This window comes from Apostichopus japonicus, chromosome 19 (genome assembly GCF_037975245.1).
Source record: "Apostichopus japonicus isolate 1M-3 chromosome 19, ASM3797524v1, whole genome shotgun sequence".
Lineage (NCBI taxonomy): Eukaryota > Metazoa > Echinodermata > Holothuroidea > Aspidochirotida > Stichopodidae > Apostichopus > Apostichopus japonicus.
This window is the reverse complement of record NC_092579.1, coordinates 6,110,365-6,165,502: the sequence shown is the minus strand read 5'-3', so window position 1 is coordinate 6,165,502 and position 55,138 is coordinate 6,110,365. Positions and strand designations below refer to the sequence as shown.

General features: G+C 38.4%; 3 protein-coding genes across 3 annotated transcripts in view; 2 read left to right on the top strand and 1 right to left on the bottom strand.

The window, feature by feature from the left end:
* The first annotated feature begins 7,580 nt into the window (after positions 1 to 7,580).
* Positions 7,581 to 12,296, top strand: LOC139960201 (NADH dehydrogenase [ubiquinone] 1 alpha subcomplex subunit 3-like). The gene is made up of 4 exons (XM_071958388.1): positions 7,581 to 7,702; positions 9,793 to 9,867; positions 10,418 to 10,501; positions 11,035 to 12,296. Exons 1-4 carry the CDS (start codon positions 7,657 to 7,659, stop codon positions 11,082 to 11,084), a joined length of 255 nt encoding a protein of 84 aa, XP_071814489.1. The 5' UTR covers positions 7,581 to 7,656; the 3' UTR covers positions 11,085 to 12,296.
* On the bottom strand, positions 12,180 to 44,004 carry LOC139960191 (meiosis regulator and mRNA stability factor 1-like). Its single transcript, XM_071958370.1, has 27 exons — positions 43,863 to 44,004; positions 41,872 to 41,928; positions 39,719 to 41,047; positions 39,113 to 39,315; positions 38,689 to 38,806; positions 38,085 to 38,251; positions 37,509 to 37,684; positions 36,471 to 36,655; positions 35,360 to 35,773; positions 34,217 to 34,329; positions 33,443 to 33,618; positions 32,712 to 32,792; positions 32,017 to 32,190; positions 30,981 to 31,151; positions 29,712 to 29,872; positions 28,994 to 29,202; positions 28,161 to 28,268; positions 27,511 to 27,633; positions 26,910 to 26,955; positions 26,081 to 26,283; positions 24,684 to 24,908; positions 23,726 to 23,953; positions 21,730 to 22,000; positions 20,556 to 20,633; positions 20,009 to 20,095; positions 19,244 to 19,402; positions 12,180 to 18,353 (listed from the first exon to the last, which is right to left on the bottom strand). The coding sequence occupies exons 2-27, from the start codon at positions 41,891 to 41,893 to the stop codon at positions 18,082 to 18,084; spliced, it is 5,499 nt and encodes a 1,832-aa protein (XP_071814471.1). The 5' UTR covers positions 41,894 to 41,928; positions 43,863 to 44,004; the 3' UTR covers positions 12,180 to 18,081.
* Positions 44,005 to 49,597: 5,593 nt separating this feature from the next.
* LOC139960195 (tRNA-splicing endonuclease subunit Sen54-like) overlaps positions 49,598 to 55,138 on the top strand; it is a 14,960-nt gene continuing 9,419 nt past the window's right edge. The window contains exons 1-3 of the mRNA XM_071958381.1: positions 49,598 to 49,965; positions 51,975 to 52,133; positions 54,617 to 54,680. Of these exons, the coding sequence (XP_071814482.1) occupies positions 49,934 to 49,965; positions 51,975 to 52,133; positions 54,617 to 54,680 (255 nt within the window). The 5' untranslated portion in view covers positions 49,598 to 49,933. The remainder of the gene's footprint in view (positions 49,966 to 51,974; positions 52,134 to 54,616; positions 54,681 to 55,138) is intronic.

Here is a 55,138-nt window from a genome sequence, read left to right as displayed (position 1 = left end):
CACCCCCATTCCGAAATCCTTGATCCGTCACTGGCTACCCTGTGTATATAATAATGTTCAGCGCTGTAATGATGTCACTGTTCCTCTTTCTCTTCCCGGTGTCTTGGCGTTTTTCTTTTACTCCCTCCTTTTCTCCTTTTTCTCTCTTTCTTCTTTTTCTTTTCACTTCCTTCCTCTCCTCCTCTTTTTTCCCCCCTTTTGTCTTCTCTTTTTTTTCTCTCCTCTTTTTCTTACCCGGGGGGCGCGCGCCCCAACGCCCCCCCCCCCTGGATACGCGCCTGGTTAATCTGTGCGTTCTATTTGGTGTAAAGCTCTCGATGTCCAATTTGAATATCGATTTATTCCAATATGAAAATAGTAAATAAATAAATAAACAAATAAGCAATGTACCACAACTGTTCCTTAACATAACACATACTTATATAGGTTATATGGCAGCATTAGTGTAACAGGAGCAAAAAGTTATAAAGGAATGTCTGAATTTTTTTTGTGGACTTGAAAGATTTCCTATACACAAGGGTCACACAGTAGAGTTATATTCTGGTAGCGTCGCCCAGAGCGAGGGAAGACTTCCGGCTATATTCTGGTCGGATTGAGGATACTGAAGGAACCCGGTGCCGGATCAAGGAATTAAAAAATGAACAGATTAGATCCTGTGCGGTAAATTGAAGCTGACTTACCATATAGGTCATGAGTCAGGCTGGAGCGTCAGTTCTAATCGCAAGCTTGTGGTAAACAATTTACTTTAACTTGTGCTTTGTTAAGGAGTAACTAACTCCCTGTCAGTTGCCTACTGAGTAGCTATAAGGGACTTGAAGGAGCTAATTGGAGTAAATAAATATATTATGTATTAGGTAGTAGTCTGATATGCAGTCCATCATTTTTTTTAAATAATAATAATAATGCGGTGCAAAAACTAATACTAGGTTAAGAGAAAAGAAAAGTTTGAAGACAGCGCTTGAATTTAATAATATAATCCAAAAACCTACATTCAACTGGGAGGTAGTTCCATAAACGTGGTGGAGCATTCTGAAAGCTACGGTCATGCACCGAAAGATTTTATACGCGACATTGGAACCTGAAGTTGAAATTGGTACGTATTGGTCTACATTTAACTTGAGGATGTAAGAGAAAATTAAGGTAGGTTGGGTATATCAGGTTTTAATGGCACGAAAAGTTAGAATGAGGATTTTATAGTCAATACAGAGTCTTATTGGTAACCAGTGTAGTTCTTCCACTATAGGAGTAACGGGGGTAAACCTGTTCGTCCTATCGACGATTCGAGCAGCCGTGTTTTGGATCCTTTGCAATCTCGATAGTTGGGATGTAGCTACATCAAATAGAAGAGAATTGCCATAATCAAGCCTACTCGAGATTACAGCATGAATAAATTTCTCTGTTGCAGGCCTATCGAGAAATTTCCTAAGTTGCCAACCCGCCTTTTTTATTGTCGACTTACATACTCGCTGATCCATATAGCAAGATGAGTGTCCATATAGACACCGAGATTGCGGACTACCGGAACAGAGTTTATGACCTCGTCACCAATTCTCAAAGAAAGCTAATTTGATCTCAATACATCATTAGACCTACTTCGGAAAACAATGACCTCAGTTTTTATATCGTTTAACTTAAGATACGTATTGGACATCCATATCCCGACTTCCTGAATGCATGACTCCATCTTAGATACAACTAATTTAGATGTTTTGGATCGAAGGCAACATAAAGTTGTGTGTCATCAGCATACAACATATAGGTAACATCATAAGAACTAATAATGTTTCATGGCAAAGAGGTATATATAGTAAAGAGAACAGGACCGAGAATTGACTCTTGAGGTACCATAGGCGTAGGAGCCTAATTTGATTTGGGGGGGGGGGGGCTGTAACGACTTGCCCGAAAAATATAACCAACATTTTACGTGCGTTCAACACCTTAATGTGCTATCATACAGGCATTCATCGGTTATTACATCACATGCCGATAACCGATGAATATATAAATACCAAATACTAAAGTGCTGACATCATGAAATAAAACATGCTCAAGAGCACTATAGAAAAGAACCAATTCCTGGAATATAAAGGAATGAATGCCTATATGACATGCACATTAAAATGTTGAATGCGCGCGGAGCGCGCGAAAAAGTTTGGTTATATTTTCCGTGTTATTACCCTTCCATATTGGTTATAATTATTGGGTAAGTCGTTACAATAATAACGATAATAATAATATCAGTTTAACCATTGAAAAATACATTGCAAATTATTCTTATTTCAGTAGGTGCCCGAAAAATTCTCAGCATATTGCCCGAATTTTCACCAAAAAAATTGAAAAACACATTGCAAATTATTCTTCTTTCAGTAGGTGCCCGTAAAATTCTCAGCATATTGCCCGAATTTTCACCAAAAAAATTGAAAAAACACATTGCAAATTTTTCTTCTTTCAGTAGGTGCCCGTAAAATTCTCAGCATATTGCCCGAATTTTCACCAAAAAAATTGAAAAACACATTGCAAATTATTCTTCTTTCAGTAGGTGCCCGTAAAATTCTCAGCATATTGCCCGAATTTTCACCAAAAAAATTGAAAAAACACATTGCAAATTTTTCTTCTTTCAGTAGGTGCCCGAAAAATTCTCAGCATATTGCCCGAATTTTCACCAAAAAATTTTGGTTGGGGGGCTGCAGCCCCCCAGCCCCCCCCCCCGCCTCCTACGCCTATGTGAGGTACCCCATGGTGGAGATCATGAGTATTTAGGCCTATTGCGGACACTTAGATAAGTTGTGATCGACATTCCAGGTAGGATCTAATCCAACTCAAAGCGACTCCGGAGAAGCTGAAATAAACCTCCAATTTATGGACTAGAATACTATATATGGTCTACCGTGTCGAAAGCTGCAGACAATCTATTAAAACTAATAGTACACACGTCCTGTTCTCAATTGCACAGAGGATATCATTTTGAAATCTAAGTAGAGCTGTTTCTGTGAAGTAAAACCTGAACGGTATATGCAGATTGGAAGGGATCAAAAGGCAGTTAGTATTCTTAATATGTGCTGCAACTTGATCAAGAACAGCCCTTTCAATAACCTTAGATACAAACGGTAAGCTAGACACTGGTCTGTAAGTATTCAAGTCATTAACATCCAGTTTTTTTTTTGTAGAACTGGTATTACAACTGCTTGTTTGCATGGACTAACAAAAAAAAAACACTAGCCAGGGATGTGTTGACAATTGGAAATTGGAGAGAGACAGATTTACAATCCTTAACCAACCGTGTTGGAACAGGGTCAAGACAACAACGCTTAGATGAGCGTCCCGACATAATATTCACCACCTCGTCTGTAGAAACTTCACGAAAGTTAGAGAAACCTTCAGATGCAATATTGCCGGACGTTCCATGCTGGTGAGACCCAAAGTTAGATGGCCTAATACTCGCCCGTATGGAAAGCCGTTTTAACATTTAATAAGGAATTTCAGATATCTCGAAATAATTTCAGATATCTCAAATTAAATTACAGATATCTCCAATTTATTTAAGATATCTACAAATAATTGCAGATATCTCAAAATCAATTTCAGATATCTCGAAATACCAGGTAATTTCAGATATCTGAAATTGAATTCGAGATATCTCGAATTCAATTTCAGATATCTCGAATTCAATTTCAGATATCTCGAATTCAATTTCAGATATCTGAAATAGAATTTCAGATATCTCGAATTCAATTTCGGATATCTCGAATTCAATTACAGATATCTGAAATTTCCCGATTAAATGTTAAAATGGCTTTCCATACGTGCCATTTTAACATTTAATCGGGAATTTATGCATATGCATTTCAGATATCTCGAATTCAATTGCAAATATCTCGAATTCAATTTCAGATATCTCGAATTAGAATTGCAGATATCTTGAATTCAATTTCAGATATCTCGAATTAAATTTAAGATATCTGAAATAGAATTTCAGATATCTGAATTAGAATTTCAGATATCTCGAAATCTATTTTAGATATCTCGGATTCAGTTTCAGATATCTCGAATTCAATTTCAGATATCTGAATTAGAATTTCAGATATCTCGAAATCTATTTTAGATATCTCGAATTCAATTTCAGATATTAAAAAAAAGAAACAATTTCAGATATCTAAAATTCCCGATTAAATGTTAAAATGGCTTTCCATACGCCCGGATATATTCGACTTTCTTCTCAAACTAACGAGCAAACTGTTCCGGTAATTCCGTTTCTGGTACATTGTTAGGAAAGCAACACTGTTATGATGTAGATTCACCTGTAAGTTATCTAATTACATCAAAAAGTGCTTTAGAGTTGTAACTGCACTCAGTAATTCTGTTTTGGAAAAAAATGACTTCCTTTGGACTGAAAAATGAAGGAAGAAACTTTCCTACATTGGGCCTTGTAGATTTCTTTGTCAATTGTTAATTTGGACTTACGGTATTTCTTTTCGAGCTTATTTCTCCTTAATTTCCGTTCTGAGACTATTACGTCAGATAACCACGGTGTAGGGGGTGTGAGTGGGGTGGGGGTGATGGGGGGTGGGGTGATGGGGGGTGGGGGTGATGGGGGGTGGGGTGATGGGGGGTGGGGGTGACGGCCAACCATGTGTCTCTTGGATGGAGCATAACTATCTAAGAGCTTATTCAGTGAATTGTTATAGCATGCAACATCTGTCAATGTCTCCTTCTCATCGGGAGTGAGAAAGGCCACGGACGGCTCGGATTTGAAGGCATCCATAGGAAATATGCGAAAACTTTCGAGACATGATGTAGCTAGTCTCTTTCGGTGTGGGCTTGAATAAATCCAATGTCGCAAGCATGATCGATGGTCACTGATATTGAAATCATGCTCTGAAATCCCACTGATGAAATTTCGATCAATAATATTGATAAGTAGGTCAAGTGTATGACCACTAACTTCAGAACTGTGGGCCCACTGCAGGCCCATAGTAAGGAATAATGACCCCAATCAGCACCAACAATGATGTAAAGAGGGCACAATACTCGTGTCATGTAGCTTGAGAGGTTTGTGTACACTGCATATGATGGTGACTCAGATATATGAGCCACCATCCAATATTGGACTCATAGCAGCCGGTCGGGGAGGCGGGGGAGGCAAGTACCCATTGTGCCCTGGCCAGGTATCGGGCCTGAGCCGCTGGTGTGCATCATGGTCGCACAAATTGTGCTCCTGGGATCACCATTTATTGTCCCCATCCAACGGGTAGGAGTGTTCCTCTTTTATCGGCCACTTGAAACCATTATGAAAGGTGATTTCCATTGAAACTGGTCGACGTTAAAATACTTCTCTTAAAAATATTGTCTTACAATACGTCCCTTAAAATCACTTAAAATACATCTCTTAAATTCAAATTTCGATCCTTCATGACCTACTTATGAAAACCTCAATAGCTCAACTAATGTTTGAACCAGTGGAGCGTAAATGATGCGTTTCAGCTCTTTTTCCGTTTAGTTTTGGCCGCAGCAAATAGAAGCTAGAAATTTATGTTTCGTAAGCACCAGAGGAACGAAAGTAGTGTAAGTATGAAACTCTATACTTAGCAAAGTTTAAAGAGAGTTCTGTTTTTCGTTCTGATGATTCTAAATCACAAATTGTTTCAATTTTATGCGGCTTCTCAGGGCTGGCAGTGTAAATTGGCTTAAGTTTAGCTTCAAAACCCCTCATGTACGCCAATAACTTTTATTTACCCCAGCCTTGTATACAAGGGCGGCGGAACCGGGGGGCACAGGGGGCACGTGCCCCCCACTTTTCCTCAGGTTAAAAATGTGCCCTTTTTCTGCATAAAAATTTCTAAATGAAAGAAGAGTTTACAAAGCGAAACCCACGTCGAATGAAATATTTCGGGAAGTTTAAAATGTTTACTACCACAGGCGTAGGAGCTCAAATTGATTTGGGGGAGCTGTAACGACTTGCCCGAAAAATATTACCAAAATTTTTCGCGCGCGTTCAACACGTTTGTGTGCATATCATTATAGGCATGTGTTGGTTATTACATTACATGCCAATAACATACAATCTTTTGCCGTGTTATAACTCTTCCAAATTGGTTATTATTATTGGGAAAGTCGTTACAATAATAATGAGAATAATAATATCAGTTTAACCATTGAAAAACACATAAAAAAATATTTTTCTTTCAGTATTTTGACATATTTCATTTGCTTTCATGCATGTATCGATCGCGTGTGCAGGGACTTGGACTCTATAATGATTTCACCTCATTTGGTCTTTTTCCTTGTTTCCCAATTTGCACATTAGATATTGCAGTGCTAGTATGCATTGTTTCCTTGAGGGGGGGGGGGTGGCGTTGATGGGGTGATGTGTATACGCAAATAAGATAATACAATAAGAGTTATAACGGGTACTAAATATCAATCGAATTTCTGCAAAGTGCCCTTCGACGTTGGTGCCCCCCAGCAGGCGCGGCGGAACGGAAAAATTATTGGGGGGGGGGGGCTAATGTGTGGAGACTATCTAAGCGGAGCGCCACCATCGGTTGGCGCGGAGCGTACAAGAAAATTTGGGGTTTTTTCAAACCCCCAGATGGCGGGAAACGGCACTTCCCGAGTGTTTTATGCTGCGAATACCTGGCCCTAAAATATGGGTCTAAAGCCTGCAATTTCTCAGATTGCACGTAAAGTCTGTAAAAACATTGTAATTTGTATATTCGATGGTGTTTTAAGAGAGTAGCTATTACTCGTAGTGTACTCGCAAAGACGTTTTTGAGTGTAGTAAGGGCAGTGGCGGAGCTAGGGGTATTGGTCGGGGGGCAAGAATGGTCTGTAGGGGCGCTTTCGACACTATCTAAGCGGAGCGCCAACACAGGTTGGCGCGGAGCGTACAGAAACTGTTTGAGTAAAGATACTCCCGAGATTGCAGGAAATGACCCTTTCCGGGGCCTTGCTAATTTGCAGATAAACAAATAAGAAAACAGATGCGCAATAAAATAGTCAAAAATCGCGAATAAGTAAAAAGTAGTGAAAAGCTGAAAAGGGCGCCAGCAGTCCATTTGAGTCCGTCAGGGGGGGGGGGGGCATCCGCCCCTGACTGTATATATGGACGCTCGATCCGCCACTAAGTAAGGGGATGTTGGAGAACTGGCTGAAATGAGGCAAATCATTGGCCTAAGACGAAGTTGTGTTACGCTTACCGGTACTCACACTCACTGCTTCCACTTTTCACGGGGCGTGAAGACGCGGTTGGGGTGACAATGTGGTCTATAGCCAAGGGACGGGCCGACGGTCCCCCAGCAATTACTAAAATTATTACACCTATATAGAGTATACGTGTGCATCGGACAGATCGACAAGTATGCATTGAATAATGGGCAGATGTACGTTCCGGAGCCTTGGTAAATATTGGGGGGGGGGGGGGGCTTATGATGCATTTGCCCCCTCAACTTTTTTATTGGGGGGCTGAGCCCCCCCAAGCCCCCCCCCCCCCCGGTTTCGCCGCCACTGCCCCCCAGATTAAAAGTGCTTCCGCCGCTCTTGCTTGTATACACTCTGATACAAATTTATTCTAGCCGAAACATTCCAATTGCTAGCAGATTATTCGGTTGGAAGATTAACCACTTTTGTCCTCAAGCAGAAGGAACGAAAAAAAAAGAAATGGCTACCAGGGTGATAACCCCAGTTAGGCAGGCCTGGAATCAAGGTATGTTGGCTTCAATCAATGTCAAGTTATGATGTTATCATAAGAAAACTTTTGAATATCAAGTAGGTTTCCTTTTTGCAAAGAAGAGCAACATGTGGCTTAATATAACACTCGAGTCGATCTCTAGTCTCACTTGGCTAGACTTTACGTTAGGCTAGGGGCCTAACTTACTCTCAATTTCGTCTTACTGTGTTAGGCCTAGGGTGAAGTTTTCAGGAAGCCTAGCATGTGCCTAAGCTTCAGCTAAGCACAGACGCTCCCAACGATGTTGTAAAACGATGTTTTAGAACGATGGTTACAATCTGACATCTAAACATGGCAACTGCAGTGTCTGTTATTACAGCAGCAGGTACTAATTTAGAATCCGTACCATTCCTAACCCTATTCCCTACTTCCTAACCCTAATTCCCTACTTCCTAACCCTAATTCCTAACCCCTAACCCTACTCCCTAACCCTACTTCCTAACCCTAATTCCTAGCCCCTAGTAAGCTTTCCCATTCATATGGTATGGATTCTAAAGTTAGGCCCAGCAGCATATGTATCACTCAAGTTAACCCTAGCCTAGAAGTAGAAGCATACCCTAGTACCACTAGGTACGTCCTAGGCCTAGTACCGTACCGAAAGACTTTCCTAGGCTTAGGCTATACTAAAAGCTAGACCAAACTTAAATTAAAGTCTTAAGGTAGGCCTAATTCCCATTGACTGCTTAGGCTATGGCCTAATGTCTGTTTAACTGATTGTCAGTAATATACGAATGTTATAAGTTCTTAATTACCTGTAGTAAAGGGTTCACAATTGATGCACCTTCAAATATTACTAACAATGACACAGCAGGCAACCTTAACTTTTGGCAGTCAAGCAGAGTTACATATTTGATGGGTTTTTATCCATTTCAGGTTTATGCTGATCAATTTTTTTTTACCTTCAACACCCTCCCCCCAGTTTTGGACATTGTTTGGGCATTAGGAAAAGCTTACTCCCTAAAAATAACCGAAGTACTTAAATATAATACCTTAATATACCTTAAAAATATATAATATATATACCACTACTCTCTGGGACCTGACATGTCAGAGCTTAGAGGCTCAGATAATAGCAAACAACATCCAAAGACAATGGATGTATACTTAGGCCTACACCACAGTTAGCTTATAGACGAATGTTTCAATTTAGGGGTATGAAAGAACTTGACATACAATTGAGTGATTTAGATTTTTTGTTGTGTAAAAGTAAGTTGGCCTGACGTTTCGATCCTAGCAGGATCTTCTTCAGAGGCTAAATGACAAGTAACAGTAAGGGACAAAAACACGCACAGAATACAGACAGGTTAATGAGCACGGTGAACACAATGAGATACATGTAAGGGGATTAGTAGACAACGATTTTTTCTTGATAGACATCGTTAATCAAGTTCTTAAGTGCGTCAATTATGAGCCCACAATGCTACTTCAGGGTATAAGAATCATACTAGTGCTCATTTGCAATTGTCCAGATAACAGGTTAAAGGATATATAAGAGAAAAAATAGCCAGAAGGCCTCTCAAATTCCAAACGATACATGTATTTTACTACAAAGTATTAATTACAGGTGGTGGAATTTCTTTCAAGAGCACCATATCTTTATGGAATATACAAAGAAATTATCCTTGTAGCAGATACTGTTCTTGATGTATGACTTTAATTTATCAAAAGCTGCCTTTCTTTGATGAACACTCACAGTTATTATTTTAACTTTTAACCCTTTTAACCCAATGTCTAAATTGATCGAAGTACCTAACAATGTTTTTTTGTAATTCCAAGTATGCTAAAAAGGGAACAAATTGACACCCATGTTGATAATTGTTTCAAAGTTAAGAAATCACTGAGAAATCATATTCTCAATACTTGAGAATACATTGGAGGGATAGAATTACTTGCAGGAAGGTATAAATGTCTGTTTTATAGCATGCTAAATGACATATTAGGGGTAATAATTAGAGCTGTAAAAAATTTTGAGTAGAAATTGCCTAAAAGGATTGGAATATTTTTTTTCAAAAGATTAGACAAGAAAGACGTTTGTTTAACTTTTGCTGTTTTATTTTTGTTGACAGGCATCAGACAATTCTTGAAGTATTCTTGGGATAAGGAACCAGTCCTTGTAGTTTCAATAGTCACAGGGTGTGCATGTGAGTAAGAAGTATTTGTATTTCATTAATCGTAGGCTGTGCATGTGAGTATCAAGTATTTTAAGTTCATTAGTCATAGGGTGTACATATGAGTATCAAGTCCCCATATATTTATCAGGGTGAGAAATGAAATAATGTCTGTTAATATAAGCAAAGTAAGTTTTTTTTCCAGTAGAACCTCTGTTTTTTTTTACATTATTCCATGTGACTGTGTATATTCTTTAATTGTGTCGTTTTGAAATAAAATCTAATACTTATAAAAATTCCACAAACTTAAGGGGGGGATCATTAATAGGTTTTCAAACCTTTTTATTTAGCGTGCCGAAATTTGCAGGTTAAAATGATTACTTTACCTAAATAATTTAGTAGTCTGGGAGGGATTGGGAGTGTTGGTTAGAAGTTATTGCCCACCACAGATGAAAGTTCAGCTTTTACCCTGTGAGCTAATGTGAGCTGTAGGTTTTATGTTCAAAGTTTTTCCCATATAGTATATGTAATGAATTTAAAAAAAGGAAAAAGATTGACTTTTCTTTATTCTTTCACTTTTCAGTACCACTTGCATGGCTGGTAACACCCAAGTCATATCTGGCCAGACTTACAGATGATAACGTTAAATTTCCTAGAGAATATCCCAGTAAGTATGGGTTTGTTGCATTTCCTTCAAAACTTGTACTACTTATCATCAGACATGCCTCACTCAATAGTAAAAATCACTTATATATTTGTTCTTTTATTGTGCTCAGCTCTTGGTTGTTTTCCAGAGATGATATAAAGGCAAAATTTGGTTGAATTTTTGTTTCGGGCATTGTTGTTGTTAAAGGAATGGTGGGGGGGGGGGGTGGTAAAGAGGTCCAATCAGCACATGGTTTTTGACTTTTCAGTTTATTAAAGTAAACATGTCACTAACATTTCTGTATGTGTAGTAAACTTGGCCTGGTTGAAATTGTTTGGTAAATATTTTCAAAAATAAATTTGTTGTCCTAGTATATATTAAGAGTTGTGACGAATAAAGCACCAAAGTGAAGGAGATTCGATCGGAATACAGTAGTTTGCCAGCAAGACAATTATGTCATAATTTACACCTTATTTTAGATGATACTATTTCTTTGTTCAAGGGGTGATTCTGGTCGGTGAATATTTTTCTTCTTCTTTCGATCATATTTGCAGCACCTGTAAGATACGAGGAAAGCAAAACAGGACCACCGACCTCAGTATGACGTTGAAGAGAGCATTCATTGTGTATACCATAGGTCAAAGGTCACATGCCTTTCAGAAATGTGTGACCTCAAAGACACTATATATTTAAAATGAGATTACTGTTTGCCATGAAAATATCCGAAAACAGAGAAATGAGTTGGAAGTTGGAACTTTAGAAAAGGACGATCTGGCCCAGTACATCAAAATATGAAGAAACTCTTTCAGTCCTGCAACCAGAAACCAGACTGTCATAGATTCATCAAATTCCTGTTCCTTCCTTCACACTAAAGTATATATCAAGTAACAGTCCTTAAATGAGGTCTTAATTTTGAATTGTACCCTCTGGTTCTCATCAGTGATTGTTCTATTGATAGCAAGATCGTCATTATCAACTAGAGACAAAATGGAATGGGTTGATGGTGGGACAGAATGGGAAGCATTGTAAGCTGTGCATTACGTAAACAGTCACCATCTTGATGATGTTAACTATAACTTGACAAACAGCTGAATGAACCTACATTAGAGTGTCAATTTCAGATCTGGGTCATGAATATCATTTTGCCAATTTTTATGAATACATTGAAGAAGAAAAAACTCACGTTTGAGGGAATTTTTTTTTTCCATCCTATCTAATGAGATGTGAGGATTTTGAAACATTACATTGTTGCTTCCTTCTAATGTACTCTGAATAAATGTCTTGGATGAATGATAAGAGAAATGTATGAATAGCAGTGGAAACAGGAAATAAACAATTAACACTGTTTGTTTAGTTATCATGCAACATTTATTTGACTGGAGTTTACTAACTTACATTGTACTGGAAAAAGATTGTTCCAACACAAAAAAAAAAATATGAAAAAAAAAATATCAGCATGTCGTGTCTTCTTTTAATGATTCCCCTTTTAACTTAATTTTAGTGACCATATTTAACTAGCGTTTATAACGAGCGAAACTAAACTTGCCGTATCTATTTGAATGATTAACAAAATTCTGTCATAATACTCTTTGACTGATGCTCCATTCAAACTTGAAAATTGAAAGGAATCTTTTTAACGCTCAACTAAACAATAGCACAAATTTTACAAGTAGTCCCTAACAATTCAGTAGTTTTACACAATATTTTGGTTCCTTTTGGAAATAATACACAATTGAAATGTGTTCAAGAATAACACGATAACACAAACGGATCGTATTGTACACATTGCCCAAGCCTTGCCTTCATTAAACTTTAATCCTTTTTAAAATGCAATTAAAACAATGGTAGCAGATAAGGGAATGATTAGAGGTGTGTGTGTGGATTAGGGGGGTAGTTGGGGGGGGGTAGTTAGAGACAAAGGACCAAACTATGTCATCCACATAAGTGAATGACAAGATGTATTTGTTGGTGATAATGGCATAGTACTGTAATCTAGAACACATTGTCCTAAATGCTGTTTATCAAACAAATTCCAGATAATTATCATTGAATAAGGGGTTAATCAACAGTCTAGCTTGCGTTACTCACATGATTAATGCACGATCGGGGGATAATGCAAGCGATGCACGAGGGCTCAGCTGACCTGAATGGACCAATAGGATTTAGGAATCTTTACTAAGTATGAATGAACATTAATTAACCTGAAATGCCTGTTTTGTGTTTCCAATATGTTCAGAAACTGAAGATTGCTACAGAGAATAACAGCTTCAACATTAAAATATAGCAGATTTTAGAGTTTGGTATTGGTCAGAAACTGAAGATGCTACAGAGAAAAACAGCATGAACATTAAAATATAGCAGATTTTAGAGTCAGGTATTGGTCAGGTAGATGTTACGAATTAGTATGTTGATATAACCGATGTACTATCACTTCTTTTCTAAAAGGAGAGATTGTAACCAAAGATTCTGGACACCGCAGTATAAATCAAATACATAATTATAAACCAAAGTGAGAAGGCTGACTTCCAGTAGATCTATGCTTTCACAACCAAGAGTAGCTATGTTCACATCTAAACATTGGGAGAAATGAACATTTATTTCCAGGACACAGCTCTATAATTCAGTGTTTATGGACGTAGCTGTCGTACTACAAACCCTTTCACATGATCCAATTGCAACCACATCTTACAAGTGTAACTTTTATACACATCAGTACTAAACATGAATTAGTCTACTAGAACAAATGAAGAAAACAAGAGTCCAAACATTTCATAAACATTGTTCATATGATGGTTATTATCATCATCTAGCTTACTGGTTCATCACTTGACCTTTGACCTCTCAGCCCTGGGTCACAGTCTTAAGTCACTGGCTACAACCTATTGTAGACTTGGACTAACAAGATAATAATGGTAACAATACCATTATCACCTTTAAAGATTCTGTCCCCTTTTTATGAAGGGCTCTCTAGAGGCCATTGGTAAAAAGAATTCCAGTGTTGCTATGGTAACTAAATACCCTCCACTTCTCAATGATGTGTGAACTTTGTACCTCTGTTATCACTCATTCATTAGTAACCTACTTTACAGATGAGACCTGTGTGTAACATAAACCCATATATTTGATGTGATGTACAATGGAATGTTTAATACTGAATGGAGTTGAATACTTGATCAATATGCAACCATGTGAATGGAAAGTTTTCAGACACCAATTTTTTTTTTATGATGCTTGGCAAATATCCATCGGCACCTAGAGGATATTTTAAGGAAGGTTTTTAAAAGACTACATTCATTGAACTCTAAGACAAGAGATTGAAATAAAAACCTCTAGTGGGATGTAGAGACCTGTAAAATATAAAATTGATATATGGAATCATTCATCCATTATCGCATCGCAAATTTTTCTTACATTTTACCGCAAGGTAAGAACGAAAAGGTTATTTTCAAATTCAGCATGACACTACTGAGTCTGTGAAAACGTGGGCATTCCTTTCCAATAAAGAATACCAGTAGGAATGGAATATAAAACTGGCCTTCACTCAAAAGAACATTTCCAAAATGAATGATGGTGACAAAAGCAAACAAAACTTGTCTCACTTTGTCTGAATCTTGACAGATTTTAAAACTTTCTAAATATTTCTGGGATAATGAATCCCCCGAAATGCGTTTTCACAATGTCCAAAGCATCCTAGACGATGCTTGTAGAAATTTAAACATGAGTTAATCATGATTAACTTCGCTAAGTAATCAACTCATGTGGATCATTATAATTGCCCAAGTTTATAATACTTTTCAACATCTGGTAGTAACAAATCCAGTCACAAACTCCTGGAACTCACTTCCAAACATCCTTAGCAATTTTAAGGATGTTAACAAATTTGAGACAACAATGTTGGATTTGATAACATGTAAATTTCCCAGTCATTAGGACAATCCTAATTATAATATCTTTTTTTGTTGAGACGGAATACTATCGGGACGCCTAATCCTGCTCACCTATAAATATTCATGCTAAACAGAAACAATAAACATCAGTGTGGCTTTAAGCCAACAATGTTGGTTTGACGTTGTGATACCCGAGAGGGGTTTTTAACAAATACTTAACAGAAATAACATGCAAATTTTCCAGTCATTAGGAAAATCTTAATTATAATATCTTTTTCTTTGAGACGGAATACTATCTGGATGCCTGGTCCCGCGCATCAATAAATATTCACGCTAAACACAAACAATAAACAACAGTGTGGCATTGAGCCAACAATGTTGGATGAGATAACATGCAAATTTTCCAGTCATTAGAACAAACCTTATTATAACATCTTTATTCTTTGAGACTAAATACTATCTGGACGCCTGGTCCTGCACATCTATAAATATTCACACTAAACATAAACAATAAACATCAGTGAACTTAACCAAGGCATTGGAATGTGAATACACAGTGTTGACCTGCTGTATGCTTATTTAATTGGTGTCCCGGCATGAAAGAACTTTGACAAGACTGAATGACAATGTACGGACAGTACCATGAACGAAACATGCATCAATGATAATGACAATGGAAACATTTGGAGCATTGTGATTGACTGGCAAGAATCCACACCCCATTCATATCCTCAAGAACGTAAATGAAATTCAAATTATTGAGCCCTGTATTTCACAAAGTATGAGCCATTCAGTCATACCTTGTAATAGTGAAGGTGGTGACAGCTTGCTGCTACTTTAAGTAAAGTGCAACTTTCAAACTTTTTCACTTGCAATCATATAACTAACTAAGCTTCTTATTTGTGAATGACCTATGAATGAAATAGTCAAAGGTGAGAAACAGACTGTTAACAAACTGCTCATCTAGTTCAAAAGAACTACTCATGTATATAAGTTAGAGGGCCTACAATTTCGATGTTAGCAGGATCTCCTTCAGAAGCAGAAGGAAAAATCCTGCTAGGATCGAAAATTTCTGGCTCTCTATTAAACGTTTATACCGAAGTAACATCAAAGTGAGAACATAAAGTATTCAACATACTAGTCTGCTATTAAACAATAAATAAAAATTGAGCCTCCTTTAGTTACAAAGCACCACATTGGAAATTAACTTCTACTCTTTCTGATTCTTTTAGCTCTCATCATCTTAGGTTCTGTCATCAATTCTTCCACAAAGTGTTTTTTACAAGTTAATTAAAAAAATAAATATAACTTTAAAGAGAGGAACCATTTGTTAGAAGCAAACGATAGGTTTGCAGGATAAAGCACTCGTTTCCAGAGTCAATTAGAGGGCTCAGGGACATATGGAATGAAGAACTTATTCTTCTTTTCATAATTTCATAAATTTGAAGACTTCCAAACAGAGGGTGAAGTGGCGTTACTGTCCCAGGAACCCATTCGGGCTCCCACTGGCCACTGGATGAAAGTTATAGATAATCATAAATAATATGCAAATTAATTTGATTAAAGCACCACTGCATTGCACATTGTGACCAATGAGAGCATATTGCAATATCAACAAATATTGTGTTCAGAACTAATCAACCAAAAGTTTATACATCAATTTAAGTATTTTTCACAACAAATTCCCGGTGTCCAGAAGTCTGTCTTCATGTTGCCAAAAATCTCACATACTTTGAGAGTCAAATTAACAAAGACATGTTTTACCATTTTTGACAATCAATAAATGCCTCTCGGCTTTGGCCTAAACCAACTCGAAGCACTTTCCATGTGTTTTGACAGTATGCTTTTTGCTAACTTCTTTTTCTGTCTTTGTTTTCTTTTATATCATTTTCAGATATAATTTACATGGGATTCTCAACCAGTTCTAAACCCTCTTTTGTTGAAAGAAAGAATAATGCCCTGAGAGTGCGGGTTAAGAAACTAATAATATAAACTACTGATGCCAAATAATAAAAATAATATGATGTTTTGACAACCAGATTGGATTTTGTTTACTGGGATGAATATGGATGACTTGATACTTACAGATCCACATAATTAACTTTATGATCGCTTTATGAGGCTTATTTGCTCTGTAATTATTCTTAAAAAACTCTCCCTTTGCTTTAAACAACCGCATAAAGAAATGATAAGAACACCAGACGATCACTGCTTGGTGGTGTCCTCCTTTTTGATCCTTTTGTTTTCTCAGTTTGGATATCTGTTGAATATGTTAATATGTTAATGTTGAATATGCTAATGTTGATTATGTTAATTTATCTCGGGTACCTCACCTATTTTCCCCAAAAAATTAAGGTTCAAATCTTCCTCCTTCTTGTCTGACCTAAGGTTTCATTTCTCTGAAAACAATCAATTTGTTTTTGGTCCAAAAAGGAACTTGTTTATCTCTAAAACGTGTTAACCCTAGCTGACGTGACGGTAACCGTTGTCATGGTAACAACTGCAGACACACAAAAGTGAAAAAGCAAAGTAAGGGTAAACACTAATTCCACTTTTAAATACCACCTTAGCTTTACGGGGTTGACTAAATCCTTGCTACTTTATGAATTAATAAATTAATAAATAAATAAATACTTTGAGAGTTGCTTATAGAATTCTTAGCAAACACCACATTTTGGATACAAATCCAAGCCATTTCCTACCCAGACACTTGGAGTAAAATACCTTCCATTACATCATATGCCGAAATTAAGAAACAGTTTCTCGAACTTGCCAAACTCTATAGGGTCGTAACCCGCCAAGGCATTGTCTTTCAATTACTGCTACATTGTGGAATCAACAGAGATTAAAATTAAGACAATGCCAAAAATATATTTGGCTGCTTCAATTGCCGTAAGTTACAAAGATGTTTCTTTCACCTGAAATATTTGCTTGTTTTCTCATCACCTTTCAAATCCCAAATTCCAAAACCTATACCCACACAAACATCACCTTTGAAAGTAAATGCCAAACCTTTACCCACACCAACATCAAATACTACTAATATTTACATCATTCTGATGAAAAATGTTACTCGGTTCAGTTTTTTCTATTGTTGAGGAGGGGGCTCCCCACAAGAATAAAACAAAGTTTTGCGGAAGATGTAATAAATATTTGCAATTGGACAAGAAAACGATAATGCCATTTACGGACCAACACTTACTTTTTTTTATGCACACGAGAAATAACATGAAAACACATAAATTAGCTTTTTAACAAAAGCCACTAGCTGAAAAGAAAGAAGAATTGAAACAAGTTCACTATAAAAGTAAGACAAATTACTTATACAAAATATTTAATTCCAATACTTCCATGGAATGTATCAAGACCTAACATGAGTCCACCCCCTCCCCCACCCCCCTCCCCCTCCCTCAGAGAAAAACCAAACCAGCACAAAAACATGCAAAACTATTTTGATCTATTTTAATACTTGTAAAGTACAAAATTCAACAGAATTTGTATCTAGTTTTGGTGAATTAGCAACTCTGTTTTTCCTTCTGAGAAAAAAGGCAAGATTGCTGGGGGAATAATTCGAGGGAGGATGGAGGAATGGGGGGGAGAGGTGGGGTGGGAGAAGAGCATAGGTTATTATCAGAAAAACAACAAGAATAGATGAAACGATGAGATGATACTAAACTTATCACCTCTCTCTCAACAGACCATTCAATTTTATCATCACTTTTTGGATAGTGGACTGCTCTGAAAGTTTGCTGCTAATTTGACCTGTGACCTGCTTCTCGACCTGGTCGGTGATCTCAGCGGGGAGGACAGGGACGAAGATGGCAGCGAGGAGTAGTCGGCAAAGTCGTCCCTTTGGGAGAGAGATTGGCTGATTGATGATGGGAGGGAGGAGATCGGTTGCTCCTGACTGGTTGAGGTGCTACCGTCTCTCACGTACAAGGAAGAGGATAAACTGCTGTCCAGTAAATGCTTCTGTTGCTGTTGATCTGGGTATCGTAAAGGAAATAATGAATAGTATACAAGACCAGGCCTGACAAAAGGGTGCTGGTGGGGGGGGGGGGTGGCGGGGAGGGACAGGAGGTTAAGCTCCAGTGTCTAGGATTATAAGGGGGCCTGGAAAAATGCTGAGGGGGACCCAAATATATGGTACAAAGAATAGGGTATACTAACTGTTATAATAAACTTGAGGAAAAATGAACAGTGCATAAGGTGGCAGAGTCACATAATAGTCCTATTCCCCCCTGCCCAAGTGGTCCGACCTGGCTATCAACGCCTGAGACCATTAAAGGAAAAGCACACCCGGGTAGCCATCATCCTTTCCTTAAATAGCAGAAATTCCAAAAAGCTAAGAAAACTCTCGTTTTGTTTGGGAGATGTAATATTAACACAATACTGTCAACAAGATAATTATCAGTGACCCAGTTGCTCTAAAGGAACCAGTTTACTCCTGACTAATTATGGGGAAGTGACATGCCAAAATATGAGAACTGCCGAGGTTACCCATTTTCAGGTATCGTTGTTTACAAGCTATCGCCTCACACACATACACACACACCAACTTGACTGCACAGGTTACTTGCTTGCCTATGCCAAGTAACAAATAAAGGATACTTTGAAGGAAGTGTTCAATGAAAATGCACAGTATGAGAGCTATAATGTAATCAGCCGTTCATAAACTTTTCTCACAAGTGACTTTGTGATGTATACTGTTTAATGGAAAGATCATAACTAAACTGTTATGTTAAACTGATAGCCCTATTGTCTAGTATATGTACTTTGTAAGGTCAATGAACTCATGTTAATAATCTGGTAACATTGACAGTTGAAGGGAGAACATCTTAAGTTCTGTTTCCATTTGGTGAATATGTCATCTTACCTGGGGTCGCCCTTGGACTCTCAAATGAAATCAGGTCCCTGATGGGTAACGGAGCGCTCACTGGTTCCAGAATGGATGAGGGAAGGTCTGAAAGTGAATTTTCACAGAGGAGTTCCGTAGGAGAGAGTTTCTTGGGGGAAGGCTTCATCAAATCGGAAGCTACAAGAAAACCAGAACGAAAAGTTAAGTCAACTAGACTAGTGTAAACTGGAGTATCGTAAATCATACATTAACACTCAACATAGAAAATCCATCAAATATACAGTTTACACAGTTCCCATACTTTCAACAAATGAAATTCCAGACCTTTTCAAGACCAAAAATATGTGTTACAGCTTTACTATTAGCCTATACACTAATGAGGACCTAATACTAGACTACCTTTAGTAGGCCAAACAATTGTACCTCTTGCAAAGATGTATGCTAACTCCCCCCACCCCCCCATCATTAATTTGTGGGGGAGGAGGAGGATCAAATAGCCTTGGATTCCAAACATGGCATGGTGTAGCCTAAACTATTCATCACAGTTTGACTTATATCATTAACTTTATTTGAAATATCCTCAAGACCTCACTCCCTGTGAGAAACTCAAAGTGATGCAAAGGAATTAAGTAAACACTCCATGGCATTAAGTTTGTTGTGTGTTTACTTGATTCATGTGCATCACCTTAAGTTTCTCCACTGGTAAAGGAGTGACACAAAAGAAAATGAAATAAATCAATTTAACAAATTAAAAGAATTAAAGAGAGAATGATATCGACGTACATGAATTCGTTGAACCGTCCGACGATGTTTGTCGAATTGGACTGTTGGGCAACATGCCTGTCACTTGGCCGACCATAACGATAGCACCTGGTGGATCAAATAATGTCTTGAACAGTGAGTCTTGGTTTAACAAAAATAGCCCTTTAGGTTTCATAACTGAAAAACAGTATTCACTTTGAACATTTGAAAAATGTCTGTCGTTACCTCTCAAAGCTGCCATTTCTGGGGTTGGATCAAATGAAACTGCTTCCAACTCCCCCCCCCCTTCCGGCCCCCTCCCCTGCTCCTGGTAAGAGTTGGAGAAGAGCTAGGTAGAGACCAGGACCTGTTTTCCTATAGCCAATGGTTCTTATCCAGTTTCAACCAAATACACCTTGTCTGTTCTTGCTAAATGTCTTTATCATCTCCCAGTCAGTTCATATGCTTCTGATTTGTCTATTGCATCATCAATCGATCAATGACTCCAATCAATCAATTAATTAGATTAGACTCAAATTCAATAATTAAAGGGGTTTGGAGTTGTAGTAAGTGAACATAGCAGACTTACTGTCGGCACTGATATCTCTGGTCATTAACTTCACATCGCCGACCTGGGCGTTCACGCTGACTGACGGCAGTTGATTGGCTGAGGGAATGAAAAGCAATGAAGAAATATGAGACAAAAATATCAGACTTTGTGTTGTCACTTCAAGAAATGAAACCAAGTTATGTTTGTGTACAATACTTTGCCCATAAATTCAACTTGTCAATGGTCGGTTAGAGAGAGTATTTGTGGCCAAGGCATATTCTACTTGTGGATGGCCAGTTAGAGAGAGTATTTGTGGCCAAGGCACATTCTACTTGTCAATGGCTGGTTAGAGAGAGTATTTGTGGCCAAGGCATATTCTACTTGTCAATGGCCGGTTAGAGAGTGTATTTGTGGCCAAGGCATATTCTACTTGTCAATGGCCGGTTAGAGAGAGTATTTGTGGCCAAGGCATATTCTACTTGTGGATGGCCAGTTAGAGAGAGTATTTGTGGCCAAGGCATATTCTACTTGTGGATGGCCAGTTAGAGAGAGTATTTGTGGCCAAGGCACATTCTACTTGTCAATGGCTGGTTAGAGAGAGTATTTGTGGCCAAGGCATATTCTACTTGTCAATGGCCGGTTAGAGAGTGTATTTGTGGCCAAGGCATATTCTACTTGTCAATGGCCGGTTAGAGAGAGTATTTGTGGCCAAGGCATATTCTACTTGTCAATGGCCGGTTAGAGAGTGTATTTGTGGCCAAGGCACATTCTACTTGCGAATGGCCGGTTAGAGAGTGTTTTTGTGGCCAAGGCATATTTTACTTGTATTTGTGGATATCTTTTGACTAGTAGTCTACTCATTGTATCAACTAACAGGGAATTCCTAACTGCAGTGAGCAAATTATGCATCATTATAACTAGAAATATGAAAAGCTTAAGGACTTTCTGCGATCGCAGCTGAAGACTCTTTCTTGATTTTGGGGTTTGGGCACAGTACCTCTTTGTTAAAAGGAAGGGGTTGGAGGGGGTGGGGGGCAGACGGTTCCAGTGTTTACTTTAATTTTGCTCCTTTGAGAACTTGTCATAAACTATCGATTCATGCTACTGATCCCTGGTCCTGCTACCTCACTCTCAGTTTAAAGAAAGAGCTATTACTCCTGAGGACAATTCATCACTTTGGATCAAATGTACAAAGGCACCCAGGACTACTCACGCAAAAGTTCGTTCAAGGAGACCAGGCGTCTGTTGCCCTTTCCTATGAGAGACAGAACCCACGGAACTGCACTGATCAGGGACTGGATGGTGGTGTGGGCAAATTCCGACGGCACCAACTGCTTCCCGAATGTGGCATAATATTGATGACTGAATTGCTCCAAGGTCAGTGCACGATGAGCTGACTTGGTCAGGACCATGGACGCCTGTCTTGCAAACTGGTAGGTTGGCGTTAATTCCACCTGGCAGTTCTCCGACCACTCATTCCGTACCTGTTCACCAACAGGAGGTAAAAAAAAATATATAAAAAAAATATATAAAAAAAAATTATAAAAAATAAATAAATAAAAATAAAAATTGGTGAAGCTACAGCCATTTAGTGAAGCCAGACTCTTATTATCGAGAAGCAACGTTGAGAAGGGGAGGAGGGAAGAACGAACGAACGAACTAGAGCACCAATGGTGCAGAAGCTCATACCTTTTCGAGCTTAAAAATGTAGGGCCCACAAAACTTTATGGCCCACCAAATTTCAGGCCATTTTTCAGATTCCACCAATTTTGGGCCCATGAGGTATAACCCCCCCCCCCTCCGTTAGCAGAATCCTGGCCACACCACTGGCTATAATTCCTATTTTCCCCCTTTAAATCCTATTTTACCCACTCTCTCAAACAATACCACTGACCTACCCTATTAAACTTTCTCCCCTCTACCTGAGCAGACATAACTTCACAAGCACTCCCTACAAGACATAACTTCACAAGCTGCCTACATACCTCAGGCTCAAAGACTTCTAAGAATCGGCAAGTGCTGATTGGCTATAGGGCTCTCATGCTTACAGTTCAACAGTTAATAACAACTCCCAATACTGCTTTAATTCCACTAACAACCTCTGCAGAGCTTAACCACAAATGTAAACAAACACTGCAGAGACTGGGAGACAAATTAAAGGAGCTTTGGAAAAAGGTGAAGGCTCAGATTTTTTTAAACAATGGGGATTAATTGTAATTCATTAACTTTTGACCAAAAATTATTAGGCATCACCTTATTCATACACAATCCAACAATCATCAGTTCAACTTTGAATATGATCCATCAAAATCTTGAGGAGATTGAGATATTTGAAAATATTACAAAGAATGACCCCCGATGACCCCCTAAATGACATTTGACCTCAATTTTCCGAACACCCCTCGTAACCCTCATCCCGAGGAACGTTGTGACCAAGTTTCATTATAACTGGCCATACACTGTACAAACGGAAACAATTTGAAAATATAGGGCCGCGGCCCGGGCCACAAAAGACCCCGAGTTGATCTTTGATCTCAAATTCATGAACACCCTGAAGGTAAAACTTCCATAGTACTATCGTGACAAACCCTCAACATTGTACCATGGAATCTGTAGGAGAAGAAGCATTTTGCGTATTTCGGCCCACAGGTGACCTTTGACCCCAAATTTCGGACCATCTCTAATGGCCCTATACCCAATGGTCCTTGTGTCCAAGTTTCATAAAATTCCATCAAACACTGTGCAAGTGGGAGCGGTTTTACCAATTGTTGACGGATAGAGTGATAGAGTGATAGACGCCGCACTGTAACAATAGCTCACACCAGCATGCTGGTATGAGCTAAAAATGATTGTACGATTTAAGATCTTGACTAACCTCCACCTGAAACAACCTTAAACCAAGTAATATATCTAAAACATGCTATATGTGTATGCTATGTATGCTATCAAAAGTCTGGCAGATATTATAAGCATTCGAGGAAGGTCCAAACAACAGGTTACTCTCAGATAAATGTCACATGTGAATGTACATTAAAACATGATTTTATGAACACAGTCAAAACAAAAGGCCACCTTATGGAGAAATTAGGTTACCTAAGAATAAAGTAATAGGATAACATTCTAATAAATGAAGGGTACTTTGTGGTGCTTACACCTGGTACTAACATTACTGAAGGACTATGATATGGAACTGGTAACGACCCACTTACTATAACGACGTGATAAAGAGCTTTCAGCAGCAGCACTAACTGACTGTAGCCGTACTCTGTCGGTACTAGAGGAACCTGCCAGATGGCTTGGTACCTGGGGGAGAATTCAGAGACGCTAAGACGGCCATCTTTGGTCTCTAGGAGGACCACAAGCACCTGATGGGTCAGCTGATTGAGATGTTGAGGCTCGACTGAAAACACTCTCTCAGAAGTAGCATCTTTGAAGATCTATTAAAAAATTAAAAAGTTTATGAATCACTTAAAGAAAAAACACAAGAAATTCTATATCTTTTCATAATAAATGTCTACGCATACCTTGCAATTAAAAAATTACAAGATATCTCATACAGATATCATAACAGACATTAAATTGTATAATATGCTATGCAATCACATGTATTCATTTACACTATACAAATATCATATTCAATACACATCCTAAGATATCAAATCTTATCACATCATGAGACATGATATGAACATAGTCATGTGATGTCAGACAATATTTTAGGATATTATATTCAAGCACATTGTAAAATATCATATCCAATTAAAACCTGTAAGATATCAAATTATAAGATTTCATGGTATATGACTTCACAGTATCATCAGATATTACCTGCAATCCTAATTTTATTTTGATCACTTGCCATTTATAATGTAAGATATCATACTACCACACCACACCACACCACACAAAATAACACAAGGCATCAACATCCCCTTAAACTGACTGACAATTCATCATATTTCCAAATCAATGAAAGCTCTGCATAACAGCGCAACAATGATCACAAGAAATCCAAGACTAAAATAGGTCGAGACGTAGTTTTGCTACGACCGTTTACTATATTCTTTTTTGGCAAGTTTCCCATTTGCTAAAGTCGACAGTCGGTAACTTGAAATAAATACGGGAAGTAAAAATATGAGTCGTCTCCCGCCAGGAGCGCCCGCTCACCTCCATGACGTGCGGGAACTCGGAGAGAAGATGGCGGCAGTGCTGGAGCCCCAACTCCTGCCAGTTGGGAGACCATCCGTAATATTTCATGAATGTCGGCGCCACTGATGCGGTCGTCATCGACCTGTCTCTGCTCTGAGGGAGGAATCGGTTTATCTTCTGACAGAGGTTGGCCAATCGTTCCGCATCTGACAGGATGATCTTCTTGTCCAAATCGTCGCTGATCTGGAAACGAAGAAAGAAAAAGGTTCGAGAATATTTATATATATAATTTAGAGAGAACGAATTTGATACAAAGCTTTATCCACGTACTACCATCTTTCCATGCACACGTTTTTTAAAAAGGTGAATTTAGGCAGAAAATTTAGTATTGACATGTCCTAGTCTAAGAAAAAAAAGGAACCATTTGAGTTCTAGTATTGTTTTTTAACACTTTTCGTTTTCAGCTGTTTAAGTTTGCTAAATCTCTGGGACTTTCTCCTTTTAATTGATGATGACGTAGGCTGGTCAGTGCAGGCCTAAATGTTAACACTGATCCATTGTTTGATAGACAATTCTGCTACGCATTGTAAACATGTTATTTTGACAAAATAAAAAAATCGTTTATCAATTGAGTGAGTTTGTCTTCCAAGTGAGTAACCAACCTAAATAGTCTGTGTGTTTAGACTCAGTTATCCAGCCACTTCAATAGATGAGCCTCATATTGACAAAGGGGTCATTACCCACAAATTCAAAAGTGGAATAAAAATGGGCAGCAAGCAGTTTTCTTAAACCATCTACAAAATAAATACAGTGCTGGAAGTTACACTTTAAATTATTTCTTACCCGCTACTTTTGTTTGCTATATCACTTTGTCGACCCTGCGTTTTATCTACTCGCAGTACCAAGATATATATATGTATATATATATATATATATATATGTATATGTATATATATATATATATATGTATATGTATATGTATATGTATATGTATATGTATATGTATATGTATATGTATATGTATATGTATATGTATATGTATATGTATATGTATATGTATATGTATATGTATATGTATATGTATATGTATATATATATATATATATATATATATATATATATATATATATATATATATATATATATATATATATATATATGAGAAAAAACTGGTGTTGTATTTACTTTTGAAACCTTGCCAGGGGATGTCAAGGCGGATATATATATATATATATATATATATATATATATATATATATATATATATATATATATATATATATATATATATATATATATATATATCCGCCTTGACATCCCCTGGCAAGGTTTCAAAAGTAAATACAACACCAGTTTTTTCTCATCACCGTACACACTTAATTTACAGAACAGAGACAAAACACAATAAACTCTACCCTAACGACGTCCGGCAGGGCTTCAAATAAATCCACCAGTTTGTTGACTCCATATTCGCCTACTTTACACTGTCGGTTGAAGAACCGGTGGTAGGTCGGTATAAACCGTGCAAAACTGATTGCGTGATGCGGTTCGTCGCTCAGGAGCTCCACAACCTCCCGTCCAAACTTCTTACACTTGATCATTTCTTCGCTGGTTTGTTCTGTCAAATTTTTTGGGCCGAAATAAAAATCAGAGAAAGTTTGATGATGGGAGAGGAAATATTGGCTCTCATTTCAGCTGAACATTTACCATTAATGCAAAATTCATTCTTGTGCTTTTCTATAAAAAAAATTTTTTTTTTATTGATACAGATTGAACTTGCAGGTAAGTTATAGAAAGCAGAGTCAAGTTGGTTCAAAATCATGAATAAACTACGAACAAACAAGAGCCATACATATTCAAGTCAACTCAGAAACAAGACAGCCAATGGGTCAAGTTTGTACTGCTAATACCACTCTACACTATCCTCTCACACAATGCTTCGCAGCGTTAGTACTGACAGTATGAACGGTTGCTAAGCTTTATCATACTGCTCGTACCGTCAGTAAAAGTGTGATGTGAAAGTACAGAATGTAACAAAAATATTGTCCAAAACGAGTGAAATAATTTCATACTTAATCGAAGATTAAGATGACCTCACAGAGGAGAGATACATCATAAGATCTGTCAATTTTGTGTGAAATCACATTTTGGTAAAATCCAAGTATAACACTAAAAGATGGTGCCATGATATACTGATTGAACTGGGATAACGAGAAAGAAAGAAAATTGGCAAAAAATTCTTACCTCTCTTTGGAATGGAAAGAGCTATATCAAGTCCTTGACCTTCGACCTACATGGGGAACAAACAGTTAAAGTAGGGTGACCTGTCTAATAACGATGGTGTAATCAATCCTAACAGAAAGCATGACATGATGTTTCATTGTCATGTAACTGATTTTATATCGCGATTCAGGGGGAAAAAATTGCTGAGTTGCATCGACGTATTAGCCCCCTTCCCCAACCTGCCTCAACACCTCCCCTTTTACCTCACCCCCATCTGTTTTTCTCTAGTTCTTTAGTATTTGATTATTTCCAAACAAAAACAATAATCAATTTCTAGACCACCATGCACCTGGTAAAACATCTATCAAATAGAGCTTTAAATTTCAAAAGCCTGGAAATGCAATAAGACATCTACCGTTTCTGCGATTAAACATGAAAAAATTATTATTCTCTCCTCTTTTGCAATATGAAGTCTGATACATGTTAGACAAGCAAATCACTCATCAAGAACAAGAAACATGCAGTTGGGGTCAGGGCTTTATTCACAAATTCAAATGCTAGATTTTTCTTTGGGGGGGGGGGGGGGTAAAAGTGAAAAGACTCAAGTATGGTAAGTACTTACCACCAACTGGCTGTCTGTGAGTTCCGAGATCAGATCTAGCAGACTACAGAGGCCGTACTCTGCAGGATTAAACATTCTTCCAAACATACGTTGGAAGGCGATCGGAAATTCCCTTGCTGTGACCTGATGGACAAACAGATTAATAGCTCAAAGACAGAGAGATTTTTAACAGTTGATCCAAGGAAAAAAAAACAGGTTTCAAATTTAATTATTTGAAACAGTTGCAAAAAACAAAATAGAGAAAACAGGTTGAAAGAGAACAGGTGAAATAGAGTAAGTACTATTCAACTCAACAAACTAGCAAAAATACTGATAATTAGTCGCTGGTGTTTATGGCCGTTCGGAACTTGCCTTCAATTTTAAGGAAACAAGAGTGCAGAAATGAAAGTAAACGCATCGGAAATTATTAAGTAGGGAACAGTCCAAGTGTCTTGTAAATGACCATGGAAGGATGTTTGTTTAACATTTAAACCACCATCGCTTTCAAAAGAGCAAACTCCTTTCTAAGTGGCGACTGATAAAAGGGGGTGCTGTTCATAATAGAGTAAAACAGAAACAATATTATTATTACATAACCCCCCCTACCGTGACCTGTATGCAAAGAAATGAAACATTGGACGTGGCTGATGATTTAATTCTATTCTCTTTACCTGTTTACTCGCTTGGGATCGTAGAACCTTCAGAGCATCTTGAGCAAACCTTTTCATCTGTGTTTGATGACTCAGAGTTATTATCTTGTTGTCTTCCTCTCCAAGTACCTGATGAATGAGAGAGACAGAAAAAGAACCCCATTTAACTAAACCAGAGAAAATAAAGACAACATTTTGTACACCTTCATACTTTACTAAGCAAAATGTAAACACTGCATTCTACTCAGTATTCTTGTCAGCGCATAAAACTGACGTACATGACAATCTTCAAACAACATTAAAAGATGAATTTAGGCAGAATTGTAGTCTTCAAATGTTATAGTCCAAGAAAGTACCCAAAACAAATGAGTGCTAGTAATGTATCCACAGCTAACAAGATATTCAGCTTTAAAAAATATATATGATTATTCTATGGAATGCTCCTTTAAGGTTGAAATTGATGATGATGATTTGGGCTCCTTCCTGCATTTACTAAATGTAAATGTTAATCAATTGTTTTATGACTTCTAATAACTTGATTGAAAACATTGTTCTTTTTAACTTCAAATGAACAATACGTCACACTTGGATCACATTCGACATCATTTGTCCTTGGGTAAATTGGTATTATATTAGGGAGATACCATCTGAGGCGGTAAAAAGTCTTTGAGACAACCAGAATGCTGAACTGAGTAATGTCTTGCTATGTAAGAACTATCACCCTCAAACTTTGAGTTAATAATTATTAATTTATTATTCATGTATTAAGCAATCAACAGTATTGTATTCACATGCAAATTTATTAATGGAATCGAGTAAATCTCGGTTTTGATATCCCTAATTCTTTTCTTCACCTGAACCGATTGGGAGATGGCATCGAAGAGCTCGGAGAGTTTCAGGAAGCCGTAGTCGGCTACCCGGCACTGCTTGTTAAATTTATGGTGATACTCCGTGGCAAACTTATGGTAGTCCACCTTACAGAGGGAAGAATACTTCAACAGATCCATGACCTCCCGGCTAAAGTTAAACAAAGGATGTGGTAGAAGGGGCGGTCCTTTGTTTCCTGGAAGAGGGGATGGAAGGAACAATGACATTAGAGAGAACAAAGGAATAGAGAGAAAAGAAACAAAGGCATACAGAGAAAAGAAAAAAAAAGAAATTATATATGCAACACTTTATTAAAGTAGTAGGATAATATCCAGAGGAAGTTGAACAAGTCGACAATAAAAACACACGTGACTCTTTTATCTTAGTATAAAACAATGGAAGTAAAGAACAATGGTACAAAGGAAAGTTCATTAACATCTATTTATTTGCAGGAATCCCTAACTACTAAAAAATCGCATCCTCAGTTCAATTTCTTTATCCAAGTTGCTCCTCAATGATTCTTAAAGCCCTTGGAGAAGTCTAAAATCTGATTTGCATTAGTTTTTATTTTATGTCCTTAACTTCTGGCAGATTTCACTATGATGTTGATGTAAAGCTTTTAACTTAAAGGAAACCCCAAGAACCACCCCTCCCCCCGCCCCTCCCCCAGAAATAACCAACTTTGAAACCAAATAATCCACTCACCATCCTCACCCTGCTGTTTCTTGTTGGGTAAGCAGATGTACTTAAAGGTGTCATGTCCGACCATGATGAAGACCCCTTTAACACAACTGATGAGGTGCTCTAGGGGTACGCCGTTGACATCTTTGTTAAATGTATACTCGGCTCGGTAACAGACCGGAAAACTGTCGACGGAGGAAAGACACCGCATATTTCATTATGTAGTGGTAAGGTCTCCCAAGACTACACACCAGATATTTCATTTTGTAGTGGTTAGGTCTCCCAAGACTACACACTGGATATTGCATTATGTAGTGGTAGGGTCTCCCAAGACTACACACCAGATATTTCCTTATGTAGTGGTTAGGTTTCCCAAGACTACACACTGGATATTTCATTATGTAGTGGTTAGGTCTCCCAAGACTACACACCAGATATTTCATTATGTAGTGGTTAGGTCTCCCAAGACTACACACCGGATATTTTATTATGTAGTGGTTAGGTCTCCCAAGACTACACACCGGATATTTCATTATGTAGTGGTTAGGTCTCCCAAGACTACAGTCTTCAACTTGGTTTGATTATCTATGTATCATTAACGTTGTAATGAGTAAGTATATCCTCGTACAAATTTAGACTCGCTCTGGGTTTGTTTTTGACAGACTTACAGGACTAGACTCAGACCAATTCCTTGCAAAAACCACATAATGTATCACTCTTCTCTAGAATAGGAAATTCAAAATGGAAAATTATTGTTAAATTATAAACGCATGATTAAAAATTTTATCAGCCAAATTGAATTGAAATGTTCAACTTGCGGTATACATTAAACAAACAGTGCAAACGGCAAAACTTATCACATCAATTAATTCTTAGTCTTAACTGGACAATTTGGACCACAAAAGAGTAGGAAGATAGCACGAAAGGGAATATAACTTGAGTGAAAATTGACCTTCCATCACCCTCTTACAGTGCAAAAGAGGAGAGGAAGGGAGGGTGTTGGAGGGAGGGGGTTACGGGGTTTACTATACTTGGTAGGACTTAAGGTAGTTATGTTACACTCAAATTCAAGAATCACAGAAAGTGCATTCCTTTATAGGATGGGGGTATACACTGTAGAAGTTACATCCTTAATATTACAAAACATCTCAGAGGGCAAATAATCGTTTTGGAAAGTAAGTCTGATTTTTCTGATAATAAATATCATGAAATAAAAATTAAAAAACATATTCCACTAAAATGTATAAATAAATTTCCTTTTGGAAACAGAAATTGGTGTCAAACTATTTTTACCTAGCAAGGGAAATAGCACCATTGTGCATCTCTAAGAGTGTGAGGACTTGAGCACTGAATGTTCTCAGGGAAACGGAGATGTTAAGATCGACACATTCTTCAATGACCACCTTCGAAATGTCTTTGATATGCAATGGACACCAACGGGCGCACGGTTGTGGCGTCGAATCCCTGTAGGAAAAATAGTCAAGTTACTGAAGGTTTTTTTATTCAAATATAACATGAGATGCTGATCTTAAAAATGAGGCTGTCACCGATCTTAAGTATTATTACTGAATACTTTGTTCAATGAATACCATCATTTGTTCATTTCTCACCAGGTTGTATTTGTATGAATGAGTATGAGCATGATCTTGGGGGGGGGGGGGGGAGATAAGGAGGAGAGGTCCTGATACCCCTGATTTATTCTGGTAAGCGAGGTTGCACCATCCCTGAGCGAGATGACAGAGTTCAGCTGGTTGTGCATACATGGTGCATGCTTTGCCTTGGTCAGTTTTCAGTGTGTCATGATGCATTACCAAATGATTAGAGTATTCTGTATTTGTCCTGTGTGAGCGCAGGTTCAAATATTATGAGAGTGGGTTGAATGTTTACTTCTTAGCTAGTTACTACCTGGAGGTCTGGAAAGCAAAATACACTGTTTCAGTCACCATGAAACCATTATCCATAAATATGGACTCCTAACATAATGCTCCGTTCAAGTATGACCTTACAATAAATTTGACCTTACAATAAATTTATTTAAATTTGACTTTATTTAATTTTAATTTAATTTGACTTAATTTTTGACTTAATTTTGACTTAAATTTGGACTTATTTGACTTAATTTTGGACTTATTTGACTTAATTTTGACTAAATTTTTGACTTAATTTGACTAAATTTAATTTAATTTGACTTTATTTAAATTTAATTTATTGAAATTAAATTACAATAAATTTAACCTTTACAATAAATTTATTTATTTGTTTCAAATTACAATAAATTTATGAAATTTATGGGGTCATTGGTAAACTTCTTAAGCTTTTGACTTAATACCTGGTTGGTATCATTGGCGACTGTCTGGAGGAACTGGAGAGGTAACTCGGAATGTTTGGTGTCTCTGGACGACTCTGGTTACTCAGACTGATAACTTTGCCCGACGTGGTGTCCCTCAGGGTGACGGTCTCCGGTATCTGATAGAGGTCAAAGGTGTAAACAACCTGGTCGTATCTAGAAAGGGAAACAAACGTTACACCGAAAAGAAAGTGAGAGTTTATACCGACCAGAGCACAGATAAGACGGGTGCATCTTGTCAAGATCCATGATCATTTTTTTTTTTTATCAAGTTGCTGGGTGCAAATAAGTGAGGCAATTAATTTGCACTTGTTTATATCTTACATAAAATTGCATGAAGCTACATAGAAGGTACAGTTAGTAGGTTAAGAAGCAAAATGCCAATATCTGCAGAAGAAGTACCTTTTCTAAACTTTTTTAGTTTAAGCAACTTTTAAAGAGTTTTGAAAATATATTCATACTCAAAATTTCTATCAAAACAGAGAACCCCTTTGAAAGCAATATGAACGCTCAGCCTACGACACTGGGCTTTCATCGAAGAATGGACTATGCTGTTATTGGATCTTTGGTTTTGGATAAAATTGATAAAGATATCGATATTGACTCAATAAGCCACTTTGCATGGCGACTGTGGGATAAAATACCGGGTGTCAAGGGAGTAGTGATATAACACTTACTTTTGCTGAAAAGCTTTCTTAAATTCAGTCAGTGGCAAACTAAAGCTACCATTGCTTTGTAACAATGGAATCACCATTTGTCTGAAAATACGAAAAAGAACAGAACAGAATTATTGATTAAAACATAATTAACTTTCACCACCTTTATTTTTTATTATTCAGGAGTGCATATCAAAGTAATATCAAGCAAATTTAGGACGAAGTCTTGCGGAGAAGAAGGTCAAATTAACAAAACCATTTTTATCCTTTGAATGTCAATCTACTATACCAGTCTTGCACAATATATGGTAAGGATATATTTTGAGTCTGACAACTGTTGTACGTGTAAAACGAAGAATGAGCTTACATTAACTAACCTTGGATACTTTTTTTACTGGTTTGCCAGAATCAAATAATATTCCAGAAAAAAGACTATGATAGTGTTTATAATGAGTGTACAAACTTTGCAATGAAAGAACAGATATAGTAGAAAAGAAAACCAATGCAGGTACAAAAAGTTTGAAAGTTAAATTTCAGGTGAACTTTACGGTTGGTAATTGGTTTCCACCGACAAAGTGGTATGATTTTAACCTGGTGGATCACGTGAAAATTTCTCACATGTAATAACTAGTGTCACACTTTCATGTACAGGACTGCCTACACATCTATGTGAACACTCTATATAGTGATGCTGTGACGTGTAACCAATTGATCTAAACTACGAATACGACGAAAGCAGAAAAAGTCAAAACCTAAGTTTGTCAGCGTTGCTATCGCTGGCTGGTAGGAGTGAAATCTCTATCTTCCAAGCCCCAATCGGGGCCCCATTGACCTTGAGTAGGGTCCTCATGGCATCTGCCTGATTTGGGACTCGGACTGTGGCTTGAAAGTGGCCTTGGGTCGGTGCAAATAGTTTCATGTGAAGGACCTGCATTGAGAGAAAGGTAGTTACAGACCTAATTGGAGACATCTGAGAGAATGCAAAAAGTATTACTCAGTCTGGGAAGATGAGAAACCAAACGTGAGGAAAAACAAGTTGGGTTGCAATTGAACACTTTCACAAGCCTCTTGAGACACATTGCTTACACAGCAACAACATATCATGACCTAAATTCAGATATATTTCAACACCCTGGAGCTATTACATCGCTGTTGGTCTCTGGTGGCAACCCTTTGCATCTATGGCTGTTTAGACCAATCAAATGGTAGATGAGATAGGTCACATGATTATGTAACATCTGATCTTAAAGTAGGGAATAATCAAGTTGACATCACTATGCAGGCTGTCAATTTGGCCCAAAGAATGTACATATTGTAGACGGTTTTGCAACAGATAGCAATGTTTAATGTACCTCGAAGGAACTCTGTACCGAGAGTGTAATTGACTGTTGTTCTATTGACTGAAACTTCAATCTTTAATACATCTGTAATATGTTGCCTTTCTCAATGGAGTCTCTCCCAACAAGGAGAGTCATTCGGACGAGACTCATTAACATTTTACTGACATTGAATTGTACGTAACTCACCTTTGCATGTCTGCCAATGGCCGCAGAGAGAAGACGTTTGAGTTCCTTCCTGGTCATTTTGTTGTCCAGATTGGTTACTAGGAGGTCTACACCGGGTGGAGGTTCCCACTGACCTAAAAGACAAAATGTAAAGCAACTTGGTGACGATATTACTGATTCCAATCATCAGTACACACATCTTCCTTGGATGGTAAGGCAGAATTGACTGAGACTGACACTGACACACTGAATCAACCCCCTGGCTAGGAATTCAAAGACCAAATATAGTTTATCCATAGAACGTATTCAAATCCCACAGAGTAGTTACCCACAATGCAACTCCTCTGTACGGATCAATAAAAACAGACAACTGATAGAGTTACTGTTACGAATCCAAATCACAGCACAGTTGGCTGTGTTAGTGCATGAAAGTGGACCTAATTCACTGCTCCAACAAGAATTAATTAAACTTCTTATAATTCCCTTTAACCCCCCAAAAAAATTGAAGTTAAAAAGTTTAATGTTGGCGGTGGACTGACCAATGTCTTAAAGTGGAACTATTCCAGGGGCTTTGCAAATATAAAACCACTATAATCTAGGGAATAATTTATCAAGTGTCGCATCGCAAAATGCTATGCAAAATGGTCAAATTGATATGCAAGTGCACAGATGTATAGCAGTTTTGTACACTGGAATAATGGTATCTTATAGGAGACAAAATTCAGAGCCTTCTTAGCTGCTACACAAAATTTGAACTAACTGATAAATCTTGCATAGCTATTATTAAGGAGAATTTCATTAGCTACTAGTTGATAAACTATCAATGGAGCATTCTGATTGGCTACTGGTTAATAAGATGTTAATAGAGCATTTTGATTGGCTACTGGTTGAAAAGCTATTAATAGAGCATTTTGATTGGCTACTGGTTGATAAGCTATTAATAGAGCATTTTGATTGGCTACTGGTTGATAAGCTATTACTAGAGCATTTTGATTGGCTACTGGTTGATAAGCTACTAATAGAGCATTTTGATTGGCTACTGGTTGATAAGCTATTTAATAGAGCATTTTGATTAGCCACTGGCAAATCTTCATTACAAATTGAGAACTGGGAAAATTTGCTTTGAATTATTTAAAACTGAAACAATTTAAAAGGAGTATTTACTCTTTGTCTGGTTAGTAGCTACTTGGATTGGTGTCGGTGCTCTGTACGTTCCCTTCATCGGTAAAGGAGATATACCCCCATCTGGAAGGAAGAGGGTCTGATTCATTGGAGGGGTCACCCTCTGGACGCTCGGTATGGACCTGAAGCAGACCCCGTTGTCCCCCGCTGGAGATCTCCGATACTTGATGTCGTGGGAATTATTCATAGAGTACGGGGAGTAGCTTCTCTCTTGCAGAGGCCGAAACTGAGTGGAGGGCAACGACGTCCAGTTTGGTATTTTCTTCTGGAAGGGAGTTACACTGGGCATAGGACTGACATTTCTGTTGGTCTCTTTCTTCTGGTTGGCTGCACCATCTTCCCGCTGTTCTTTGGGGATGACCCGAGCAGGACTCGGGACGCTCGCTGTGTCCTCGCCTTTGAAAGGAACAGTCAAATGATACTACCATAAAATTCTACCAAGAAAATGCTTAAGCCTAATAAAACATGATGACAATACTGAACCATGTGCATGGTACAACTTGTTTAGACTGAGAACTTCCAAAGGGACCTTCTAAGGTAGATAAATTAAGGAGTAACACAGAACAAGTTTGGAGGTATGTGAACTAGCATAACATTCATGCTGTTGTGAGGAATGTGAACTAGGATTACCTTCATGATGTTGTGAGGTGAACTAGCATTACCTTCTTGATGTTGTGAGGTACATGACCTAACATTCCCTTCATGATGTTGTGAGGTATGTGAACTAGGATTACCTTCATGATGTTGTGATGTACGTGAACTAGCATTACCTTCATGCTGTTGTGAGGTATGTGAACTAGGATTACCTTCCTATGTTGTAAGGTACATGAACTAGCATTACCTTCATGCTGTTGGGAGGTACGTGTACTAGCATTACCTTCATGCTGTTGGGAGGTACGTGAACTAGCATTACCTTCATGCTGTTGGGAGGTACGTGAACTAGCATTACCTTCATGCTGTTGGGAGGTACGTGAACTAGCATTACCTTCATGATGTTGTGAGGTATGTGAACTAGCATTACCTTCACGATGTTGTGAGGTTTGTGAACTAACATTACCTTCATGATGTTGTGTAGTACATGAACTAGCATTACCTTCGTGCTGTTGGGCATCCACATCATGACAAGGTGAGCTCCTCTGACTGTCATCCAGGTTGCTGCCTCTCTTCCTGTTATCCTTGTATGACTTTGGGCTGTTGTTGTAACCACCGTTGTAACGTTGGAATGCCACTGATATCAGATTCCCAAACACGTTTTCTCCCTCCAGTCTCTTTTTAGCTCTGTGGGAATTTAATAAAGATAGAAACAACTTTGGAAAGGGTTTCTAACTCACTCACTGATATGAGTTGGATGAGATGCAGGAATTAAGCCAGTCACATACTGCCCCGACAGAACGTAACCGAGCACAATACGACTGTTTGGGGACCTCGTTTTTTAAATAGTCTTCACAGTCCAAAGTGTTACAACTGACTCCTACAGTGAAATGACTGATGAATGTAACACATAGAATCTTTTCTGCTTATCATGAGTAGAGCCCATTCAGACCACAATTAAAATCATTTCCCTGTGATTGGTTACACTTCTTGAAACTGGGCAGTTCTAATTTTGCTGACTGTCAGCTGAAAAAAAAACACTAACTGTTGAGTTCCCGTGACTGAAGACAACTCAAATCGAAAAAAGACAAAATCTCAATCAGTTGTGACCTTAACCACATGCATCAACCTATGCGAGGGATTTCCAACTTACAACAGTCAAGTTGAGTTGGATTGACTTTAGTCCGTGGCAGGCTGTACTGCAAATTGCCTGTATCATTCAAATGTGCAATTAGTTGATATTTAGCTGTACCCATTAGACACTGTGCAAGGCAGACACATCACTCTTGCATGTATTGCAGCCACATGGTAAGTGAATGTGTCTGTATATTTTATGCTCAAGTTTATCCTGAGAGAATCTGAGGTTTCAAGAGTGAGAGTGAGTCATAGCTTGCAGATTCAGTCTAAACATGATTTCACCGCACTGTAAATAAAAGGAACATGAGGTTCACACATTCTGTACTGTCAAACACAATAAACAGTCATATTGTAATTAACAAAATAGACACAAAAAGTTTTCAAACACTTTTCTTTGTTTTACCTGAAAGCACTCTCCTGGTTGGGGAACTTTATCACCGCGGTGCCGTTGGATAAGTGGACCACTTTCCCGCCGCAGTTCTCTGAGAGCTGTTCTAGCCTCACCCTGACCGAGGAGACGGCTCGTTTGATCGGAAGATTGTGAATCGCTAAAAGATTACTTTCGCTGACGGTCTGGTGCTGAGAAGAAAAGAACAAGACACATGACATACAATCCCTCAGGGTCACACACCAACAGGAATATTCAGTGACGGCTAGTAATAAAGCTCCACAATTGTTTAAAGCCCTTTGTGACAATAGCCCTCGGAGGTTCCCTAAACTTTTGAGAGCATCATGACAAATTTGATGGGTCATAGTCCAACCCCCTCCCCCATCCCCACGCCAATTTCAAATAACTTCAGTAATGTAACAACAATTGTTGAATTAGTAAACCATAATGGGATGAAGAAAAATAAATTTTATTTTTTTATATCTATAAATAATGTGATTGAATGGAATCCCTCAGGTAGGGACTTTAATACCTGTGACCTCCAATGACCTCAACACCCTCAAACATTATCCATTTTGCCAGAATTCTTACCTTGCTAGGGGATCTATATGGCAGGTCAGTGATCAGGTCTGAGTATTTGATGAGGCTGTTAGCGCAGGACTTTAACGCCTCTGAGGAGTCACTCTTGTGGACCAGGATCACGTTCAAACCATGTCTATGCCGCAGGTCCGATAGGTCGTGGGCAAAGTTGATGTCACCTAAAAGAGGAACAAAAAACAAAACAAAAAAATCTCACCAACGTTTGATGAATATATCGAGAAACACGAAAACGGAACGAAAGTGGGCAATCACTGGACCAACACTGTAATTCTGTCCTTAACTATACTAATTTATTTATCCCATGGTTTACCAATGGAAATGCATATCTAGCAATATCTACAAGTATATAAGTGAGGACTAACAGTACAAGTAACAGACTGTCCGATCTAAACTTAACATGACACAAGTTGTCGAGTTTTGAACACTCACAATAATGCCCCCTTTTTATGTGTTTGGGTTACAACGAGGTATTGTTATATTTGTCTAGCCTTTGAATCCGTTGGTTAAGTTATACTTAGTTTTATTTACCCATACCAAGTTCAAAACTGGCTGAACTGTATTTATACCTTATGAATATTTAAAGCTGACATATTACCTGATATGAGGACAACAGTGGCTGGTCTACTGTGGGTATCTGCAAACCTTCTGAGACTTTGTTTTAACTTATCGTCAGCAGCATTCTTGGCTACGGCATTGATGTGAGCCACCGTTACCTGGGAAACAGAGAAAAGAAGGACAACTAATATCTACCGTGAGAAGATTGTGAAAACTAGCTACCATGCACTAAACATGTTATTAACAGAACTTACAGTTCAAAATGGGTTTTTTTTATCTCCACTTTTCATCCTAATGTTTTGACATCTTATCAAACCTAAAGCAAATGCAGTTATGAATAGAAACAAAAAATCCTGATATTAATCAAGGCAGAACTAAAGAAGACGACTTAATTTGAAAGTTGGACCAAGAATGCCAGGCCGCTGCTCCTGGCAGTTCATGAATATTCGGTAGATATGACTCACCTGCGCATTGTTCAGCTCCTCAATCACAGTACTGTTCTCTTTCTTGATGTCACAGACGCACATAAACTCAGCCTCTCGGTGACCCTCAAAGAAACGATCCCTGATTCGACGGACCACTTCAAAGGCTGACTTTCCACTCGGTACACAACAGTTTTCAATGTCCCAAAAGACTCCGATTGGTGGTAAATTGTCTGACTTATCGTCTGTTGCAAAAAACGATACGGGAGAAAAATGGTAGACCGACTCAAATACCAGAATTAATCATGAACGATGAAAAGTGGGAGAGAGTTATATATAGCCTACTCAATGCCAACATAATTTGCAACTTTATGGCTGACAATTCTGAAGTATCTGACAGGGTTCACATGAAGTAGATGTTGGCAAATCTTATCCATATATCTACAAGGTCTCTCCTTGTGATCAAGGTACCTTGTCAACTCAGGGAACCCATCAAATCAAGGCATTTCACTATCTCAAGGTACTAATCAAACTGAGGGGTTGGGTATCTATGAATCCAAGGCAAGCCATCATTTTGTCGGTTGCCATTAACTCAAACTACAGTCACTAGAAATATAATAGCTACAGGAAACTTCTTTTACTAATTACCTCTGGAACTTGACCTGTCTGGACTTTGAAACTGTCGCGATTCATTCAATTGTGCTAGGAAGGAAGTCAGTGGGCTTTGGACAGGAACAAGATTTCTCCTGATGGGGGAAGGAACAGCTCTGATAGGGCTATGGAATAATCTCTTGGGGCTAGAGGTCAGGTCCGGTAAGCTATTTACGACAGGTTTGCTAATGCCACCCTCGTCTTCCGTCCGAGGTAGCAGAGAGATGGGCTCATCCACCATGGAGGAGCAACTCGTCTTCTCGCACTCCTGGCACTGCAGCAGGGAGTTGTCTCCGCTCTGACGGAGCATGGCCAGAATGTCCTGAGAATCTTGGCCCGTGTTGGGGTACGTCGCCTGAGATATAGACGGAATCGAGGGCGTCGAGGGAGAGAAACTAGTTCCCAACGTCAGTTGCCGCATCATGTCAACGCTACCCAAGTGGCACGAGGCGCACGCTGCAGGAGGCTGATAACCAGGGAGCATGGAGAACATGGGTGCGGCCCCCATGTTAGGTACCATCGGTGGAGATACCAGCATACCAAACTGACTCAGCTGCTGGAGTAGATGGACCTGCGATTGGAGATGCTGGACGGTCGCATCAAGGTTCCCTGATGCGACTGACGACGGTGTTCCAGTCGGTTGTGGACTCGCCACCTCGGCATTCTGTTTCTTTTCAAGATTTCTCTTCACTTGCTTCTTCCTCCTGGAGGGAGATTTGTGGACTTTGCTGCTGTTTGTTTGCTCATCCGTGTTGGAAAAATCGGACGTTTCCCTCACGTCTGAGTCGTCACCGCTCTCGAAACTGGCCGAACGGTGTCCCGGGCTAGAGTGGAATTCAGTCTTGGGGTAGCTCTGTTGTCCCTGTGTGTGCCACTCGCTTTGAGAGCTGAAATCACGAAAGTCCATACTGGACCGGTGTCCCCACGCCCCCGGTCGCTGTCCAAAATAACCTCCCTGATCACGATAACCTTGCTGGTCTTCCGACAAGCGATCTCTATCGTACCCGTAGTTCCTTTGCTGATATGGAAACCTTGGCAGTCCATCTCTATGGTCGAAGTTTCTCCGAAATGTCGAGAAATTCTTCTGTTGTCTGTTGAATGGAAGTTGGTGTGTGCCATAATAGGCATTATTAGGCACCTGTCCATTGTTGTAAGAGTGGTATGATGGATGGTCCACAGGACTGGTACTACGCGGTCGGTTCAAATACTGCTGGTGGTACTCCAACTCGTTTTTGTGGTAGCTATGGTTGTAAGAGCGCCCTCTGTTCCAGCGGCCATTTCCACGTCTTGGGTTGCCCCCGTTTCTGCCATGACCATTGTCCTTCCCTGAAATCAGACAAATAACACTACGCTGTAATCTTTGATGTGCATGGGTGAGATCGTTAGAAGTTATTTTAGGCCAGAAATGTCCCAACACCAATATCAGAATGTTAACAAGTACTGTCAAATATGAGCCTTACAAAAGCAAACATTGCATCAAATTTAGGATACATTTTCTAACCTTGGGGTAGAGTATTACATTTTAAACATACCGGGCTATGAAGCAGTGCAAAAACAGACTTTAAATGAATAGTCCAGGTAAAAATTTCTTTTGGATATGTTACAGAGGAACATAACCTATTTGCATTCAATTCCTATGTACCATTTTTGAGATATTGACAGTTGCAGTTATCTGATATTCTACCAAAATGAACTTGAAGGAAACCGGTGCGATGTCATAGTTGCACACTACACACACCATATCATTGCAATGAGCCATAACAATGACAATTCAGAGCAAATACTTTTCGACTAGCAAATTTCATTTTCTGAATATTGTTCAATTCGTACAATTCACAAGTTTTCTTTTGTACAAATCTTGATGTACATATCTTTGCCTTTTTTGTAGAGAGTTAGCCATCCTGTTTGCAAAGCAATACCAGATGAATGATTCCAGGTATAATGTTTAATTCCACTTCATACCTATTTCAAGGTACATATATTTTCCCAAGACTGAGTTTTCCGATGATTACATACAAACTGCAAAGATTGATGTTAGCTTTAGAAAAGGGAAACTTAGGATACAAGATGAAACTAATATTCCATAGAAAAGAGTATTGTAAAGGTTTGAATCATAATATTGGGCCCATCTGTCCAGGAGGATAACTCACCTTCATCAGCACTCCTGCTCATTATAGCTGACGAGTCAAAATGGCAGCCTTGGAGCACTAAGGAGTAGAGAAAAAAAAAATCTATTTTACATTGGCATATTGATCATTGTTGATAGAGAAATGGCTAGGCCTACATAATTTATGTTTAATCAGTTTCACAATAAAAGACCCTTAGCAATATTACTTATGAAAGTATTGCAAGGTATCGTGTCCAATGAAATCGCGACACAGAGTAACTTTCAGAATATGTTTTCATCGTCTTCAAAGATTTTGTATTTCTCAATCTATGGTAGTCGAGAAGCTATGTTTCAAAAGAGCTTGTTTTCAATAATAACAAACAACACAGTTATTGTATATACCACTAGCAATCACAGGTATAAGTCCAATTATTTTTGATGACTTTGTTGCAATGTCTACTGATGCTCAAAGCTTAAACTCAGTTTAGTGAAAGTGATTGGGAACACATCAAACAAGCATTCTGATTGGTTGATGATCAGACGTGTATAAACTTGCCAAAAGAACAGTGGGCAAACACTGTACTAGTTATGAGTGAATAAAAAAACAAATATTAGCTCGAATATGTGGCACCATGTGTGAATTTAGTGAATGTGCAGGTAGTTTGCCCAAAAGTGTCCAACAGTGATTCCTCATAGGAGTCTTCATAGGAGTCAGCTTGTCATGTTTCACAGAATTAGATAGGATCCTAATGACAGCTCCCTCCATTGTCTTAGGGTGTCTGGGGATCTCCATTGGCTAAAATACTTCAAAAAAATTCTTTTTTTCGTTTCTTTTTGCGCGAGTCTTCACACCCTTTAAGGCATCATAATTGACGCACCCCCGTAATTGATGCATCTTCAATTATTTCTAGCAACGATTCCAGCAGGCCATCTAAACTTTTTGCAGTCAAGTACAATTACATATTTCATGAGTTTGAATCCATTTCAGCTATTTGCTGACCAAATTGTGGTATTTTTTAAGCTTTTAACACCCTCCCCCCAGTTTTGCACATTTTTTGGGCATTTGGAAATCTTACACCCTAAAAATAACCAAAATTAGCTCAATATGATAACACTTCTCTCTGGGACCTGACCTGTCTGAGCTTAGAGGCTCAGAGCATAGCAAACAGCATCTAAAGTCAATGGATGTATACTAAGCCCTACACTACAGTAAGCTTATCGACGGATGTGTCAATTTAGGGGTATGAAAGAACTTGACACGGCAGACATTTTGTGGTCAAATTCTGCTCAATTGTTCGGTGCATAAGCACAGAACCTTAAATATTTTGAGATCATAACATTTCTGAGGAACTACACATATGAAAAGCACATACAGTTGAGTGCTTTGGGTTTTTCCTTGATAGACATCGTTGATCAAATCCTTAAGTGCAACAATTATGAGCCCACCATGCTTCTACTAGGTCGTACTTCAATGTGTCTTTCGAATAGCTGCTACGGAAGCATTGTATGAAAGAATGCAAGAGAGGTACAGGCGGTATATGAAGTGGTGCTAGCCAAATAATTAGCCTCATATTATGTTGAGAACGGAAAGGTCAATACATTTGCGCGCACAGATGACAAGGGTGCATACACAATGTCTGAATATTTCATTCCCTCAAATTCTGTGCATGGGACAAAATTCAGGCAAAAAAGTGATTACCATACTTATTAGGCCTACACAAAGTTATCAAAAATATTGTTCAGACGGTCGAGACTGAATGCATAATTTAATGAGGTTTTATGCCTAAGCCTTAACAGTTGTTATCAATTTAGCCTAGGGCCTAGGCCTAACTCAACTGTTAGTGTTAGGCAGTTACTACTATTCCTAACGTAGTTTAGGCACAGATAGAGGCCTAGGCTAAGCTACTGTATCACCAATGAGGCAAGAGCAAAGCATATTTGCATCAGATACCCCGTTGATTTAATCACGGGACAACTAAAGAGCTCACCAGGCTCTTAAAAGTCCTTGCAAGGTGTAGTGACGAGCTGTAGGACCTTTGATTTGAGCATTGTAAGCGCAAATTTCAGCTGTCCTGGTTATATTCTTTGCTAGCAAGCTCGTTCTATTGTGGAATCCCTGCTTCAGGTCTCGTGCGTTGTTCGTAGGCCTGACTAGGCTGCGTTTAGTACAAATAATAATATCAACACTGCACGAGTGATATGAAACGGCCAGTGTTGATTGATTATATACGGTGGCTTCGAAGGAAACTTGCAAATAAAAAAATCGACCATATAATATACTAAACAGAATTTTTCTCATAGGCTATAGATGTCGCTTTTCAAAGATTACGTTTTGTAACAGCACTATGTATTGATAGAATGTCTTTTCTGGGCCACCGTATAAATGACGTTCTACGAAACACAGAATAAAAGACGTGACATTTTTACTTGTGAACTTTTTTAATGATCTCACCGAAAAAGTAGCTACGATAGGTCTCTCGTCTCTCCGTCAAAGCGCTTAAATTTAATACTTTTTGCCATTTGTATTTCTAATAATACCAATATATGTAAGCAATTTAAAGTGTCGTTGTGTTTGTTGCAGTCAATTGTTGTCCCTTCAGTACGTTTCTGAGCAAACCTTACAGTGGCGTGTCTTGAAGCTATTGTAGCTATGCGTGTGCGTGGGGGGGGGGGGTGTAGGGGGGAGCGTGAATACTCGTGGAAGGGCCATATGCGATTAATGGATAAATTTTACGGAGGAGGTGTGTCCCTATTGGGTTACATACCCCCCCCCCCAACAAGTTTATAAAGTTAATTAATGCAGTATGAGGAATATTTAGATTGTACATTAGATCTATGATCAGGTGTGAACGCAAGGTTGAGGTGCTAATAAACACCCATCGGTTATTTATATTAAATCAAAGTTAAGACGACAACGGTGGTACATTGGCATAGGCATAGTATGAATAATAAATAAGGTATTTAATGAAGTAATTTGTACTAATAAATACTTTTGAGGTTAGTAAACTCCCTGACTGCACCAGCTATTCCCTCCGCGCCACCGACAACGGCCCTGACCCTATAGTTTCCTGAGCGAGGAAACGTGACTGGCCTAAAACTGCAACACTAATTAATTGGATTCACGGATTTTCTTCTCAATGATTGAGCGAGCCAGTATTGCCTCTCATCGGAGGAAGTTCTATGCCTCTCGATCGGTATGTAATCGATTACTTGTGTATGGAAACCTATAAAATTAGTGCTTTCAAAATGTTAGCATATCTTTCTCTGCATATTTGCTGCAAAACTGAAAAAAAATCTGAGATGAGTGTAATTATTTACTATTTTGTTACAAATTGTTGAATTAACGTAATTAATCAAGTGATAAAGTAATCATTTTTGCAGCTATTTGTTACAATGATGAACTTTCTGAGATAAACATAAGTTATCATTTTGCTGCAAATTGTGAAATTGCCACATAGAACATGTTGACGAACTAGATCATTTGTATGCATTCTGTAATATATATATATATATATATATATATATATATATATATATATATTCAGTTTTCTTGTAGGCCTATTGTGTTTTTGCAACATAAGGGCACTTTTTTGCAGGAGTTAATTTGTTTTCATTACAAAACGGGAAAAGTTGGTAAAAAGGAAGGACAAAGAATTTGTCGGAATTTTCAGCTGTAACACTTCCCAATGAGCATGTCGGTTAACCTTTCCTAAAGAAATAACAGAAATACACGACTATAGATGCAGCCAGCCAGTGATCTCAGAGGGGCGGATCCAGGGGGGCCGACCCGGCCCCGGCCCCCCCTTTTTGGAAATCAGTTGCGTTTTTTTTTCATGATGTAGGAGTACTTCAAATTCCTAATAGGCATAACTTGGTGAAAGAAAAGCCTAATATATATCCAGCTGCTCTTCCCTGAAACGCGATCGTTTTTATTCCAAATTTGAAACTAAGGCCTACGCGACATCACGTACGGCTCAGTACTATAGTGCTGACTATTACTGTCAGGGAAAATCAATGCACAGTTAGCAAGTATATCATAATTATCTGAATGAAAGCGGTGTAGGCGGTTTTACACTATCTAACGCAACGTAGTCGCCAAGAACCTGAAGTATTTTTAAGGGAGGGCCCGAGGAACATGAACTTATAGTATGCTCCTCGTGGTGAAACATTATTGCACCTATTAGGTGAATGGAGTGTACTGCTAATAGTAGGAGAGACTAGTGTAGGTTCTTATGACCAACTAGACCGGTTTCTGCTCTCAAACATTATAGGAGGAGCTTCATCAGTAGTAGCCTTTGAATATTTTATATTCGGCCTGGGCGTCTCGTTCTCAAAATGCATCTATTTTCTGTGCACGAGTTTTCATGGACTCATAGTGCAGCTATAAGAGCATCTAAAAGAGCTTCGTGTGAACCTTGAGAGTCAGCTGATTCTTCGTTAGTATGAAACCTTGAGTTAACAAGTAAATCTTTGAGATTTTGGGCCCTTTTGTAGGCTAGAATCGGTTCTTTTGGAAACAGTTTGGATAATTCCGCGTGCAGGGGCGTAGCGAGCGGGGGGGGGGTGTGGGGGTGTCACACCCCCCCCCCCCAATAATTTGGTCGCTGTCGGCAAATTTTGGGTCTGTCGGCAAAAGGAGAAAAGGTGAAGAGAGCGGAAGGGGAAGAAAGAAGGAAAGCTGAATAGAGAAAAGGAGAACGGGAGCTTCTTTTTATCGGTTATTTCGATTTTCCAGGTCTTCATCTGATAAACTCTTTCACCAATCCAATCACCCGACGCCTGCAAGTTAGAAACCTCTCGGCAAATAACTGATAATGTCACGGCCGTCAGTATAGCTACTGTAGCCAGGCTCAGCTAGACGAGTGCCAGAATCGCCGGTAACTCAGTGAAAGAAATGGAATTAAAGGCTTCCGTATAGGCGCAGCCCATGAGTCGTGCTATCGTGTGACAACGCGTTGTTATTATCCTCTGTTCAGAATGATGTCATCGCAGATGTCATTCGTTCTCCGTGGAAAACTTAAGGACACGGCTCCCGAATTGTACACAATTTTTAACGTTTCTCGCTTGTATATCAATGAATGTTGTTATTTCTCATTACCGGAAAGTTTTCTGAACATTTTCATCACGAAGTTTCACTATTTCAACGATCGGTGAAAGAGAAAACACAGTTCGATAATTGGCCCCAATTAATTCTTCTTCTGCCGACTGCCATAAAAATAATATCGAAATGGAAATTCTACGGTGCCAAATTTGACTTAAAATATGCACCAGATTGCATCTAAGGACGTTTCAAAACTAAAAATTTTCCAAAGGGGAGGGGGACACCCACTCCCCTTAGACCCCTCCCCCATTTCAGTCACCACTTCCAGATCCGTCGGCAAATCAAATCCTCCACACCCCCCCCCCCCCCAAACCAAAAAACCTTCGCTACGCCCCTGTCCGCGTGTTGCGAGATTAAGTGCCAATGTTTCAAAAGTACATTTTTCAAATGCGTGGTTTTGATATGGGGTGTATAGGTAAGCTTGAACACCATTGGTGGTTCCTTTTGTTTAGGTTTGGTAGTGAGGTATTGCCCACGATTTTCAAATTTTATGCCTTTCGTGGCTGAGGCAATTTCCTCTTTCTTATAGTTACGGAGTAACAGTTTCTCTGTGAACGCATTCTTTTTTTGCAAGAAATCAGTCTCATTGTTACATAGACGTGCGTATCGTAAGACTTCCCCTTTAATCAAGCCTTTAAAAGTGGCAAGTGATGGGTGTGCAGAGTTTCTGTCGATGTATTGGAAGTTTTCCGTGGGTTTGGTGTAGACTTTGGTGTCTAATAACCCATTGGTTTCAAACCTTGGACCTTTGAAGATTTTCAAATGTAGGTATGTTACCTCGGTGTGTAATATTTCTACCGTAAACTTTAAGAAGCGGTGAATTTCATTAAACCTGTTTACTAGTTGTTCAAGTTCCTGAGGTGAACCGTCGTAAAGCAATAGAATTTCATCTCTATAGCGGAGGCATTTTAAGATTTTATTATCTGTCGGTAAAATCTGGTTTTCCACTCTATGCATGACGATATCACAGATTTCCGGAGAGGCTTTGCTACCCATGGCGCAACCGATCTTTTGTAGATAGAATTGGTTATTGAACTCGAAACAGTTTCTTGTTAAAAAAAAGTTCAATTAGTTTGCGCATGGATATGGAAGATATTTCATTGATTCCATATTCGCCTTTTTCCGCCTTTTCAAAGACTTCTTGACATATATCTAATGCCTCCTCTTGGGGAGTATACATGGCGACGACATCGAGTGTAGCAAGTACTACTGCTTTTGGTAACGGGGTGGCTTCCACAATTTTCAGAATGTGATTTGTGTCTTTCACATAGGTGCTTTGTTTTAATACAATAGGAAGCAAGAAATAGTCCACAAATTCCGATATTTTTTCGGTCGGTGATCCGTTTCCGCATTATCGGGCCCTCCCTTAAAAATACTTCAGGTTCTTGGCGACTACGTTGCGTAAGATAGTGTAAAACCGCCTACACCCCCCTTTCATTAATAAGTATATCATAATTATCTCATTGAATATATCTTGTTTTATGTTTTTTCTTGGGGTGAATCTGGTGTTTTAATTTTCGCGCAAAAGAAAAAACGAATCGACGCAATAATAGTGTATCCATTGTACATGCACTGTTGAGCGTTGTTAAATATGTGTCTATCGAGAAAAAATATGTGCACAAAAAAGCGTGTCTGCAACATTTCTGGTTTTTCTAGTTTTTGGCGAAATGTTTCACGATTTTGCATCAAAGCACTCACAATTAACCAAAAAATTCCAAGGGGGAGGGGGACAAACCCTCCCCCTAGACCCCTCCCCCAGGACGCAGATCACTAAAGTGCTACCATCGGGATGTCGGCCCCCCTTTCTCAAAATCCTGGATCCGCCCCTGGATCTACTCAACAAATATATAGGCCTAAGGTGCTAAATTTCGGTTAATGCCTATCTTCAGAAATAGCGCAATCTTTAACCAACCCCCCACCACGTACTCCTCCAGAAAAAAAACTACAACATTATTATTCCTCCCAAATTAGAAGGATCTTCTTTAGAGGCTAAATGACAACTTATTTTGTCATTTAGCCTCTGAAGAAGATCCTGCTAGGATCGAAATTTCCAAAGACCAACTTACTTTTACACATTCTCTAACACGTAGAGGCTCTCTAGTGGATAAGCAGTTTGCTAACATTTTTATTTTATTTCAAATTAAATATTATACACAACACTGCAATCGGAATTTGTCTTAAAAGATATCCTTCTCCTCGACCCCCTCACTATACACCTCCCCGCCCCTCAAGTACCTAGTTAATAAAACATATTCTAAGAATAATACAAAATCTGGCGAGGAACCCGGTGGCTAGAGGGCTTGTGAGTCAGACTTAGCATCCGGGAACAGCCCAGTAACCGGGAAAGGATTTTTTTCTTCATTTATGGCTAGGACTGGAGCAGCCTCACATTGAAGTCATTCCACCCCCCTCCTCTATAGCTGACAGTATAGTCTTAGTTTTGTCTACTTTTTGTTGACGCTTCCAGTCTGAGAATTATTTGCTTGTCTTCTTTACTCCTACCCTATCTTCATTCATTTACCAATTTGTTTTCTTTTATCTTTGCTAACCTGCAGCTCGATCAGACCCGCCCCCCTTCCATCCCCAGCACATCGCATAACGGCAATAACCGATAGAATATTTACAAGTCTTGATTAAGGTCGAAATGAACCCGTCCAATCGTACTTTTGCATACGTGAGCCGAGTCGTGTAAATTTGTAACCTGCTCTAAATGACGTATTCGCGCACATGTGCGGACATGTGAAAACAGCAGACCGTAAACTATTGCAGCCGATGTCACGCGTAGAGGCCTGCTGTACCGGTTGAGCAAAATGACCCGCGACTAGAATATTACTAAATACTAGTAGTACTATTAGTAGTAGTATCATTGTCAAGGTATCACGATGTAACTAAAACCACCGTCGCAACAATACTGTGTGCTGTGGCACCAAGAAGGGCGTCAATTCGTATCGTTTGAAGTTAGATATTTCAAAAGAATTCAAGAAAAGTATCAGGTCTTCACCCAATGGATGAATGCGAGAGAGTCGATGTGCTCGGGTAACGTTACTTTTGATTATGTTGTCTAAAACACAGGCTTACTGTGGGCCCTATGCCTACGCTAATCTAAGTTGAAGTTTGGTTGTTACTATTGACAGTATTATATTGTGGTACTAGGCTAAGCCTTTTCCTATGTGTGTTGGGGTATTTTACGAATATTAATAAAACCAGTGAGTGGCAGTAGTAGTAGCTTAGGTAGGCCTACACTACAGTAGAACATGTGTTTTAGGCCTAACTTAGGCTGGAAGGGTGCAAACACATGGGGGTTGGGGTTGTGGGATTTAAGGGGTAAGATGTTTGCCGTATGGTGACCATATCTCATTGTGCTAAATGTAGTTAAATAATTGCTTGTTTTCTGAACCTCATCCAGTCCTTGGCAACCATGTACCCAAGTTAAACAGTTACATCCCTGGTCACAGTACTTGGTTTGATTAATCAGAGATGCTGAAGCAATAAGGTATGTAGGATTTGGTGGCTCCTGAAGTTTTGGAATAGAGTACATGCGGCCCCAGGAGTCAGTGACTCCGAGTAAAGTTGTGGCTCCTTTGTCATTCAACACAATTACCGAAATTGATTCAAACTTAGGCCCATATGAACGAACATAGTCAGTTCATTAAGCAGCAAGGACTATAACAGGAAATAATATATCACATTGCAAAATGGGCAAACTGCTTTACAAACTTGTGCAAATATGTATTAGACCTAGTAGTTTTGTACACAGGAACTATTGTATTTTTTAAGACACTAGTTCAAAGCCTTCAAACTACTACACAAACTTTGAGCACTGAATTATTTTTATGTATAAGGCATAGTACACTGGGCCTTACTAGCTTAGCATTAAAAATACGGTAATATTTTTGATTTAATGTATCACATATTTTTCTCGCATATGTATGCTCTATAAAAACATCCCAGATAAGGTTCCATTTCTTGGTTATTTAATAGACCATCGTAGGCCTAACCATCACTTACGCTTTTGAAATACAACACATGCCCACACAGCCTGTCGTGAAAGAAAAAACCCACTTTGTATGCAAAACTTTTTGTTGTAACCTGCCATTGGACAAATATCAATGTATTTTCGCTAGAGAAAGCCTGTATAGCATGAACACTTGGAAATCCCATGCCATATAATCAGACAAACTAACAGTCAATCACATATCTTTTTAATAAAATAAAATAAATCTGTTAGCAAACTGCTTATCAACTAGAGAGCCTGTGTAAGAGAATGTGTAAAAGTAAGTTGGCCTGACGTTTCGATCCTAGCAGGATCTTCTTCAGAGGCTAAATAACAAGTTGGAACCTTAATATTTTGATAATCACATAAAGCTCAAATTGCGTATGGGCGGCAGCTTTTTGGTCAAACTTAGATTTTGAAGATGTGAAAGAACAGTTGAAGTAGACAAAAGCAATGGAATTTTGGTTCACTATCTTGGAGTGAAAAAGAAGTAAGAAAACTTTTGACAAAAAGATCAGTGGACGCCACTCCAAATGAGCGGGAGGCACTAATCGACCGCTAAGCAACACCAGTTGTCACCAGTACTGTAGTAGGAGTCGAGTTACTTTCCGAAACCGATGTTTTGCATTCATTTTCAATCCAACGTTTTTGGTGCTTTCCGACGATTTTCCGACGCTGTTGACTTTGATGTTTTTTTCAAATTTGAGGGACTACTATTGTACTCCTGATTTATGATAAATATTTAGCTTTAAACTATGCTACATCTTTGGTATGCTCCTATAAGGCTAAACTAATGAGTATGTGGACTCCTCAGTTTAGGGCTTCATGTAAGACTAAGCATTAATTCGTTCTTTCATACATTATTTTAACTTGACCAAAACGTGGGTTACATTCAACACAAATTTAAGAGTGACCAGTAGAGAAATAGAACCTCAACTGAAAGCAGTGTTTTTTTTTTCTTCAAAGTTCTACACTCTGCAAAATATCAAAATTAAATTTGAATATACCTAAAGGCATCTTTTTAATGAAACTTTGTTGTTTCTTGAAACAGGCCTCAGGATCTAGTGCACTATCATAAACTGGACCCTCACCTCCCTCGCAGTGGCATCAAAGCAGCCGAACCAGATGGCTCGAGCGCACAAGCCATTCGTCTCAGTCAGATGCAAGCGCAGCAGAGAGAAATATTGGATGAGGAAAAGGTTGCAAAGTTGTAAGTTTAAAAACAGGGTTCCATCAGATGGATTTTGGCTGGAATTTTTTGAGACTTTTCCTTGATTTCCTTTGCAAGTTTTAATGAGGCCCAATTTATGTAAGACCACAAGCCCTGGGTTTGGCAACCCAACTTGGTGTTTTATTACGTAAATGCCGATCAGACCTTGAAATTTAGGCTACTTTGGCTAAATAGCCAGCAAGTTGCACCATTTTGACAGTAGTAGTAGTAGTAGTAAGTTGAGTCTCGTCTATCCGATATGCTCAGTGATTAACCTCCGCCACGTATCACGATCTTGCGCAAGGTTTATTGCTTCCTCAAAATTGTTAATATTAATGTCCTTAAATTGCGACTTTATTTTTCCAAGCAAGGTAGTCACGGGCCTTCCTACTGGTTTAGCAGTATGTCTCAGTGCTTCTCTTAAAGCAACCTTTGCTGGAGCGTCCTCCGGAAGTCTTGCTACATGACCGAAAAATCTCAATCTTCTATGTGAGACTATGGATGACCAAGGTGTTTGGTTGGTTTCGTTGTAGAGCTCATCATTTGATAACCAATTGTTATTGGTCCATCTAATGTTGAGAATATTTCGAAGTAGTCTCCTTTGAAAAGTGTCAATTTTGCGATCAAGATCCTTCGTTGTGCCCCACAGTTTGCAATTATTCAAAAAAAATACTCTTTAATAAAGTCTGAAAAATCCTAAGCTTAATGTTTTTAATGCTTATGTGTTTGACAGTAGGGGGGAAGAAAACGGCAATGGCATTTTGCTGCCAGTGGAATATTAATGTTGCTAAATTGTATTAATTCAACTACAGATGCAAGTGGGAGTTTGAATTCAGTGTGTAGGTTGTATCGAGGTTCTGGCATTTTCGCAGCAAGTGGCTAAAATTGTGAAGTTTTAGCCGTGATATGAAAAAGAGAAAACAAACAACAGCAGATATTGGACTATTTACTTAGAGTGTTGATTCCTAAGGTACATGTATCTACGTAGTGCAATGTGTTTTGTTATGCCAATACAGTCAATACATCACTTGATGTCATTGCATGCAACTCATAGTACTTGAGAACATGAAGATGACTTATTTAGCAAAGGCTTATTTCAATCTCTTCCATGTCTATTGAAACCTGAAACATGTTAAACAAGTTGGCACATGTAGGTTTCCAAAAGCTATTTGAGTTGTTTAATCCAAGGATGCAACAGAGTAATTAAAATTTCATGAGACCAGGATTTGCGAATAGAGAGAAGTTTTAAAGAAGCGAAAGCCAATAATATTGCAAGTAATAAAATAGTCAGAATATTTTTTTTTAAATTTATATGATTTAATGGACCAAAACAAAAACAAGGGGGTAAGACAGAACGAAGCAAAAGCCTATAATATGTGCAAGTAAATAAAATAGTCAGTGTAAAATAAAAATAAAAATTTATATGATTTAATGGAACTGAATTAAACAACAAATTAAAAGCAATGGTTAACACAGAAAGAAGCAAAAGCCTTATAATATGCAAGTAATATAATAGTCAGAATAAAATAAAATAAACATAGTTATATATGTAATTTAATTGAACCGAAATAAACAAAAAAGACATATAAGCAAAGGATAAGACAAAATGACTTTTCCGTTGAGTATCAAAAGTGGGTAAAAATGTTGGTAGCCGGGTAGTCCACTGGAGTGGTGCACAAAATTACCATAAAATTACCGGTTACCATAAAACGTGGATCTCCTAATTTAGTTGTTGAAGGGTCAGCGCTTTTGAATCATTATCAATAGCGTCTAGCCTGTTAATATAATACTTCTTTATGTATGCATGTACAATTACAAATTTTGCAGTGTTTACACACTGCCATTGTCACCATTTTTCCAGCCATATAAGGCACTTTACAGGTACTTTTTTGTAATTCAACTTTCCGGTTTTTCGTGTTTTATTAATGTATGGAACCGGTTAAAACTGCTGAACTTTACAAAAACAGATTTTGGATACGAGACAGGTTAACTGTGCAGCCTTACTATCCCTATTATGTGCTAACAGCAGTTCTAAGCATTCATGATTGGTAGTCAGTGTGGTAGTATGTAGATGACAACACTTTATGATAAAGGGGTGGAGAAATAGTGCTTAGGATGTCACAGTTTAATGTGAATTATGAGGTACTAAATAATAACTTGGTAATATTTTAAGGATTGTCAGACGACCACAATTTTATCCTCTGCATTAATAATCTTGTCAGAATTTGTAAAAATTGTGTACACCCTTGCATACATCACTTTGTTACTGAGAATTTTCATCTTGAAAAATTGTGACCAAGATCTTCTGATGTGACTGCAAAACCACTAAGTTTGTAACTTTCAGACAGTCATGAAGGTCAAGTTTTAGATATTATTTACAAGTTGCTGTATTTTGTGGAATCAAAATTCAACAGGTTGTTGTGGTAACTACACTGTTGAAGTACATGTCTCTAACAGTAAGACTCATTCTTCTTATTACACAGTGGTAGTCTATCAAGCGGTGATTGGAACCACGACTTGGAGTTGATCGAAGTAAAATCATTGAAGGTTTGTGCTTTTGATTCACTTAAAGATGGATTTTCAGGATTGTGACTTAACATTCAATAAAAGTTGACCATATTATGTATGTACGTGGAACGAAAATGATCTTATTTCTGTGCACAAATCTTACAATAATTAAGGAAATTCACAATTTTGTGTGAGTTAACAATGTATGTGTAGCAATGAAAGGTATCATATATTTGTTTGCACCTTGTTGCTTCTGTGATTTTAATAGTGTTATGCAATCTTCAAATAACATAGACATGACCCTTGTTGCCTGTTATCGTCTGTATAATATTAAGTATCTCGACTCCTATGGAAAATTTAGTTGATTTTGTGTTGATCTGTTATGATTCAGGGTAGGAGGTACTTTCTGTGCGTATATCATATTTCGGTCCAAATCCGTCTAAATTCAAACGTTTCTACAAGAACCCTAGTCTTTTCTTTTTGTTGTAGAGGTCAAA

Coding starts and splice junctions, on each gene's coding strand:
- LOC139960191 (XM_071958370.1), bottom strand. CDS start 41,893: ATGAGCAGGAGTGCTGATGAAG. Junction 35,774..36,470: donor GGATGCCCAACAGCACGAAG/GTAATGCTAGTT, acceptor TTCCTTTCAAAG/GCGAGGACACAGCGAGCGTC. Junction 27,634..28,160: donor GATCCCAAGCGAGTAAACAG/GTAAAGAGAATA, acceptor TTTGTCCATCAG/GTCACAGCAAGGGAATTTCC.
- LOC139960201 (XM_071958388.1), top strand. CDS start 7,657: ATGGCTACCAGGGTGATAACCCCAGTTAGGCAGGCCTGGAATCAAG. Junction 7,703..9,792: donor TAGGCAGGCCTGGAATCAAG/GTATGTTGGCTT, acceptor TTTTGTTGACAG/GCATCAGACAATTCTTGAAG. Junction 10,502..11,034: donor ATTTCCTAGAGAATATCCCA/GTAAGTATGGGT, acceptor TCATATTTGCAG/CACCTGTAAGATACGAGGAA.